The 72,089-nt window shown below is 46.0% G+C and overlaps 1 protein-coding gene across 2 annotated transcripts; it reads left to right on the top strand.

Annotated features, from left to right (window-relative positions):
* The first annotated feature begins 19,679 nt into the window (after positions 1-19,679).
* Positions 19,680-48,020, top strand: LOC139262924 (uncharacterized). 2 transcript variants are annotated; one of them, XM_070878238.1, is made up of 5 exons: positions 19,680-19,821; positions 30,854-30,987; positions 31,117-31,294; positions 41,788-41,876; positions 43,784-48,020. In XM_070878238.1, exons 1-5 carry the CDS (start codon positions 19,785-19,787, stop codon positions 43,862-43,864), a joined length of 519 nt encoding a protein of 172 aa, XP_070734339.1. In that variant the 5' UTR covers positions 19,680-19,784; the 3' UTR covers positions 43,865-48,020. The 2 variants fall into 2 exon arrangements, with proteins under 2 accessions (XP_070734339.1, XP_070734338.1); XM_070878237.1 differs by having other exon boundaries at positions 19,681-19,821; positions 30,854-31,294.
* Positions 48,021-72,089: the final 24,069 nt, after the last annotated feature.

Raw genomic sequence — 72,089 nt, 5'->3', positions numbered from 1 at the left:
ATCAAAGTTACCTTTCCTTAAGTTCAGGACCCTAGTTTCTGAATTAACTTTGTCACTCTCCATCTTAATAAAGAATTCTACCATATTATGGTCACTCTTTCCCAAGGGGTCTCGCACAACACAATTGCTAATTAGTCCCTTCTCATTACACATCACCCAGTCTAGGATGGCCAGCTCTCTGGTTGGTTACTCAACATATTGGTCTAGAAAATCATTCCTTATACACTCCAGGAAATCCTCCTCCACCGCATTGCTACCAGTTAGGTTCGCCCAATCAATATGTGGATTAAAGTCGCCCATGATTACTGCTGTACCTCTATTGCACACATCCCGTATTTCTTGTTTGATGCTGTCCCCAACATCACTACTACTATTTGGTGGCCTGTACACAACTCCCACTATGTTTTCTGCCCTTTGGTATCCACCCATACCGATTCCACATCATCCAAGCCAATGTCCTTCCTTACTATTGCATTAATTTCCTCTTTAACCAGCAAGACCACCCCGCCTCCTTTTCCTTTCTGTCTATCCTTCCTAAATGTTGAATACCTTTGGATGTTGAGTTCCCAGCCTTGGTCACCCTGGAGCCATGTCTCCGTGATGCCAATCACATCGTATCCGTTAACTGCTATCTGCGCAGTTAATTCATCCACCTTATCCGAATTGAGGGACAGAGCCTTCAGGCTTGTCTCTTTTACAAACTTTGACCCTTTAGTACTTTGCTGTAAAGTGGCCCTTTTTGTTTTTTGCCTTGGATTTCTCTGCCCTCCACTTTTACTTTTCTCATTTCTATCTTTTGCTTCTGTCTCCATTTTGTTTCTCTCTCTTTCCCTGCATAGGTTCCCATCCCCCTGCCATATTACTTTAACTCCTCCCAAACAGCACGAGCAAATACTCCCCCTTGGACATTGGTTCCGGTCCTGCCCAGGTGCAGACCGTCTGGTTTGTACTGGTCCCACCTCCCCCAGAACCGGTTCCAATGCCCCAGAAATTTGAATCCCTCCCTGCTGCACCACTGCTCAAGCCACATATTCATCTGAGCTATCCTGCGATTCCTACTCTGACTAGCATGCAATTTTGTTTTGCAGGAGTATTTCGATCTGTATTCCAATAAGAAGATAAATGCCAAATGTATTTAATACTGTCAAATACAAAGTATTGATTGAGTAGAGGAAAATTTTGAAAGAGACCTGGGAGTGCAAGTCGATTCATCACTCTCAATGTCAAGGTATTGCTGGGCAGCAGTTAAAAAAAATGAAGTATTGATCTTCCATTGCTATGTAAACTCCAAACTATTCACAGTGAACTCCTGACCCATGTTGGGTCTTGTAAAGTCCTTGCACAATACCACAAATCCACACAAGACCCATTCTATGGAGACGGTCACTCCATGACCTGAAACTTTATTCACAGGACCAAGAAGTGATGACCCTGCGTGGGACCTCCCTTTATATACCTGGATGACCAGGTGAGGAGTGTCTCTGACAAGTTCACCCCCTGTGATCAAGGTGTGCATTTCTTACGTGTATACAGTATTGCAGTGTTGTTACATAAAGGTTACATACATGACATCACCTCCCCGTCAACATCTTATTGGGATCATAGGTTAAGTCTCTCGGGTGGTCTACGCTCTCTCGTGGAGCGCCGCAGTTGGGGCTCTGGTTGTTGAGCCTTGGTATGCGAGTCTGTGACCTGTGGTGATTCCGGCCTGTCCGGGCTGACTGCAGGGACTGTGCATGTTCTTGTTGCTCGTTCACTGGCGGCGGTGTGAATACCATCTCATGATCTTCCTCAGGTTCCTCAGTGTCCATGCTGAACCTTTTTTTTACTTGGTCCAGATGCTTGCGGCATATCTGCCCATTGTTAAGTTTAACCACTATGACCCTATTTCCCTCTTTGTCTATTACAGTACCCTCAAGACATTTGGGCCCCAAAGCGTGATTGAGAACAAATACGGGATCATCAATTTCTATACATCTCCCCCTTGAATTTCGGTCATGGTACTCGTTTTGGGACTGGCACTTGCCCTCAACAATGTCCGACAGGACTAAATGAATGAGGGACAGCCGAGTCTTGAGTGTTCGTTTCATGAGTAGCTCCGCGGGCGGGACCCCCGTGAGCGAGTGCGGTCGGGACCTATAGGCCAGCAGGAGGCGCGATAGGCGGCATTGAAGGGACGGTCCTTGAATCTGGAGCATGCCTTGTTTTATGATTTGGATGCACGTTCCGCCTGGCCATTGGAGGCTGGCTTGAACGGTGCTGTTCTGACATGGTTAATGCCATTACCTGACATGAACTCCCGGAATTCGTAGCTTGTGAAACATGGGCCATTATCGCTAACAAGGATGTCCGGCAAGCCGTGGGTCGCAAAGACCGCACGCAGACTCTCCACAGTGGTGGATGTCATGCACGAATTCAAAATGATGCACTCGATCCATTTCGAGTACGCATCAATCACAATGAGAAACATTTTTCCCATGGACGGACACGCGTAGTCTACATGAATACGTGACCATGGCCTGGTGGGCCAGGGCCACGGGCTGAGCAGGGCCTCCATGGGGGCATTACCTAGCTGGGCACACGTCGTGCACCTGCAAACACAGTGTTCCAGGTCTGAATCAATTCCCGGCCACCACACATGTGACCGGGCAATGGCCTTCATCAGCATGATGCCTGGGTACTCGCTGTGGAGTTCCCTGATGAATGCTTCCCTGCTCCTCTGGGGTATGACTACCCGGCTGCCCCATAATAGGATGGAGAGCTCATCCATCCATCTGTGAAACGGTCTGACCTCCTCAGGGCATGCTCCATTTGCGGGCACCCAATCCCCAGTCAGGACACATTTCTTAATCAAGGATACAAGGGGATCTCTGTTGGTCCAGATTTTGATCTGGTGGGCTGTGATGGGGGAGCCTGCGCTGTCAAAGGCATCGACAGTCATGACCATCTCAGCGCTTTGCTCCTCTGCCCCCTCAGTGGTGGTCAGTGGAAGCCTGCTGAGCGCGTCAGCGCAATTTTCGGTGCCGGGCCGGTGCCGGATGGTGTAGTCATACGCAGCGAGTGTGAGAGCCCATCGCTGTATGCGAGCTGACGCATTGGCATTGACAGCCTTGCTGTCTGACAGCAGGGATGTTAACAGCTTGTGGTCCGTTTCTAATTCGAACCTCCTGCCAAAAAGGTACTGATGCATCTTTTTCACCCCATAGACACATGCGAGTGCTTCCTTCTCAACCATCCCATATTCCCGTTCAGCTTGAGAGGGCGACCTAGAGGCATAAGCCACAGGTTGTAGTTGGCCCTCAGCGTTACCCTGCTGCAACACGCACCCAACCCCATAGGACGATGCATCACACATCAGAACCAATTTCTTACGGGGGTCGTACAGGGTCAACAATTTATTTGAACAAAGTAGGTTCCGCGCCCGATTGAAAGCCCGTTCCTGACAGTCCCCCCAAAACCAATCGCAACCCATACACAGGAGCACGTGTAGTGGCTCCAACAATGTGCTTAAGTTCGGCAGAAAGTTCCCAAAATAGTTCAAGAGTCCCAGAAATGAACGCAACTCTGATGTGTTGCTGGGTCTGGGCGCATGACGAATCGCCTCTGTTTTGGATTTGGTGGGCCGAATCCCATCTGCAGCAACCCTCCTGCCCAGGAACTCAACTTCAGTAGCCAAAATCACACACTTAGACTTCTTGAGTCGCAGGCCTACCTTGTCCAGTCGGCGTAGCACCTCCTCCAGGTTGTGGAAGTGTTCCTCGGTGCCACGACCGGTGATGAGGATGTCGTCCTGAAATACGATTGTTCCAGGAATGGATTTGAGCAGGCTTTCTATGTTTCTTTGAAAAATCGCGGCCGCTGATCGAATGCTAAACGGACACCTGTTGTAAACAAACAGTCCCTTGTGCGTGGTGATGGTGGTCAGTAGTTTAGATTCATCGGCCAGTTGTTGGGTCATGTAGGCTGAAGTGAGGTCCAACTTGGTGAACAGCTTGTCGCCTGCCAGCGTGGCAAAAAGGTCCTCCGTTCTCGGGAGCGGGTATTGCTCTTGTAGGAACACCCGGTTGATTGTGGCCTTGTCGTCGTCAGAGATCCTGACCGAGCCATCCGCTTTTAGGACGGGAACGATGGGGCTCGCCCAGTCGCTGAATCAGCAACCGGTCCAACTCGCTTTTAATTTTCTTCCGCATCACATACGGCACAGCTCTGGCTTTGTGGTGCACTGATCTGGCTCCGGGGTGATGCCTATCACTACTTTGGTACCTTTGAACGCCAGGTTGAAATAGTGATTCAAATTGCTGTAGGACCTGTGAGTATGAACTTCGCTCCACAGATGACATGCACATCCCCCCATTTCCAGTTCATCTCAGCTAACCAGCTCCTCCCCAACAGTGCGGGACCATTGCCCGGGACAATCCAGAGTGGCAGCTGGTTCACCGATCCATTGTGTGTGACCGATAACATTGCACTGCCTAGCACTGGAATGATTTCTTTGGTGTATGTCCGTAATTGCGTCTCAATGCGTTCTAGTTTGGGTCTGCTGGCTTTGAGTGGCCACAGCTTTTCGAATTGTTGAACACTCATGAGTGACTGGCTGGCCCCCGTGTCCAGCTCCATGCATACAGGGATGCCATTTAACAGACTTTCATCACCATGGGTGGCATTTTGGTATATGAGCTGTGAATGTTTGCCACATGAACTCGCTGAACTTCAGCGTCCATTGATTTGCCCCAAGTTTCATCCTGCCTCGCAGACCCCTCATCTGGTTCATCCGCCTTATATATTAGCCTGGTTACAGGCTTCCTGCACATTCTGGCTAAATGGCCACTGAGGTTACAATTTCTGTTGACGAACTGTTGAAACCTGTAAGTCCTGGCAGCATGTCTGCCCCCACACCTCCAGCATGAACTGAGATTCCCATTGTTGTGAACAAAAGAGCTGTTACAAGGCATTCCTCACTGATTGTCCCTTTGACTGTTGTTGAGCACCCTGTTAGTGGCTGTCAATGGCCCCATCCCGGGCCGCATTGTCCACTGTGGGGGCGTAAATGTCCGTTCAGCCTGCCATTGTCTCTGTTGGAGACTTACTCTTGGGTCTATTGCTGCCTGGGGTGTGTTGAACTGCCCTTGCCTGCCGGGGGGGCTCTGTGTCGCGTTTATGATATTGACTCCCTGATCCATCGCCACGTTGGAGGCAGAATTGCGTGCGTATATTATCTTGGTTTCCTCCTCCCCCGCCATAAAAGTCTGAGCCATCAACGCCGCCGCTTCCAAGGTCAAGTCCTTGGTCTCAATTAGCTTTCTGAAAATCTCAGCATGACCGATGCCCTCAACAAAAAAATCTCCCCTGCAGGCATCTGTGAACTTACAGAGGCTGGCCAAGCGCCGGAGGTGCGCAACGAAATCCGGTATGCTCTGTCCTTCCTGACGTCGGTGGGTATAGAATCTGTGTCGGGCCATGTGTACGCTGCTCACCGGTTTGAGGTGCTCACCGATTAGTTTGCTGAGCTCTTCAAAGGTTTTGTCCACCGGCTTCTCGGGTGCCAGCAGGTCTTTCATGAGCGCGTAAGTCTTAGGTCCACAGCTGGTCAGCAGATGAGCCCTTTGCTTGTCGGCCGCTGCGTCTCCCAGCCAGTCCTTCATGACAAAACTCTGCTGGAGCCTCTCAATGAAATCGCCCCAGTCCTCACCAACACAGTACCGTTCATCTGTGCTACCGGTGGCCATTCTCATGGGTCATTGATTCCCGTTTCTCGTCGCCAATGTAAAGTCCTTACACAATACCACAAATCCACATGAGGCACATTCTATGGACAAGGTCACTCCATGACCTGAACCTTTATTAACAGGACCAAGAAGTGATGACTCTGCGTGGGACCTCCCTTTATATATCTGGATGACCAGGTGAGGAGTGTCTCCGACAAGTTCACCCCCTGTGGTCAAGGTGTGCATTTCTTACATATATACAGTATTGCAGTGTTGTTACATAAAGGTTACATACATGACAGGTCTGGTGCTGGGAACCCACCAGAAGTGCGGAATGGACAATTAGCTGCCTACATGAGCAAAACATTTTTAAACTTTACAAACGGTGTAAATGTTGGAAATATATATTCCAACAAAATCAGTTTTAGACAATAAAATAATAGGTAAATTCCTAATGGCTGGCAACATAAATGAAGAATCAGAAGAGTGAATCTACCACAAACTAACCCTGTGGCAAAATGGTGGTGCTGCTGGAAGAAGTGACTGTGAAGAGGGTTACCATGTTTGACACTCCATAGCACTCATCCAGATCCTAACAGTACATGTCAATAAAAGACAGGTGGGAGGAGATGACCTTGACTGTCACTGGTGGTGCTGTCCCTATGATGCAGGTAGCTGCATTGTTCCTTGCAGTAGATAGGACTGATCTGCAACTGGTTCTGTGCTGACCCAGAGCCTATGTAGTTATCTCTGATCATTGTCAAATTATGGTTGACTGGGCCTGCAGATATGGTTGTTGGCATAATGGCAGGTGTAGCCAATCTGACTCTGCGAGGAAACACCAGTAGCAGGTCGGGGCCATAAAAGGAGCTGAGAGTGGCCCTGGAGCGGTGTGGTGGCCCGCTACCTGTGAGGAAACACCAGTGGCAGGTCGGGGCCATAAAAGGCGAGCGGCCCCTGGACAGCGTGGCAGCATATCATTTCAGCGTACAGTGCGAGCTGGTGCAGGAGGGCGACGGCAGTGAAAAGGGTGACTGGTTTGGACGTCACCATAACCCAGGCAGTGATTGGAGCGTGGGCAGGTACAGCAAGAGCAGTGAGGTCAGGACGCAGGAGCGGCGAGAGTTGCAGTGCGATGTGATCGGCGCCCAGGAGAGGCGTGAGTTCGGGACCCAGAAGAGGCGTGGGCCCACAGGCAGCACTGTGATATGTGTGTGCACTAGGTCCGTGCAGCAGAGCTGGTCTCCAGTCATCTTGGTTAATCCTTGCCACTGGACCAAGACCAAACTCTATCAAGCCCGTGTGCAACGCCCACCACACATATCAAAATCCACACACAGACATTTTCCACCCTTCAATATGCAGTTCGGGACCTGGAATATTAGGCCCTTCATTGAAACACCTGTGAACTCATTGAACACATCCCTTTTTGGTGTGGAAGCAAGTCATCCTCGATTCGAGGGACTGCTTAAGAAGAAGGTGCCTGCTGATCTTCCAGGTAGCCCTTCTTTCATCTTGTACCATTCAACCATGAAATACTGTGATTGAAGCACTTCAAACCAACCCCAGCACAAATTTAAATGTGACTTGCCAATCACCAGGAACATTTCACTTTTATGCCCTTTTTTTTGTAAGCGTTCACCTTTCACGTCCTAACAATAGCAATTTAGAAACTTGATTGGTATTATCTCATGGCTACCTTGCTAGAAAGAAAGAATAAAGAAAGACTTGCATTTATATAGCACCTTTCAGGACTTTCCGACATCCCAAAGCGCTTTATAGCCAATTAAGTACTTTTGAAGTAAAGTCTCTGTTGTAAAGTAGGTAATGTGTTGTCTCAGAACCACATAAATATCATGGCAACAAGAGCAGGTCGGAGGCTGGGTATTCTGCGGCGAGTGTCTCACCTCCTGTTTCCACAAAGCCTTTCCACCATCTACGAGGCACAAATCAGGAGTGTGATAGAATAGTCTCCACTTGCCTGGATGAGTGCAACTCCAACTACACTAAAGAAGCTCAACACCATCCTGGATAAAGCAGCCCGCTTGATAGGCACTCCATCCACCACCTTAAACATTCACTCTCTCCAACATCGGTGCTGTGTGTACCATCTACAAAATGCACTGCAGTATCTCGCCAAGTCTTCTTCAGCAGCATGTCCCAAACCCGCGACCTCTACCACCTAGAAGGACAAGGGCAGCAGGGGCATGGGAGCACCATCACCTGCAAGTTCCCCTCCAAGTTACATACCATCCTGACTTGGAAATATTTTGCCTGTTCCATGATCATTGCTGGGTCAAAATCCTGGAATTTCCTCCCCAACAGAACTGTGGGAGTTCATTCACCACAAGGAGTGCAGCGGTTCAAGAAGGCGGCTCATCACTATTTTATCTAGGGCAATTAGCGATGGGCAATAAATGTTGGCCTTGCCAGCGACGTCCACATCCCGGAACTAATGTTAAGCCAAACAGAATGAACTCCTCAGCTTTCCTGAAAAGTGCATCAATCACCTGATGAATACATGCTCCCATGTCATCTTGATTGATATTACAGAGATTCCCCCAAGGCTGTCTGAAATTGCCTGGTGCCATGCACATTGCGTGTAGTGGTGACCTTCATACCCACAGACAAAGCTGTGTGGGCAGATGACCTTGGCTACAGGTCCTCATGCAGTGGCTGGTCCAGCTCTATTATTTCCTCTACAGTGAAGTGCACTCTTCTCATGCAAATTGCCTCATACAGGACCTCTGTTTGAGGGAGGAGTAATATCCGCTGGGGTCCATTCTCCATAAATGCAGCCACATTTCTTCCTTTTTCCATTGTCTCTTGCACCTCCTGCTTCATGGTAATGGCGTACATGATTATGTTCATAGGGAATCCCATACCTGCACCTGAAAAGCCCGCACTGTGGGTGGAGGGGAGGAGGCAAAATCTGCCAGAGAACTCATAATCCCATCGACAGTCAAAAGTAAGTTGTATATGTTAATACTCAATGCAAAAAGAAATTGCTCCATAAAATTATTCCCAGCTGTAGTGATTACTATTCATATTTTAGCAACCTGCCGGCTCAAAAGCTTCTCACCTCCACCAGTCACATCTGACCCTGGCAACAGCTGCTCCATATATTTCTCATTCTAACATCCCAGTGCATTGTGAGCATAAATCCAGGAAATTCAGGGCTGCTGTACCACTTGTCCTCATTTTAATATATCAAAGTAGGTGGCTGCAGACATTGTGGCTGATCTCAGAAAAAAAATTGTGTTTGGAAATGCAGGCGTTTCATTTTTTGGGCAATACGCTTCCTACATTACAACAGTGACTACACTCCAAAAGTACTTAATTTGCTTTAAAGCGCCTTGAAACATCCAGTAGTCCTGAAAAGTGCTATATAAATCCACTTTTTTTTCTTCCTTTTTTCAATAAACTAGCGTAAAACAACAACAATCATAACAAAATCTTCCAGCCCAATTTGCTGGCCACTATATTCCTTTTAGGCAAGAGTATTAAGTGTTACAGAATCGGGGCAAGTAGATGGAATTGAGATACAGATTAGCCACAATCGAATTGAATGGCAGAACAGGCTCAAGGGGCTAAACAGCCTGCTCCTGTTTCAAAATTCCTTCCTATGTTCCTAATTCACAAGCATTGCCCCAACTTTAGGTCCCAGAAACATCAAAAATGGTGTGGAATTTCAGGATCTATATGGCCGGAATTTTCCTCTAAAAAAAACGGGTGTGTTTAGAACGTGGGGGCAATTAAATTTCTAAAAATTCCTGACCTGATCCCACCTCCAATTTGCCCACTTCCATTTTTAACAGGGGCGGGATGGGGCGGGTCAGGGGGCAGATGACCAACCCGCTCCCAGGAGCAGTATGACAATTTATATATTGTAATGAGGCTGTAAGTATTATGTCTGCAATTACCATCGAATAACTCTACGCGGCCTTGTACTGTGAGTAAGAGCTGTGTGACGTCAGTCCAGTTAATACGACTGCAAAGTGAGAGGCAGCAAGGCTGGCTGTCTTTTATATCCACTGCACACCAGGGCAGGACACCCCTGGGCTTCCAACAGCAGCGCCCTCAGGTGGTACATCGTACATAGTTAAATAGTGAATACAAAGAATACACTGCAGGTAACCCAGTATAAAAAGGAACTCACAGCTTGTTGTCCTCTCTCTGGAGCTGCAAATAAAGGACTGCAGGTCAACACAGTTTAAGTATCATACCCTGCCTCGTGGAGTCATTACTAAAGGTGCCTACATACACTACAACTGGCGACGGGAATACGAGGTCACGAACCACACGCTCAGCATGTCGAATCTCAGCATCTTTCAGCAATTTACCGATGGGGAAGATTAGGACGCTTTTGTAGAAAGATTGGAACACTTAACGAGACTGGCTACACCGTGCGACTTTGGCAACTACTTAAATGAAGCACTAAGGGGCTCTAAACCGACAGGAGCAGTGCACCGCATTGATACTTCTAAGGGCAGAAACGCTGCCCCGAGTCCCGCAACCCTCAGTCCGCCACATGGGGCAAACCAGCTAGCCCCATGCTGGCGCTGTGGAGGAAACCACAGGGCCCTCCAGTGCAGCTACAAAGACTATGCATGCAAAGAGAAAAGGCATCTTCAAAGAGTGTGCAGAAAAAGCTTTACTCACCGCGTCTCTGTTGGCTGATCACCGGGGCTTCGACACAGATGAAGGTGAAGTTGCTCAACCCCTGGCAGAAGAGTATGGAACTCATACCTGATCCACCGAAAGTTCTCCGTGGATGATAAAAGTAAATGTTGACGGTGCCCCAGTTTCTATGGTGAGCGACACAGGGGCGAGCCAGTCTGCGATGAGCCAAATGACCTTTGAAAAAATTTGGATGAATCCTGCCTCTTGACCAAAACTGTCTCCTGTCCAGGCGAAGCTGCTCACCTATATCAAAGGTAAAATCCAAATCGTTGGCAACGTAGACGTCCAGGTCTCCCAGGGCGGCGTGATGAACAAACTCCCCCTGTGGATTGTAGCCGGCGACGGTCCCACGCTGCTGGGCAGGAATTGGATGAACCGGGTCCACATCAGGCGAAGTGGCCCTGTGGAAGAAAAGACCACCACAGCCCACCTGCAGGAAATGGCTGCAGCACCACGAGGAGAAAAACTTGTAATCAAAATGGCCACCGCCATGCCACGAGTAAGCATGGAGGAGCATCACGTGACACTGAGCGGCCAATCGGATTTGAAGGCTCCCTTAAAGGAGACCGGTAACCAAAGAAATTTAAAGGGGAAGTTTCAACTATTTGAGTACATGGACTTTAAAGCTAAAGATGCGATTAAAGGGTGCAAGTATGAAAATGCATGAAATGTAACAATGAATTGTGATGCTGGTTTAACTAATCTGACTAATGAGATGAATGCAGGTGTCAGTTAGGTTAAGAACAAGTTTATTATGCTTAACAATAATGATAGAGAATGTGAAATACCTAATGTAACCATGTCTGTTGAAACCAGGACACCCAAAAATGATGCAAATGCTAGAATGTATAATGCAGGCTCGACTATGTATGATCAGAGCCAAGATGTCATGTATATCAGTAGGACACTGCCAAAGGACATTGGATCCTACAGGGACCATGTTGATGCCAATGGAATCCCTCTGTGGGAGACCCCCAGGTCCAGCAGGCTACCTGACCATGTAGCCTGGACCTTTGGAACGAATGTGATGCCCCTTGCAGGATGCACACACAGCCAGTGGGAGCAGACCCACGACAGGGACAGTGGTCAATGGGCAGCCCAGCCACCACCAATGGCAACCTGCACCAGACAGCCCTGCAATCCCTGGTCACCAGGGCCAACACCAGAAGCATGAGGCCAATACCCTTCAGCTTCCCTGGCAAAGCCTGGGATGACCTGACCCTTATTCCAATTGGTGGACAAGGAGCCCACCCAGTCTTGTGGCCCTGCCCACCACCCCACAACAGTGACACCTACTTGGTCCGTGTGTGAGGGAGGGGAAATGTACGAGGCCAGCCTCAAGCACAGGGGTCACACCTGGCAACCACACAACCCTCACCACAACCTCCCATAGCCCACCCCTGATCACCTCCCCTGGTCATGACAATAAGGATATGAAAAATGCTTAGAGGGGAGTGTTGTTGTGTATGCATGCCTGTTTACTGTGTGATGTCTGAAACACTGTTATGCACACTGTAGGTAACCCAGTATAAAAAGGAACTCACAGCTTGTTGTCCTCTCTCTGGAGCTGCAAATAAAGGACTACAGGTCGACACAGTTTAAGTATCATACCCTGCCTCGTGGAGTCATTACTAAAGGTGCCTACATACACTACACAAAGAGTTTGCAATGATGATAGGAAGCCTTTTTTCTCATCTCCATTTTGTTTTTAACTGCATGTGGATGGGTTTCCCACAAATCTTGAAGCCCGTCAGTTAAACCGAGACAGGGACTGCTGCGTCGAGGAGGTAAGTAGCTTTATACCTACCTCCTGGATCCAGGGTCCCTGCCGAACCTACCCCTGCAATTGGAGACCCCAATACAAAGCCTCCAATCACCTTTCCTGGCCTCTGATCCTCACCATGAGGCCTCCCAACACATCCCACCAATGATGCTGAGGCCAGCTACAATCTTCCACCCCTGCCAATCCCCGAGCTCCAACCCACCCCCAATCCCCGGACAACTCCTGTTATATATGTGGACTTGCATTTACTCCATACAGCCACCAGAGAGCTCATCCCCTGGAGACCCAAGGGATCCCATAATCCCTTGGGAGCACAAGGATTTAAGGAGGCCTCACAGGTTGGAGAGGCACTCTGGAGACCTGCAATAAAAGACTACGGTCACACTTTACTTTGAGCTCACAGTGTTCAGTCTGACTCTTTCTCCATACATAACAACTGGCAATGAGATACAGATAGTGAACCCGAAGATGCAGAGAACAGTGGGCATCCTGGAGAAATTTTCAGAGGGAGATGATTGGAAAACTTTTGTGGAGCGACTCGACCAATACTTCGGGGTCAACGAGCTAGATGGGGAAGAAAGCGCTGCCAAACGTAGAGTGATCCTCCTCACTGTCTGTGGGGCACCAAAGTATGGCCTCATGAAGAATCTGCTCACTCCAGCCAAACCCACGGAGAAATTGTACGACAATTTGAGCACACTGGTCCGAGAGCATTTGAACCCGAAGGAAAGCATTCTGATGGCGAGGTACCAGTTTTATACCTACAAAACGTCTGAAGGCCAAGAAGTGGCGAGTTATGTCGCCGAGCTAAGACGCCTTGCAGGACATTGCGAATTTGAAGGGCATTTGGAGCATATACTCAGAGACTTTTTCGTACTTGGCATTGGCCACGAAACCATACTTCGCAAACATTTGACTGTAGAGACCCCAACCTTGAGTAAGGCCATAGTGATAGCCCAGGCATTCATTGCCACCAGGGACAATACAAAGCAAATCTGTCAGCATACAAGTGCTGCTACAAGTACTGTGAACAAAGTGATGTTGTTTTTGAATCGTAACGTACAGGGCAGGCCACACATACCTGCAGCTGCATGTCCGCAGATGTCTCAGAGTCCACCATCAAGGGTGATGAATGCAAGGCCATTAACACCTTGTTGGCGCTGCGGGGGTGATCATCGTTTCCATTCATGCCGATTCAAAGGATATGTTTGTAAGGGCTGTGGAACAATGGGATGCCTCCAACGAGTGTGCAGGCAAGCTGCAAATCCTGTTAAACCTGCAAACCAACATGTTGCAGAGGAGGACAGATCCACAGAGGATCATGACGAAACAGAGCCTCAGACCGAGGAGGTAGAGATACATGGGGTGCACACATTCAGCATGAATTATTCCCGATAATGCTGAATGTTGAACTAAATGGACTCCCGGTGTCAATGGAGCTGGACACGGGCGCGAGCCAGTCCATCATGGGCAAAAAGACTTTCGAAAGATTGTGGTGCAACAAGGCCTCAAAGCCAGTCTTAATTCCAGTTCGCACGAGACTAAGAACTTACACTAAAGAACTGATTCCTGTAATCAGCAGTGCTACCGTAAAGGTCTCCTACGATGGAGCGGTGCACAAGCTACCACTCTGGTACCGGGCGATGGTCCCACGGTGCTCGGCAGGAGCTGGCTGGGAAACATACGCTGGAACTGGGATGATGTCCGAGTGTTATCGCCTGCTGACGACACTTCGTGTGCCCATGTCTTAATCAAATTTCCTTCGTTGTTCGAACCAGGCATCAGGAAATTCCATGGAGCAGATCCACCTGATTCCGGGGGCGCGACACATCCATCATAAGGCAAGAGCAGTACCGTACATGATTAGAGAAAGGGTAGAGATCGAGCTAGACCGGCTGCAAAGAGAGGGCATCATTTCACCGATCGAGTTCAACGAGTGGGCCAGTCTGATTGTTCCTGTCCTCAAGGGAGACGGCACCATCAGAATCTTTGGCAATTACAAAGTAACTATCAATCGTTTCTCCCTGCAGGACCAATACCCACTACCAAAGGCCGATGACCTCTTTGCAATGCTGGCGTGAGCAAAGACATTCACGAAATTGGATCTGACTTCAGCCTACATGACGCAGGAGCTGGAGGATTCATCGAAGAGCCGCACCTGCATCAACACACACAAAGGTCTTTTTGTTTATAACAGATGCCCGTTTGGAATTCAATCAGCGGCAGCGATATTCCAGAGAAACATGGAAAGCTTACTGAAGTCAGTCCCGCACACCGTGGTCTTCCAGGACTACATGTTGGTCACAGGTCGGAACACAGCCGAGCATCTGCAGAACCTAGAGGAGATTCTTAGTTGAATCAGCCGTGTGGGGCTCAGGTTAAAACGTTCGAAGTGCCCGAGGCTACAGAATGTGATGGAGCTGCGGTCATTTCTGGGATTCCTGAACTACTCTGGTAACTTCTTACCGGGTCTCAGCACACTTTAGAATCACTGCATGTCTTACTATGAAAAGGGGATGAATGGGTTTGGGGCAAAAGCCAAGAAAATGCCTTTGTAAAAGCGAGAAAATTGTTATGCTCAAACAAATTGCTTGTGTTGTATGATCCTTGTAAGCGTTTGATGCTAGCAAATGATGCATCGTCATATGGCGTCGGGTGTGTATTGCGACAAGCTAATGATTTCGGGAAACTGCAACCGGTTGCTTATGCATCCAGGAGTCCGTCTCAGGCTGAGAGAGCCGACAGCATGATTGAGAAAGAAGCGTTAGCGTGTGTCTATGGGGTAAAGAAAGTGCATCAATACCTGTTGTGGGCTAAAATTCGAATTGGAAACTGACCATAAGCCACTCATATCCTTGTTTTCCAAGAGTAAAGGCCTAAATACCAACGCATCGGCCTGCATCCAGAGATGGGCGCTCACGTTGTCTGCATACAACTACACCATCCGTCACGGGCCAGGCACAGAAAACTGCGCCGATGTTCTCAGTAGGCTGCCATTGCCCACCACGGGGGTGGAAATGGCGCAGCACGCAGATCTAGCCATGATTATGGAAGCATTTGAGAGAGCAATCACCCGTCACTGCCCGGCAGATTAAAACCTGGACAAGCCACGACACCTTGTTATCTCTAATCAAAAGCTGTGTGCTTCACGGGAGCTGGTCCAGTGTCCCAGTGGAAATGCAGGAAGAGATAAAGCCGTTCCAGCGGCGCAAAGATGAAATGTCTATACAGGCAGACTGCCTTCTGTGGGACAATCGAGTAGTGGTCCCCAACAAGGGCAGAGACACCTTCATCAATGACCTGCACAGTACCCACCCAGCCATCGTGAGGATGAAAGCGATAGCCAGATCCCACGTGTGGTGGCACGGTATCGATGCAGACTTAGAGTCCTGCATTCACAGATGTAATACATGCTCGCAGTTAAGCAATGTACCCAGGGAGGCGCCGCTAAGTTTATGGTCTTGGCCCCCCAAACTGTGGTCTGGGGCACACGTCGACTATGCAGGCCCGCCCTTGGGTAAAATGTGGTTGTAGGTGCGTATTCCAAGTGGATTAAATGTGAGCTATTGTCGGCCAGCACGTCCGCTGCCACTACTGAAAACCTGCAGGCCATGTTTGCCACTCACGGCCTTCCTGATGTCCTGATGTGCGACAATGGGCCATGTTTTACCAGTGCTGAGTTCAAAGAATTCATGACCCGTAACGGGATCAAACATGTCACATCTGCCCCGTTTAAACCAGCGTCCAATGGTCAGGCAAAGAGAGCAGTGCAAACCATCAAGCAACTGAAGGCTCACTGCAGACTTGCCTATCCCGAGTCCTGCATAGCTACCGCACGAGACCCCACTCACTCACTGCGTTCCCACCTGCTGAACTGCTCATGAAAAGAGCACTTAAGACAAGGCTCTCGTTAGTTCACTCTGATGTACATGAACAGGTAGAGAGCAGGCGGCTTCAACAATGTGCATACCATGAGAGCGCAAATCTGTCACGCGAGATTGAAATCAATGATCCTGTATTTGTATTGAATAATGGACAAGGGCCCAAGTGGCTTCCCGGCACTGTCGTGGCCAAAGAGGGGAGCAGGGTGTTTCGGGTCAAACTTTCAAATGGACTCATTCACCGGAAACACTTGGACCAAATCAAACTTAGATTCACGGACTATCCTGAGCAACCCACCTTGGACCTACCTTTTTTGATCCCCCAACACACACACCAGTGGCAACTGGCACTACGGTTGACCACGAAGCAGAACCCATCATCCACAGCAGCCCTGCAATGCCCAACACACCAGGCAGCCCAGCAAGGCCAGCTGCACAGCAGCCCAGCGAGGGCACAACAAATGATTCAACAATACCTGCTTTCACACCGAGAAGGGCCCCGGAGCGATTCACATTGTAAATAGTTACACTATTGATTTTGGCGGGGGAATGTTGTTATATATGTGGACTTGTATTTACTCTGTACAGCCACCAGAGGGTCATCCCCTGGAGTCCCAAGGGATCCCATAATCCCTTGGGAGTACAAGTATTTAAGGAGGTCTCACAGGTTGGACAGGCACTCTGGAGACCTGCAATAAAAGACGAAGGTCGCACTTTACTTTGAGCTCACAGTGTTCAGTCTGACTCTTTCTCCATACACAACAACTCCCACCCCTGCCGATCCTCCAACACAGCTCTCTCTCTCCTCCCCACCCTCCCACCCTCCCACCCCCTCCCCGACGATGTCCGGCCGATATCCCCGTCAATGCTCCAACACACTGCCCTCGCCGATCCGCAGCACACCCCTGCCGATGCTTCGGCCGACCACACCCACCTTGACACTCCTACCATGGTCCCATATCCTCTGCTGTTGACACCCCGACCCTCACTCCCCGATCCCTAACTGCCGACCCCCTGAACCCCTCTCACCGATCCGTGACTGCTGACACTCCCTCCCCCACGATTCCATCCCCGAACCAACCTCTCGCATCTGCAGACTGCCCCAAAATCAAATCAGGAATTCAGAAGAAACTGCTTTTCCCAGAGTGGTGAGAATGTGGAACTCATTACCACAGGAAGTGGTTGATGCGAATATTTTGATACATTTAAGAACATATGAACATATGAAATAGGAACAGGAGTAGGCCATACGGCCCCTCAAGCCTGCTCCGCCGTTTAATAAGATCATGGCTGATCCAATCATGGACTCAGCTCCACTTCCCTGCCTGCTCTCCATAACCCCCTATCCCCTTATTTCTCATGAAACTGTCTATTTCTGTCTTAAATTTATTCAATGTCCCAGCTCACACCGCTCACTGAGGCAGCAAATTACACAGATTTACAACCGTCTGAGAGAAGAAATTCTTCCTCATCTCGGTTTTAAATGCGTGGCCTCTTATTCTAAGATCATGCACTCTAGTTCTAGTCTCCCCCATCAGTGGAAACATCCTCTCTGCATCCACCTTGTCAAGCCCCCTCATAATATTATACGTTTCGATAAGATCACCTCTCAATCTTCTGAATTCCAATAAGTAGAGGCCCAACCTACTCAACCTTTCCTCATAAGTCAACCCCCTCAACCCCGGAATCAACCCGGTGAACCTGCTCTGAACTGCCTCCAAAGCAAGTATATCCTTTCGTAAATATGGAAGCCAAAACTGCAAGCAGCATTCCAGGTGTGGCCTCACCAATACCTTGTATAGCTGTAGCAAGACTTCCCTGCTTTTATATTCCATCCCCTTTGCAATAAAGGCCAAGATTCCATTGGTCTTCCTGATCACTTGTTGTACCTGCATACTATCCTTTTGTGTTTCATGCACTCGTCCCCCCAGGTCCTGCTGTACTGCAACACTTTGCAATCTTTCTCCATTTCAATAATAACTTGCTCTGTGATTTCTTTCTGCCAAAGTGCATGACCTCACATTTTCCAACATTATACTCCATCTGCCAAATTCTTGCCCACTCACTTAGCCTGTCTATGTTCTTTTGCAGATCTTTTGTGTCCTCCTCACACATTGCTTTTCCTCCCATCTTTGTATCGTCAGCAAACTTGGCTACGATACACTCAGTCCCTTCTTCCAAGTCGTTAATATAGATTGTAAATAGATTGTAATATAAACTGATCCCTACGGCACCCCACTAGTTACTGGTTGCCAACCAGAGAATGAACCATTTATCCCGACTCTTTGTTTTCTGTTAGTTGGCCAATCCTCTATCCATGCTGATATATTACCCCCAACCCTGTGAACTTTTATCTTGTGCAGTAACCTTTTATGTGGCACCTTGTTAAATGCCTTCTGGAAGTCCAAATACACCACATCCACTGGTTCCCCTTTATCCACCCTCAATGTTCATTACATCCTCAAAGAACTCCAACAGACATCCCCTTCATAAAACCATACTGACTCTGCTTGACCGAATTTTGCTTTTCCAAATATCCTGCTACTGCTTCTTTAATAATGGACTCCAACATTTTCACAACCATAGATGTTAGGCTAGCTGATCTATAGTTTCCTGCTTTTTGTCTGCCTCCTTTTTTAAATAGGGGCGTTACATTTGCAGTTTTCCAATCTGCTGGGACCTCCCCAGAATCTAGGGAATTTTGGTAAATTACAACCAATGCATTCACGATCCCTGCTACTACTTCTCTTAAGACCCTAGGATGCAAGCCATCAGGTCCAGGGTTTTTTTCTGCCTTTAGTCCCATTATCTTACTGAGTACCACCTCCTTAGTGATTGTGATTGTGTTAAATTCCTCCCCCCTATAGCCCCTTGACTATCCACTGTCGGAATATTGTTAGTGTCCTCTACCGTAAAGACTGATACAAAATATTTGTTCAGAGTTTCTGCCATCTCCATGTTCCCCATTACTAGTTCCCCCGTCTCATCCTCTAAGGGACCAACATTTACTTTAGCCACTCTTTTACTTTTTATATACCTATAGAAACTCTTGCTATTTGTTTTTATATTTTGTGCTAGTTTATTTTCATAGTTGATCTTCCCTTTCTTAATCATTTTTTTAGTCGTTTTTTGCTGGCTTTTAAAAGCTTCCCAGTCTTCTGTCCTCCCAGTAGTTTTGGCCACTTTGAATGCCCTTGTTTTGAATTGGATACCATCCTTTATTCCTTTATTTAAGGGTTGGTTAGATAGGTATATGAGGGAGAAGGGAATAGAGGGTTATGCTGATAGAGTTAGATGAGGAAAGATGGGAGCAGGATTGAGTGGAGCATAAGTGGTGGCATGGACTGGTTGGGCCAAATGGCCTGTATCTGTGCTGTATATTCTATGTACCCACCCGCAGCCAGCCAACCTCTCAATTTGGCTGACTGTGAGGGGACTCCGAGGCCTCACATACAAATCAGACCCTGCCGTTAAAGTCAGAGGCCCCCCACCCCAATCCGACTCCCTGGAGAAAATTCCGGAAAATGGTTATACTTTCAATTTTGCATTGTTATTTCATAATCTGCATTGAGTTTCAATATCAGGAAATGCAATAAAGAGAAATAAGAAAGGCAGTGAAACAGCAACATGAAGCAATGTTGTGTTGTATTATCGTGGTTTTTTCACAGTTCTGCTTCAGTTGTTGGTGGTGAGAGATAGAACAGTGCTAGTGGTGGACATCTACTTCCAAGAATGATGAACGACATTGCAGTTATCATTTATTTTGTCGGTAAGAGCTCTTTCTAATACAGTTTTTTTGGCTGAGTTGATGTTTACTTTAGATTAGTTCTTCAAAACTAAACCAGGCAAACACCTCATTAGTTCATTTTTTTAAATTCAAGTATCAGAAGCATATGTCTCATACAGCTAACCTGTCATTGCCATGTCACAATCATAACACTATCTTTAAATAAGTCTTCACTTCAGCTTCAAGATCATCATTGATGTATTTTGGTCATTCTATCTGAGTGGTTTCATTGACTTTTTATTTTACCAAACACAGACAACAAAAGTAAAAGCCGATCTTTCCTTCCACTGTGGGGAATAGTGAAATCTTTATCTAGAGTTGTGAAGATAGAAGGCTTTCCAACCTTCCAGTGCCCTTTAGAAACACGTACGGCAACTGTTCAGGTCGCTCCTTTCTTTCCCGTTCCCCTACACTGCGAGCGGTGACAGAGGCGACTTTTGGCCTCCTGCTGAGGTTTGCGCTGCAAAGAACGCGTTGCACTGGAAAACTCACTGCCACACTGAAGATAATGAGCAGGCAGTACCACATGCAGGTACTGTCTGTGCTCCCTCAGCTCAGCCGCCAATGTTACCAGCAAGTTTCTAACGTTCCCCAATTTCTAGGCCTAATATACTGGCGGTTCATTTAGTTTCCTAAGGGTCAGAGAATAATCTCATAGTGTTTTCTCTTTTTGAAATTCTTTGCTTTTAGGAGATTGAGCAAGTTGCGAAGAGTCCTTAACAGTGCAAGTTGTACAGTGTCTGTTTGATTGAATGAATTTGTTGAGTTAATGAGTAATATTTAACCTTTTCTGTATGCAAACATCATCACATGCCTAGTGACTTGCTGCAAATAACACATGCTTCACGACCCCCTGGGGGTAATTTTGACTTTGAGAGATAGTATAAAACAGGTGATAGCAAATCAGCAGCCCGTTTTACATCTCTCACGATTTTTTATTTCCATTAGTTTCATTGGAAATAAAAATTGGGAGCATTGAAAAACGGGCTGCCAATTGGTTACCAACTATTTTACCACTATCGCATAAAGCAAAATTACTTCCATTACCTATGTTAACTTCTGAAATATAGGGCTCAAGTTTCGGCCTGAGTTGCTCCTATGTGGATAAATGTGAGGTTATCCATGTGGATAAATGTGAGGTTATCCACTTTGGGGGCAAAAACGCGGAGACAGAATATTATCTGAATGGTGGCAGATTAGGAAAAGGGGAGGTGCAACAAGACCTGCATGTCATGGTTCATCAGTCATTGAAAGTTGGCATACAGGTACAGCAGACAGTGAAGAAGGCAAATGGTATGTTGGCCTTCATAGCTAGGGGATTTGAGTACAGGAGCAGGGAGGTCTTACTGCAATTGTACAAGACCTTGGTGAGGCCTCACCTGGAATATTGTATTCAGTTTTGGTCTCCTAATCTGAGGAAGGACGTTCTTGCTATTGAGGGAGTGCAGCGAAGGTTTACCAGACTGATTCCCGGGATGGCAGGACTGACATATGAGGAGAGATTGGATCAACTGGGCCTTTATACATTGGAGTTTAGAAAGATGAGAGGGGATCTCATAGAAACATATAAGATTCTGACGGGATGAGACAGGTTAGATGTGGGTAGAATGTTCCCAATGTTGGGGAAGTCCAGAACCAGGTCGACACAGTCTTAGGATAAGGGGAAGGACATTTAGGTCTGAGATGAGGAGAAATTTCTTCACTCAGAGAGTTGTTGACCTGTGGAATTCCCTGCCGCTGAGAGTTATTGATGCCAGTTCATTGGATATATTCAAGAGGGAGTTAGATGTGGCCCTTACGGCTAAAGGGATCAAGGGGAATGGAGAGAAAGCAGGAAAGGGATACTGAGGGAATGATCAGTCATGATCTTATTGAATGGTGGTGCAGGCTCGAAGGGCCGAATGGCCTACTCCTGCACCTATTTTCTATGTTTCTATTTTTTTGGAGCAACTAGTTTAGAATGGAGCATCTTAGAAATTGCAATTCTCGGCATTTAGTTTGCTCCAGTTCTAGTCAGTTAGAATAGTTCCATTTTAGAACAGATTTTTTTTCCAAAAAGGGGCGTGTCCGGCCACTTACGCCTGCTTTGCAAGTTTAGGCTGCGAAAACTTACTCCAAACTAACTTTGAATGAAGTAAGTGTAGATTTTTGTATGCTCAGAAAAACCTTGCCTACACTTATAAATCTGGAGTAGGGAACGAAAGATGGCGGGCGGTGGGGAGGGGGGTTTACAAACATTAAACACTTCACTTTTACAAATAAAGAGCCATCATAAATAATAAATGATAAATAAATCAATAAATAAAGCAATAAATCAATCAAAAAAAATTTTTTTTTTTAAATCACTCAATAAATAAAAACTTATTTCTAATCACCTACTGCAGCACTGGGGAGAAGAGAGGGAGGGGGGGAAGAAGAGAGGGGGGGAAGAAGAGAGGCGGGGGGGAGAAGAAGACGACGAAGATGGGCCTCGCCGACGACTTCGGGCGGGTCCCGCACGCAGACAATGCCTGGCCACCGACGCAGACGATTCTTCAGGCGGGGCCCGCCCCCAGCGAGATTTCGGGCAGGCCGGCCCTGTCGCCGCTGCCGAAGCCGGGCCCCACCGAGGACTTCGAACAGGGCCCGCACGCAGCTGATGCTGGACCGCCACCGCCACTGACTCATCTGGCGGGGCCCGCCCCCAGTGAGAGGCCGGGCGGGTGGGCCCCGCCGACAAATGTGCCGACGCGGGGCTTCCAAGAGGGCTTCGGGCGGGGTCGCCCCCAGTGAGAGGCCGAGTGGGTGGGCCCAGCCGCCGAGGTCAGATGCGCCAGGACACTTGGCCGGGATAGGGGCGACGTCCCTTTGGCCTGGGATAGGGTCGTCGCCCCGGAGACAGGACACGCTGGGAGGGCTGGGAGCTACTCTGCACGTGAGCAGCCTCCACTGCGCACGTGCTCAGCTGCCGGCACTGTTTTTGGCGCAGGGATGTAACTCCGCCCCCAGCAGCTCCTGCTGCGCCGAGGTGGAAATGGGCCTACAGCTATCGGAGAATCGTGAGATAAGTATTCGGCGCCATTTTTATTCTATAAATAAGATGGGCCTCTCCGATGTGCGCAGTTCTAGCGGGAGCCCGAAACTTGAGCCCATAGTATCAGCTGCCAAAACAATGCTGTGGCTGTCGATTATATTTTGTATACAACAACAAAACTAAAATGCTCGTCGACCAACAAATACAGAGTACAACATTTTCAAATATTGTGTGGCACACAGTATGCCTAGCCTTAGATGGATCTTGCAGATCACTAGATTTGCCTTGCAGACCCTCCATGGGGTCCACAGCTATCGCAGATGAGCTGAGACAGGGGCTGGCTGTCTTAGTGACAGAGAGGATGTGGGGTTGTAAGCTCAGCTCAAGGACAAATAGGACAGCGAGGTTGCGTGAGATGGTGGCCATGGAGGGAATGCAATTGTTGGTGAGGGCCAAAGACAATGGCTTTGGTCCTTCTATGTTTAATTAAAGGACATTTTGGCTCATCCAGGAATGCATAGCGGACAAGTAGTGCAAGTGTTTCTTTTCTTTATAAATGATGCAATCTATTTCAAGACACTGAAGTCTCTAGTTAAATTTTGTAAGTTGGACTTTGAATACGTTTAGTTGGTGGATCGGTCTCACTGCTCCTCCTGACATTCAGTGTAATTCTTTATATTATGGATTAGATTTTCGGCCATTGATTATGAATGGCTGATTATTTAGCCTACATGTGTTCCAGATTAGATTAATCTTGACTCTGTTTTCAGTTTATGGTGTATTTTGCCGTGGTTTTATTTCCTATATTCTATTTCCTCTGCACCCTTTTTCTATACCATAGAATCATACCATTTTGCAGCACAAAAGGACACTATTCAGCTGATGACAACTGCAGGCAGTGTCAAAGTGTTTCAGAAAAGGAATGAATCATCTTCCTTCTTCCATCTGCTGCAAAATATGTTTCACAGTTATCCTTCTCTTCCATTAAAACAAAACGCTTTTGACAATAGTATTTGACAATAGATATTAGTAAAAAAAAAACAATTAAAAAGGAGAAACCTGACATCGGGATAAGCTCTTATGTGGCTAGAGAAAAAAAAATAAAGCAACCATAAGGCAAATACAAAACTTGCTTATTTCTAGGGGAAATCTCCTGGGAATTTCCAAGGTTGGCCCAAAATATATGCTCAAGATGAGCTCTCCATCCATATTAGACAAGCACTAGGAACTTGCCAAAGGAATGGAGTGAGAAATTCTGTACACCAGCAGGCCTTAAAGAGTTGTGGCTACTTAAAGTGGCTATATGAGGGCAACTTTTAAAATTAGACTTTAAAAAATGCTATAAATGTTGGAAACGTAAATTTTAGCTTTTACAAAGACGATTTAGAGCACAAGAAATGACTGTCAAACCCCAATGGCTGGCAAAATAAGCATGAAGGCAGGAAACTGTTTATTTGCAAATGATGGAGAACCTGAATACCATGCTTAATGGCTGGCAACATTGAGGTGCTGTTTCTTGCGGGTGTGAGGAGGATTATCTTGCATGACACTCCAGGCTATCTTCCCCAAGAGATGGTAAAACAGCTGAGGGAGCAGATGGCCTTGACTGTCACTGGCAGTGCTATCGCTGTAGTATAGGTTGGCCATACATGTCCTTGCATACAGTCTTTGCCTTCAACCAGCTGCATACATGCACGGGCTGCTTCCTTATCTTTCACTCTCCACACTTTGTACTTTCATAAATATGCACAAGGACAGTTTGGGCATGACATACTTTCATTTCAAGTGTGAGGAATAGTGGAATCTTTATCTAGAACTGTGAAGATAGATTTTCAGGCCAAGATGAAGTTCATTCCAGTAAAGCCAGGAACTAGAGCAAAATGAAGCATGGCCATTTGTGTCATTATTCATAGCTACATGTGCAACTTTGTGTAGGAAGGCATGCCTGGCGGGACAGGAGGGATGGGGTTGGGGAGAAGTATTAGATAATTGTGTGCCAGGTGAGACTTTAAAGTAAATGGTCACATAAGTAAAAAAAAATTCTTACAGCCTTTGGAAAGATTCAAAAGGCGTTTCAACCCACTAATAGCCTTTTCAAGGCTGAAGGGGGAGGGGAGAGAAATGACAGGCAAAAATGAAGGGGGTGATGAAATGTTTTGTGACATGCATACTTTGCCAGTTACTTTGTATAAGGAGCCGGTAGTCAGCTTTACATTGGCCAATTAGTGGATTTAATACCAGTATCTCTCCATGGTGCAGACGTAATTTCCAAGTTGCACCATGTCCTGTCAGGTATAACTGATCACTGTCTTGAGTGGAAGGTGACGTGGAGTGCTAAACTTCTTGAAGAAGCATGACTATTAGTGCATCTTTCAATCTAAGGATTCTGCCGTAACAGTCTTCTGTTCTTATTGCAGATATCTGCATATTGTTTTCCTGCAAACAAAGTCTGCTATTTAAATAGCTGCTGTAGTCCTTCCAGGTAAATACTGCAGTGTGCTATCCTGCTCCCGATGCAGTGAGCTGCCTTTGATTGAAAATTCTCCACTGGAAGCTAGCAGTGAATATCTAATTGGTCGGAAATTAGAAGTTAGTATAGAAATGGCTGTGAGCAAATCAGACAGGCACAAAGCCCACTGCATACTCATCCTACCACCAGAGGATAGCCAAATCCATCCCACTAAGTGGATTGTTCTGGGTATTCAAACTACAAAACTGGCAGAGATGTAAGGAAGGTGACTGAAAGAGGAGCGATAAGGATGATTCCAGAATTTGGGTGTTTAAGTTATGCGCAGAGGCACACAAGGCTGAACATATTTTAAGTGGAAAAATGAAATTCCCTGGAATATCAGGAGGTCATAAAAGCCAAGATGCATTAATGGCATAGATGTAAGCAAGTTATTTGACTTGGACTGTGAGCAGCTGGTGGCAGCTGCCACGATGGTCGCCATTTTTGGCAGGTGGGCAGCGCTGTCGTTACCTGCTACTGGCGAAAGTATTTTAATGAGTGGAGCATGACATTGATTGGCGTGCACCATTTTGGAGTTCCCTGCTTGCATTGCCGCCCATGCTAAATCACACTAGTATTTGCTGTTGATAAACAGTCTTTCATCAGCATTAACGGCAATATTGAATCCCTTCATAATCTCTTAACAAGTCTCCCTTACCCATCTCTTTTCAGGGGTATTTTGTTCCTAACACAGATGAGGCTGCACACAGGGAGGTTTAAGTAACAGTGACCTCAGTCATTAATAAGACACTCCAGAGTGAGGAAAAGGCCTTAGGGGCCGGTTTATATATAGTGCTCCCAAGCGATGCTGGGATCCCTTGGGACTTCAGGGGATGAGCTCCCTGGTGGTGGAACATGGGAGTGCATGCTTTACAGATACACAACATCACTCCCCCGCCAAAGTCAAAGTGAAAACTATTTACAAGGTGAGGCGGTCAGGAGCCTTTCTTTCCCTGGTGGACCACCTCGGTACAAATGTCTGTTCTGGTGTGTTGGCTGTGCCCTCGCTGGGCTGGCGTGTTGTTGGCCCTGCAGGGCTGCTACGTGAGCCTGGCCTTGCTGGGCTCTTGGGTGTGGTGTGTTTGATTTCCTGGTCCGGCGTGGTGTCGTTGATCCTTTGGGTGTGTGTTGTGGGCTTGAAAAAGGTGGTGTCTGCTGTGGGTTTTTCAGGGCAGTCTGTGAACCGCAGCCTCATTTGGTCTAGGTGCTTTCTGCAAATTTGTCCATTGTCCAGTTTGACTACAAACACCCAATTCCCTTCTTTAGCTATCAATGTGCCTGAAATCCACTTGGGACCATGTCCATAGTTTAGCACATACACAGGGTCATTCAGATCAATTTCCCGTGACACAGTGGCGCGACCATCATTTACATTTTGTTGCTGCCGCCTGCTCTCTACCTGATCATGCAGGTTGGGGTGAACCAGCGAGAGTCTAGTTTTAAGTATCCTTTTCATGAGTAGCTCAGCCGGGGGCACCACTGTGAGCGAGTGGGGTCTCATGCGGTAGCTGAGCAGTACTCGGGACAGGTGGGTTTGGAGTGAGCCTTCTGTGACTCGTTTAAGGCTCTCTTTGATGGTTTGTACTGATGGCTCTGCCTGCCCATTGGAGGCTGGATTAAACGGGGCCGAGGTGACATGTTTGATCCCATTGCGGGTCATGAATTCTTTAAATTCGGCACTGGTAAAACATGGCCTGTTGTCACTGACCAGTATGTCAGGCAGGCCGTGGGTGGCAAACATGGCCCTCAGGCTTTCAATGGTGGCGGTGGTGGTGCTTCCTGACATTATTTCACATTCAATCCATTTTGAAAAAGCATCCACCACCACCAGGAACATTTTACCGAGAAAAGGGCCCGCATAGTCGACATGGATCCTCGACCATGGTCTGGAGGGCCAGGACCACAAACTTAGTGGTGCCTCTCTGGGCGCGTTGCTCAACTGAGCACACACGCTGCTTTACCGTACACAGGACTCGAAGCCAGAGTCGATACCGGGCCACCACACGTGGGATCTGGCTATCACTTTCATCATTACTATACCTGGGTGTGTGCTGTGGAGATCCGAGATGAACGTCTCCCTGCCCTTTCTTGGTAGCACTACGCGGTTACCCCACAACAGGCAGTCTGAATGGATAGCTCGTCCTTTCGCCACTGGAATGGCTTGATTGGCTTTTGTATTTCAATGGGGATGCTGGCCCAGCTCCCAGGCAGCACACAGTTTTTTACTAGGGACAGCCGAGGATCTTGGATGGTCCACGTCCTAATCTGGTGGGCCGTGACAGGTGAATTATCATTTTCAAATGCTTCCATGACCATCAACAAGTCTGCGGGCTGCGCCACCATCCACAAGTTTTCAGGCTGCGCCATTTCCACCCCCGTGGTGGGCAATGGTAGCCGACTGAGAGCATCCGCACAGTTCTCGGTACCTGGCCTGTGGCGGATGGTATAGTTATTTGCTGATAGCGCGAGTGCCCACCTTTGTATGCGGACTGAGGCATTAGTATTTATCCCCTTGCTTTCAGCGAACAGGGATGTGAGGGACTTGTGATCGGTTTCCAGCTCAAATTTGAGGCCAAACAGGTACTGATGCATTTTCTTTACCCCGAACACACACGCTAATGCCTCTTTCTCAATCATGCTGTAGGCCCTCTCGGCCTTAGACAAGCTCCTGGAAGCATAGACGACAGGTTGCAACTTCCCCGCAACGTTAGCTTGTTGTAGTACACACCTGACTCCGTATGATGCATCGCATGCCAGCACAAGTCTTTTACACGGGTTATACAATACAAGCAGCTTGTTGGAGCATAAAATGTTTCTGGCTTTCTCAAAAGCAATTACTTGTTTTTTTCCCCCATATCCAGTTCTCACCTTTGCGCAATAACATATGTAGGGGCTCTAAAAGAGTGCTTAACCCCGGTAGGAAGTTACCAAAATAGTTGAGAAGTCCCAGGAACGTCCGCAGCTCTGTGACATTCTGTGTCCTGGCGCATTCTTGATAGCCTCTGTCTTGGTGTCTGTGGGCCGAATGCTCCATGTAGATGCATTTCGACCTCTTCAGCCACAGCCCTACACGATCCAGTCGCTGGAGGAACTCCTCCAGGTTTTGTAGGTGCTTGGTGGTGTCCCGACCGTGACCAATATGTTGTCCTGAAAGACCACCGTGTGTGGTACCGACTTGAGTAGGCTCTCCATGTTTCTCTGGAAGATCGCTGCAGCCGACCGAATTCCAAACGGGCATCTGTTGTAGATGAACAGTCCCTTGTGCGTGTTGATGCAGGTGAGGCCCTTCGAAGACTCCTCCAGCTCCTTTGTCATGTAGGCCAAAGTCAGATCGAGCTTGGTGAATGTCTTGCCTCCTGCCAGCGTCGCAAATAGGTCGTCCGCCTTAGGTAGCGGGTATTGGTCCTGTAGCGAAACACGATTAATAGTTACTTTATAATCGCCGTAAATCCTGACCGTGCCATAACCTTTGAGTACTGGAACAATTGGGCTGGCCCACAACCTGAATTGCACTGGGCAAATGATGCCCTCGCGTTGCAGCTTGTCCAGCTCGATTTCCACTCTCTCCCTCATCATGTGAGGTACTGCTCGCGCCTTGTGATGAATGGGTCGTGCCTCTGGGACCAAGTGGATCCATACCTTCGCCCCGGAAAAGTTTCCAATGCCTGGCTCAAAAAGGGAAGGAAATTTGTTAAGAACCTGGGTACATGAGGCCTCATCGACATGTGATAGCGCTCGGATGTCATCCCAGTTCCAGCAGATTTTGCCCAGCCAGCTCCTTCCAAGCAGTGTAGGACCATCACCCGGGACAATCCAGAGAGGCAGTTCATGCACCGTGCCCTTGTAGGTGACCTTGACCATGGCGCTGCTCTTTGGTGTACGTTCTCAGTTTCCTGTGGATGGGGCTCAGGACTGGTCTGAATGCCTTGTTGACCACAGTCTCTCAAACATCTTTTTACTCATGATGGATTGGCTAGCGCCAGTGTCCAGTTCCATGGCTACGGGTAAGCCATTCAATTTTATGTTTAGCATTATAGGTGGACATTTCGTCGAAAATGTGTGCACCCCATGTACTTCAGCATCTGCCTCCTCTCTCTGAGGCTCAAAATTGCTTTGATCCACCATCGACCGAACTTCCTCTGCCATGTGGTGGTTAGCAGGTCTTGCAGAGTTTGCAGCTCATTTGCAAGCTCGTTAGAGGTGCCCCATTGTTCCACAGCTCTTGCAAACATACCCTTTGAAGTGGCATGAATAGGCTGAATGGAAGCCTCCACAACACCAACAAGGTGTGAATTGCCTTGCATTCATCCTTTGTTGGGGACTCTGAGTCATCTGGGTCACCTGAGGCCTGCTGGCAGTTGCAGACTCGTGGGTTCTGCCCTGTACATTTCTGCTCGCAAACACAGTTCCAGTTAATTTATGAACATTGCTAGCACTTGTGTGCTGAAAGATTTGTTTGGTGTTATCACTGGTGGACATAAACGCCTGTGCTATCGCAATGGCCTTACTGAGGGTCAGTATCTCTACAGTCAAAAGTTTCCGTAGGATGGTCTCGTGGCCAATGCCCAGTACAAAAAAGTCTCTGAGCATTTGCTCCAGATAGCCATTAAACTCACATTGTCCTGCAAGTCGCCTTAGCTCGGTGACATAGCTCGCCACTTCCTGACCTTCTGATCGCTGGCATGTGTAGAACCGATACCTTGCCATCAACACACTCTCCCTCGGGTTAAGATGCTCCCGAACCAGTGTACACAGTTCCTCACATGACTTATCGGTGGGTTTCACCGGAGCCAGAAGATTCATCATGAGGCTGTCGGTCGGTGGTCCGCAGACTGTGAGGAGGACCGCTCTCCATTTTGCAGCGCTTCCTTCTCCATCCAGCTCGTTGGCTACAAAGTACTGGTCTAGCCGTTTGACATAGGCTTCCCAGTCCTCACCCTCCGAGAACTTCTCCAGGATGCCCACAGTTTGCTGCATCTTTGCATTGGATTCGTATTCTTGTCGCCAGTTATTGTGTTCCTAACACAGATGAGGTGCACAAAGGGAGGTTAAAGTAACAGTGACCTCAGTATTTAATAAGACACTCCAGAGTGAGGAACAGGCCTTAGGGGCCGGCTTATATGCAGTGCTCCCAAGGGATGCTGAGATTCCTGGTCAGGGAACATGGGAGTACATGCTTTACCCTAGATACACAACAAGGGGAACAAATTCCCAGGGTGAACAATTGTTGTATGTAACTCATTACGCCAAGTCCTGCTATTAATCTTGCTGAATACTTTGTAATAAAATCTAGTTGACTGAATACATTTTCCACATCATCACTTTACATTCACCTGTATTGAGCTGCATGTACAATCCTACTGCTCACAAATCTTTCTAAACATTCAGATACATTCTCAACAGCAGAATTTTAAGGCAAATTCTAAAAAGTTTATTTTTCAATGCAGTTACTTTATGGAATAAATGCATTTAATATTTTTTCTTTTGTAAAGGTACCAGTTTCTTCATCATTCCTGCTCAATGTGCCGATGCATCAACGCTTTCCCAAATTGTTTCATCCAATTTTGAGACTGCAAATTTTAACAGATCAACACCACCTACTCAACCTAGTGAACCTTCAAAGATCGTAAGTCAAAGACAAGGTGGAAATAATGTCAGCACTCCAACCAATTCTTCTTTAAGCACTACAGATGTTTTTGCTTTATACTCTAATTCTGATCAGAAAGTATTTACGTCAATTTCTCCCACTGAAAAGTTGCAGAATAATGCTACTGATAACTATACACAGACTAGCATGCCTGCGAAATCCAATACTCCAACCATGTTACCCATATCACCAAGCAGACCTGCTGTTACTCCACTTTTGGGAGCAACTGCTGAATCCACAAAAGAAACCAACTCAGTTGCAGGACAAGGAAAGGCTCTAAAGTCTGGTAAGATGTAATACATTTCTTTTTTTTTTCACTTCACCAGCTACGTATGGTCGTTAGTGTCTCAGTAATTTAATATCGGATCACTTGTTCTTCAATTTTGAGCGTGCCAAAGTTTTATTAGCTTACGGTTTAAAATGACATGCATTTTTAATATAACTCATATTTGATCTATAAACTGATGTTTTAAATATGCATTTGTATAACAAATACTGAAGATTTGGATAAATCAGCAATTCAAAACATTGAAGCTATATTTCTTTGGCTCTAGGTCTGATTTTTGACTGTTTGGTGTATTGCTTCATGATTATTCTCCTGAGTTTAAAGCTCCGATATTTACTGGATTTCCAAGTGGGAGGCGGAGGGGGGCTTAGCTCTGGTCCCCGAACACTATGGAGTTTTAACTCCACAGCCTTTATGGATTTTTTCAAAGGGATCCCTGCCCAGAATGCAGCCTGATTGACAGGCTTGGCACCCTGTCAGACGCAGAATGCTGTGGGAAAAGGCTGCAGCCAAGGAACAGGTAGGTATCCTGCTGTAGGGCTAGTGATCGTGAAGGGGGAGGGGTGGATACAGCAGGATTTGTACGGTCAGGGACTGATTATGGAGGGATGTACACAGATCGAAGGTAGGGGGTTGACTGGGTTGGGAATTGTGGGGTGAGGGGCCGGGGTTCAGATCGTGGGGTGGTCGGTGATCATGGGGGGTGGGTTGGTCAGTGATTGTAGGAGGGGGTCGGTGATAACAGGGGGTTCGATGATCGCGGGGGGCTCCGATCGTGAGGGTGGCCGATAGCAGGGAATGAAACAGGTTAGCTTGTGGGGCTGGGGGGAAGCACCCCTGCTCCTCCTGGCCCACAAGCAGTGCTGCAAAGGCACTTACCTCTCCCATGCAGCAGTCCTTACCTTCCTTTAGCTGCCGGGTTTCCCGAGGCCCATGGTCTTATTTTCTTAATCTCCAGCAATAACTAAAATCTGAAGGAATGAGGTTAAACCTGGAACAGTGATAAAATCTGAGGCATGCAGCCTGATTAAAATATTTAAATGAGCAACCCACCTCCTGGAAGCGCGTTGTTCATTGACTCCCGCCCACCTCCATTAAAACTGGAAGTGAGCGGACTTGAGGAAGGTTGAGTTCGGGTTTGAGAATTTAACATTTTTTACATTCCACCAGACCCACAACCATCTATTTTTGGGGTAAAATTCCCTTCTAAGCATCTGTTCATGTTTTGAGCAGCTGGAGTCAATTCATAGAGAAAGAGGCTTTTGTCTTGATAAAATAAGAGTGAGATTGAGTAGAAATGTTTTTGCAGTTATGTGTTGCTATGGCTAGAAGTTGCTGAATTGCATAATACATTGTCTTGAGACTATGACACCATGTCCAATGAATCCATCCGAAACAATTACTGCTACAAATCTTCCAGCAGCATATTCACTCACTCCAATCAATTTGTTTTTCACAAATGTCTGGGCATAAGTTATAAAGCTGTAAAATATACTGAAGGGTATATTTACCAATCCTGTAATGGCAGTAAAGAGACATAGTCAGATGGAGTATAGGTTGAGATACAGCTACAACACTCGATCATTTATTCTCCAAACCATGCCCTCTTAGATGTGGCTCTCTGCTGGGAGTCTGGGGTCTTTGAACGTATCCAATTTATTCCATTCCTTATAGTTTACACAGAATCTCTAGACTCTAAAATATATACAGGTCTTGCTATATATTATTTAATCTAAGAAATTATATTCTCCATCAAGCTGCAGGGAAATAAAAGCACAATCACCTCAGTTGAAGTTATATTGCAGATTTCTGGGAGCCTTCCTACTTCAGTGTCACATGAGGCAACTGTTAAGAACATAACAAAGCATTGAGTCTACCTGACTTGTTGAACCTTCAAAGGAAATGCTTTGCAAAAATAATCCCCAATCCCCCAAAATAACCAACAAAAATCCAGAATAAAAAGCGAGACTATTATCAGACTTCAGGACGACATGGATGGTGAAATGAGCATGCAGAAAAGAAGTGATTCATCTTGGCAGTTAAAATGAAGAGAACTAAGCTAAATGGTACAATTTTAAAGTGGGTGCAGGAACAGAGAGACCTGAGGGTTCACATATACAAATCTTTGAAGGTGACAGGACAAGTTGATAAAGCTGTTAAAAATGCAAAGGGGATCCATGGCTTTATAAACACAGGCATGGAGTACAAAAGCAAGGAAGTTATGCTAAGCTTTTCTAAATGATTGGTTCTCCTCTGGAGTACTGTACCATTTGCATGTAGTGGGTAGGGAAGGTGAAACCAGCAAAAATGACTATAAAGTTCAAAGAATGTTCTGGAGTTGAATTCAATTTACCATTGAGACCATGTGCAGAATGTTTTCTCAAGAGTTAGGGTGGGTTGCAAGGAGTCATGAAAAATTGTGAAGTACCAAATTATTTTTTTCTCATTTCATGCTTTCGAATAGGAGAATCATAGAAATTTATAACACGGAAGGAGGTCATTTAGGCCCATCGTGTCCGTGCCGGCCAACAAGAGGTGATCCAGCCTAATCCCACTTTCCAGCTCCAGGTCCGTAACCCTGTAGGTTATGGCACTTCGAGTGCACATCCAAGTAATTTTTAAATGTGGTGAGGGTTTCTGCCTCTACCACCCTTTCAGGCAGTGAGTTCCAGATAGCCACAACCCTCTGCATGAAGAAATTTCCCCTCAAATCCCCTCTAAACCTTCTACCAATTACTTTAAATTTATGCCCCCTGGTTGTTGACCCCTCTGCTAAGGGAAATAGGCACTTTCTAGGCCCCTCATAATTTTATACACCTCTATGAGGTCTCCCCTCAGCCTCCTCTGTTTCAAGGAAAACAAACACAGCCTATCCAATCTGTCCTCATGGCTAAGATTCTCCACTCCCGGCAACATCCTCGTAAATCTCCTTTGTACCCTCTCCAGTGCAATCACATCCTTCCTGTAATGCGGTGACCAGAACTGCACGTAGTACTCCAGCTGTGGCCTAACCAGTGTTTTATACAGTTGAAGCATAACCACCGCCACCCCCCCTGCTCTTATATTCTATGCCTCCGCTAATAAAGGCAAACATTCTGTATGCCTTCTTCACCACCTTATCTACCTGGCCTTCTACCTTCAGGGATCTGTGGACATGCACGCCAAGGTCCCATTGTTCCTCTACACATCTCAGTGTCCTACCATTTAATGTGTATTCCCTTTTCTTGTTAGCCCTCCCCAAATGCATTAACTCACACTTCTCCAGATTAAATTCCATTTGCCACTATTCTGCCCACCTGACCAGTTGATTGATATCTTCCTGCAGTCCGCAGCTTTCTTCTTCATCATCAACCACACAACCAATTTTAGTATCATCTGCAAACTTCTTAATCACGCCCCCTATATTCAAGTCTAGATCATTGATGTATACCACAAAAAGCAAGGGACCTCGTACAAACCCATGTGGAACCCCACTGGAAACATCCTTCCAGTCACAGAAACATCCATCAACCATTACCTTTTTCTTCCTGCCTCTGAGCCAATCTTGGATCCAACTGGCCACTTTGCCCTGAATCCCATGGGCAACTATCATGACCAGTCTGCCATGTGGGATCTTATCAAAAGCTTTGCTAAAACCCATATATACAACATCATATGCACTGCCCACATCAACCCTCCTGGTACCTCCTCGAAAAATTCAATCAAGTTAGTCATACATGACCTTCCCTTAACAAATCTGGGCTGATTGAGCCTGATTAATCCATGTCTTTCTAAATGTAGATTTATTATCCTGTCCTTCATGGTTTTTGTTATATATGTGGACTTGTATTTATTCTGTACAGCCACCAGAGGGCTCATTCCCCAGAGTCCCAAGGGATCCCCTAATCCCTTGGGAGCACAGGTATTTAAGAAGGCTTCACAGGTTGGAGAGGCATTCTGGAGACCTGCAATAAAAGACTACAGTCACACTTTACTTTGAGCTCACAGTGTTCAGTCTGACTCTTTCTCCATAGACAACAACTGGTGATGAGATACAGATAGCGAACCCAAAGATGCAGAGAACAGTGGGCAACCTGGAGAAATTTTCAGAGGGAGATGATTGGGAAACTTTTGTGGAGCGACTCGACCAATACTTCGTGGCCAATGAGCTAGATGGGGAAGAGAGCGCTGCCAAACGTACAGTGATCCTCCTTACCGTCTGTGGGGCACCAACGTATGGCCTCATGAAGAATCTGCTCACTCCAGCGAAATCCACGGAGAAATTGTATGACGATTTGTGCACACTAGTCCAAGAGCATTTGAACCCGAAGGAAAGCGTTCTGATGGCAAGGTACCGATTCTACACCGACAAACGGTCTGAAGGCCAGTAAGTGGCGAGTTATATCGAAGAGTTGAAAATTTGAAGGATATTTGGAGCACATGTTCAGAGACTTTTTCGTACTTGGCATTGGCCACGAAACCATACTTCGCAAGCTTTTGACTGTAGAGACCCCAACCTTGAGTAAGGTCATAGCGATAACCCAAGCATTCATTGCCACCAGTGACAATACAAAGCAAATCTCTCAGCACACAAGTGCTGCTACAAGTACAGTGAACAAAGTGATGTTGTTTTTGAATCGTAAAGTACAGGGCAGGTCACACATACCTGCAGCTACTCTTCCGCAGATCAAGGGTGATGAATGCACGGCCATTAACATCTTGTTGGCGCTGTGGGGGTGATCATCGTTTCCATTCATGCCGATTCAAAGGATACATTTGCAAGGGCTGTGGAACAATGGGACACTTCCAACGAGTGTGTAGGCGAGCTGCTAAGTCTGTTAAACCTGCAAACCGCCACATTGCAGAGGAGGACAGATCCACGGAGGATCACTATGAACCAGAGCAGCAGATAGAGGAGGCAGAGGTACATGGGGTGCACACATTCACCACGAATTGTCCCCCGATAATGCTAAATGTTGAACTGAATGGACTCCCGGTGTCAATGGAGCTGGACACAGGCGCGAGCCAGTCCAGCATGGGCAAAAAGACTTTCAAAAGGTGGTGGTGCAAGAAGGCCTCAAGGCCAGTCTTAACTCCAGTTCACACGAGACTAAGAACTTACACTAAAGAACTGATTCCTGTAATCAGCAGTGCTACCGTAAAGGCCTCCTACGATGGAGCGGTGCACAAGCTACCACTCTGGCTGGTACCGGGCGATGGTCCCACACTGCTCGGCAGGAGCTGGCTGGGAAACATACACTGGAACTGGGACGACATACGAGCGCTATCGCCCGCTGACGACACTTCGTGTGCCCAGGTCTTAAACAATTTCCTTCGCTGTTCGAACCAGGCATCGGGAAATTCTAAGGAGCAAAAGTGCAGATCCCCCTAATTCCAGGGGTGCGACCCATCCATCACAAGACGAGAGCAGTGCCGTACATGATGAGAGAAAGGGTAGAGATCGAGATAGACCGGCTGCAATGAGAGGGCATCATTTCACCGATCGAGTTCAGCGAGTGGGCCAGTCCTATTTTCCCAGTCCTCAAGGGAATCTGTGGTGATTACAAAGTAACTATCGATCGTTTCTCCCTGTAGTACCAATACCCACTACCAAAAGCCGATGACCTCTTTGCAATTCTGGCAGGAGGAAAGGCGTTCACGAAGCTGGATCTGATTTCAGCCTACATGACGCAGCAACTGGAGGAATCATCGAAGGTCCTTTGGAATCCGATCAGCGGCGGCAATATTCCAGAGAAACATGGAAAGTTTACTGAAGTCGGTCCCGCACACCGTGGTCTTCCATGACGACATCTTGGTCACAGGTCGGAACACAGTCGAGCACCTGCAGAACCTGGAGGAGGTCCTTAGTCGACTTAACCATGTGGGGCTCAGGTTAAAACGCTCGAAGTGCATTTTCCTGGTGCCTGAAGTGGAGTTCCTGGGAAGGAGGATTGCGCCGGACGGCATCAGGCCCACCAACGCGAAGACGGAGACAATCGAGAACGCACCGAGACCACAGAACGTGAGAGAGCTGCGATCGTTTCTGGGACTCTTGAGCTACTTTGATAACTTCTTATTGGGTCTCAGCACACTGCCAGAACCACTACATATCTTACTACGAAAAGGGGGCGAATGGGATTGGGGCAAAAGCCAAGAAAATGCCTTTGTAAAAGCGAGAAATTTGTTATGCTCAAACAAATTGCTTGTGCTGTATGATCCATGTAAGCGTTTGGTACTAGCATGTGATGCGTCGTCATATGGCGTCGGGTGTGGTATATTGCAACATGCTAATGATTTTGGGAAACTGCAACCGGTTGCTTATGCATCCAGGAATCTGTCTAAGGCCGAGAGAGCCTACAGCATGATTGAAAAAGAAGCATTAGCGTGTGTCTATGGGGGAAAGAAAATGCATCAATATCTGTTTGGTCTAAAATTCTAATTGGAAAGTGACCAAAAGCCACTTATATCCCTGTTTGCCGAGAGTAAAGGGATAAATACCAACGCATCGGCCCACATCCAGAGATGGGCGCTCACATTGTCCGCATACAACTACGCCATCCGCCACAGGCCAGGCACAGAAAACTGCGCCGATGCTCTCAGTAGGCTGCCATTGCCCACCACGGGGGTGGAAATGGCGCAGCCTACAGATCTAGCCATGTTTATAGAAGTATTTGAAAGTGAGCTATCACCCGTCACTGCCTGGCAGATCAAAACCTGGACAAGCCAGGACCCCTTATTATCTCTAGCCAAAAGCTGTGTGCTTCACGGGAGCTGGTCCAGTGTCCCAGTGGAAATACAGGAAGCCGTTCCAGCGGCGCAAAGATGAAATGTCTACACAGGCAGACTGCCTTCTGTGGGGCAATCGAGTAGTGGTCCCCAAGAAGGGCAGAGACACCTTCATCAATGACCTCCACAGTACCCAACCAGGCATCGGAATGATGAAACCGATAGCCAGATCCCACCTGTGGTGGCCCGGTATCAAGGACTTAGAGTCCTGAGTTCACAGATGTAATACATGCTCGCAGTTAAGCAATGTACCCAGGGAGGTGCGCTAAGTTTATGGTCTTGGCCCTCCAAACCATGGTCGAGGGTACACGTCGACTATGCAGGCCCGTTCTTGGGTAAAATGTTCCTTGTGGTTGTAGGTGCGTACTCCAAGTGGATTGAATGTGAGATAATGTCAGCTAGCACGTACACTGCCACTACTGAAAGCCTGCGGGCCATGTTTTCCACACACGGCTTACCCGATATCCTGGTGAGCGACATGGGCCATGTTTTACCAGTGCTGAGTTCAAAGAATTCATGACCCATAACGGGATCAAACATGTCACATCTGCCCCGTTTAAACCAGCGTCCAATGGTCAGGCAAAGAGAGCAGTGCAAACCATGAAGCAAGGCTTGAAGTGGGTAACATAAGAACATAAGAACATAAGAATTAGGAACAGGAGTAGGCCATCTAGCCCCTCGAGCCTGCTCCGCCACTCAACAAGATCATGGCTGATCTGACCGTGGACTCAGCTCCACTTACCCGCCTGCTCCCCATAACCATTAATTCCCTTATTGGTTAAAAATCTATCTATCTGTGATTTGAATACATTCAATAAGCTAGCCTCAATTGCTTCCTTGGGCAGAGAATTCCACAGATTCACAACCCTCTGGGAGAAGAAATCCCTTTTCAACTCGGTTTTAAATTGGCTCCCTTGTATTTTGAGGCTGTGCCCCCTGTTCTTGTCTCCCCGACCAGTGGAAACAACCTCTCTGCCTCTATCTTGTCTATCCCTTTCATTATTTTAAATGTTTCTATAAGATCACCCCTCATCCTTCTGAACTCCAACGGGTAAAGACCCAGTCTGCTCAATCTATCATCATAAGGTAACCCCCTCATCTCCGGAATCAGCCTAGTGAATCGTCTCTGTACCTCCTCCAAAGCTAGTATTTCCTTCCTTAAGTAAGGTGACCAAAACTGCATGCATTATTCCAGGTGCAGCCTCACCAATACCCTGTACAGTTGCAGCAGGACTTTTGTACTTCATCCCTCTCGCAATGAAGGCCAACATTCCATTCACCTCCCTGATAACCTGCTGCACCTGCAAACTAACTTTTTGGGATTCATGCACAAGGACCCCCAGGTCCCTCTGCACCGCAGCATGTTGTAATTTCTCCCCATTCAAAATAATATTCCCTTTTACTGTTTTTGTTTCCAAGGTGGATGACCTCACATTTCCGACATTGTATTCCATCTGCCAAACCTTAGCCCATTCGCTTAACCTATCCAAATCGCTTTGCAGCCTCTCTGTGTCCTCTACACAACCCGCTTTCCCACTAATCTTTGTGTCATCTGCAAATTTTGTTACACTACACTCTGTCCCCTCTTCCAGGTCATCTATGTATATTGTAAACAGTTGTGGTCCCAGCACCGATCCCTGTGGCACACTACTAACCACCGATTTCCAACCCGAAAAGGCTCACTGCAGACTCGCCTATCCCGAGTCCTGCTTAGCTACCACACAAGACCACACTCACTTAATGGGATCCCACCTGCTGAACTGCTCATGAAAAGAGCACTTCAGACAAGGCTCTCCTTAGTTCACCCTGATCTACATGAACAGGTAGAGAGCAGGCAGCTTCAACAAAGTGCATACCATGATAGTGCAAATGTGTCACGCGAGATTGAAGTCAATGATCCTGTATTTGTATTAAATTATGGACAAGATCCCAAGTGGCTTCCCAGCACTGTCGTTGCCAAAGAGGGGAGCAGGGTGTTTCGGGTCAAACTTTCATATGGACTCATTCACCGGAAACACTTGGACCAAATCAAACTTAGATTCACGGACTATCCTGAGCAACCCACCTTGGACCCTACCTTTTTTAATCCCCCAACACACACACACAACCAACAGCATGGTTGACCACGAAGCAGAACCCATCATCCACAGCAGCACAGCAGCCCAGCGAGGGCCCAACAAATAATTCAACAACACCAGCTTTCACACCGAGATGATCAACCAGGGCAAGAAGGGCCCCAGATCGACTCACATTGTAAATAGTTATAGTATTGACTTTGGAGGGGGGGTGGTGGGGAAATGTTGTTATATATGTGGATTTGTATTTACTCTGTACAGCCACCAGAGGGCTCATTCCCCGGAGTCCCAAGGGATCCCATAATCCCTTGGGAGCTCAGGTATTTAAGGAGGCTTCACAGGTTAGAGGGGCACTCTGGAGACCTGCAATAAAAGACTACGGTCACACTTTACTTTGAGCTCAGTCTGATTCTTTCTCCATACACAACAGTTTTTCCCAATAATTTTCCCACCACTAAGGTTAGGCTGACTGGCCTGTAATTACTCCGTCTATCCCTTTCTCCCTTCTTAAACAAAGGTACCACATTAGCAGTCCTCTGGCACCACACCTGAAGTCAGAGAGGATTGGAAAATGATGGTCAATGCCTCTGCTATTTCCTCTTTTACTTCGCTTAACAGCCTGGGATACATTTCATCTGGGCCTGGGGACTTATCCACTGTCAAAGCTGCTAAACCCCTTAATACCTCCTCTCTCACTATGTTTATTTCATTTAATATTTCACACTCCTCCTTCTCGATAGCAATGTCTGCATCACTGCTTTTGTGAAAATAGACGCAAAGTATTCATTAAGAGCCATACCAACATCTTCCGCCTCCAAACACAGATTACCCTCATGGTCTCTAATAGGTCCTGCCTTTTTATTTAGTTATCCTCTTATTCTTAATATATTGATAAAACATCTTTGGGTTTTCCTTGATTTTACTTGCCAAAAATTTTTCATGCTCTCTCTTTGTTTTCCTAATAAGACCAATGTTTGTCTGTTTGTACCCAACTCCTAGGCACATGTCATGATGTCTGATTTAACCTGAATGCATCCATATTTGCAGGCTTAGGACATTTTTAAGCTGTATCTCCAGAAATGGATGTACAAATGCAAACAGTGCTGTAGGTCTGAGAGTTACACAACAACAATAATGGCCACTGCTTTCAAGGCCTTGTGGCTGCTGTGCAGAAACAGCTTCCAGAAATCCTTCACCTCCAATTGTCCTTGAAACAAAAGGGACTTATCTTTTTCTTGCTGATCAGGACATTGTTGCTTGCCCCTCTCTGATCCTTTTAATGGTCCTGGGCACAAAGCCGAAGGCCAATTTCTTGTGGTCACCCCTCATTTATCCAGCAATGGTGGGAGGAATATTAAGCAGGAGGTCTAGTTACGACTCACCCTATTGCTTCATTATCATATCAGCCATTTGTTTGCACCTGAGTATCTTCTATCCTTCTTACATAATGAACCCAGTCCTGTATAATGATGATATACACTGTAAAAGTTACTTGTTATTAAGAAAATCTTGACATGGTTATGCTCAGCACTAAACACTGGCATATCACATCCCCTTCTGAATTTTAAAATTGTGACACTATCAAAGAAATTTTATTTGCCTTATTTATGGATTGTTTGAGACGGAATCATAACATGATATTTCATTTTCTAGGAGCTGTTGTCGCTATCATCATAGTCGTCGTTGTAATGATTATAATCATTATAATTGTGGTACTAGCCATCTTCAATAAAAAAGGAAAAGTAAGTTTTTTTCTAATTATTTAGTTTGAATAACCTTTTTCTCTATGTAGGTTGTCCCAGAATATACATCAATTCCCATCTGAGAAAGTGGGCAGATGTTCTATTCCCAGGTCTCCACTTATGCAACTATTGATACAGCCAGTACATAGTCAACTTCTACAAGTCAACTGGCCCCCTCATTTCCATTCCCTTTTTTCCCCATCTAATCTCGGCAGACATTTCAGTTCAATACTGATGGAATGCTGCATTGTCTGAGGTGCCATCTTTCAGATGAGCCATTAAATTGAGACTTTGTTTGCCTGTTCAAGTGGATATTAAAGAACCTATGGCACTATGACATGCAAGCTCTCCCCATGTTCTGGCCAACATTTATCCCTCAAGCAACAGCATCAAAACAGATTAATTGGGCATTTCTGTCATTTGTTGTTTATTGGAAATTGGCTGCTGGATTTGCCTACACAGTGGCTACACTCCAAAAGTAATTCATAGACTGTAAAGCACTTTGGCAATGGCATCAGGATGTAAAAGTTGCTATTTAAAATGCAAACTTTTTCTTCTTTTGTTCCACCAAACCCTCTGCCTATGCTCCACTTGGTGCACTCTGTTATTTGGATGTGCTCAGAACTTTTCTACCCATCAGCACTACCTCAGGTGGCCTGCTTAAAATTGAGAAGTCACAGTGTAGGCAAACGCTACTCTGTAACACCACTTCACTTCTCCCATTGGCTTTACTGATCAACAGTGTTTGATGCAAATGTTATCAGAGTTGGACGCTGACCAGTGATAAAACAACTATATAACAAAATCATTTGTAGAAAAGACTTAATAGAAAAAGCTACAAGCTGGGCATTTTTGCAACTAATTATTCTAGGCTGTCAACTTAGCTCAGTTTGTAGCACTTTCACATTTGAGTGAGGAGGTTGGGTGTTCAAGCTCCACTGTGGATGTGAGTGCCTAATCTAGGTTGATACTCCCATGTAGTATTGAGAGAAATTTGCAATGTTATTGGTACCATCTTTCAGCACTGACAAAAGCGACAAGAAGACGAGAAGCAGCTATGTGTTGAGGCTGGAAGGTCGGGACCTACTAGCTGCCAATGGAGATCGGCAGCTATACCATCCCAAATGAACTTTTACAATTGTGGGAGTAATTTCAAAAACTGAATCAGTGATAATCTTTAAATCTTCAGCCTGCCCTGGGGAGCTTCATAGACGCTCCAATCAGTGGGAAACCAGGGGTAAGCTGCACTGTCATGTTCTTCAGAACCGCTGCCATGTGGTGCATTCCAATTGGACAAGCAAAAAAATGAGATGGGATACTGGCAAAGCCTTCTCCCACCTTATTTACATGTCTCTGTCTGACCTGGGCATGCTGCTGTGCTTCTCACCCTGGCAGAAAATCCCCGGAAATCTGAAGGAATGCAAGAGTCGAAGTCCTGGAAATCTAGGTCACTGGTTCTTTTTCCTTACTTTACAACCAGGGAACTGGGCAATCCCTGGGGGTAAAGGTCAAGATAATTCACCCCAGCAACTGTAACCAATGATAAGTCCCAGGAGTGATCTATTGCTGGGAAATTATTCAAGTTTTTAATGTTGGTTAAGAGCCAACTGTATCACTAAAATTCAACTGGATTTTGGATGCCAAATATCACTGTCCAGATAGTGATGTAAAGTATAAATCAGCTCTAGCAACCCATACATCCTAAGCAAATATCACACCCTATGTTATAACAAAGTCCTTTATCTCTGTTCCAGTCTCAGTCCCAAGCCTTGTTTTTGTTACTGATTCCTTAAGCAGTGGAGTTTTATTAAAGGATCTGGCTTTATTTTGAGTTTTTCAGGGAAAGATAATTGGTTTTACAGATGCAAGTTATTTGAATGACTAAACATGTGGATATTCCTCTGCAGATGGCAACATATTACACCGACTCAAACCATGAATCTGCCGTACCAATGAATCAAGTAGGCACAGAAACGCCGAAGGAATAAATAAAAAGTGCATCTAACATTAGTGGGAGGCATTCACAGAACTGAATAGTTTTAAATGTGAACAATGAAAGGAAATTGCAAGGAAGGTATTTTAACAATCTAAAGTTCTGAAATTGATTATGATGCAGAACATTTTATGTTGGTAATACTGTTTAATTTCAAAATGATTTTTCAATTAAAATAACTTTAAAAAAATGTTTCTAATTTTATAATTATGTGATTTACGATGATCTTATAAATAGCATTGGACATTGTATGTAATAAACTAGGCAATTTGGTAAGTATCAATATTTACAGATTGACTGATATGATTTGAAAACAATAGCAGATTGTGAGCAAAAGTGAGGTCCTTCTGCAATCTGTCTAAAATGCCCAGACTCCACCTCAATCAATAATAGTTTTGTAATCCATCACATTAGTTGCCTTTTTATCTCTTTGATTTGTTGGGCTACACAACAGTGATCCTCTCAGTGTAAATAATGGTAGTGATAACAGTAAACGTCACCCTGGATGAAGCAAAGTGTATATTTTGCTCCCTCACACACTCCCACTGTTAGTCAATGGACATGTATATATACCATAAAGGGATGAAATGAAAATATTAGTCTAATTAGGTCTGTGTAAACAAGAGTTACAAGCAAACTGAAGATTAAAACTTTACTAAAGAATAGTTTATGAACTCTATATCATTGCCTTCAGTCAGCTATAGAGTGCTTTTTAAGATCATGTCTCCTTAATCACAAAAACAAATTGTGTTGGTTATTTTATGCTATCTGTGTTATCTTTTGGCACTGGTGCGATGTAATGTTTATCAGTACCTCACCACAATTTTGAAAATATGACTGGTAGTGAGACCACCTGCTCTCAAGCAATTTGCTCTCAAGATCTCTGCTTGAGCTGCTGTTCAGTCAATGGAAATAATAATTAGGAGTGATGTAAAACAGTCTGCTGACTCGCTATCACCCATTTTACACTTTCTCTCAAAGTCCAGATCTACCCCTATGTGTCCAAGATCAAAGAAATGTGAGAGTAAAGCCAACTCAGATATTGTTGGTAATGTGTAAGGTGAGTTCAGCCAAAATAGAAGATCCAAATGGAACAGATAACCATGCTGTTGAAAGGGAGTTCATCGTCTCTATGCTCTTGAAGCTAACATTTGCATCCCAGGGAAGGAAGGAGATTGACACAACCACGTCGCTCCCTAAGGTGATATCATTTAAGGTTTTAAACATTGCTAACCACAAGTATCTAGCTGATAATCTGCCCAATAGACTAGCTATCCAAAACTTAGAACATAAGAAATAGGAGCAGGAGTTGGCCATTGAGCCTGCTCCGCCATTCAATAAGATCATGGCTGATCTTCTACCTCAACTCCATTTCCCTGCACTATCCCCATATTCCTTGATTCCTTAATATCCAATAATTTGTTGATCTCTGTCTTGAATATATTTAACGACTGAGCTTCCACGGCGAGAATTCCAAAGATTCATTACCCTCTGAGTGAAGAAATGTCACAACTCAGTCCTAAAGGCTGACTCCTTATTCTGAGACTGTGACCCCTGGTTCTAGATTCCCCAGCCAGGGGAAACATTCTCCATGTATCTACACTGTCAAGTCCTGTAAGAATTTTGTATGTTTCAATGTGATCTAAACTCTAGAGAATGTAGGTCTAGTCTACTCAATCTCTCATCATTGGACAATCCCCCCCCCCATAACAGGGATCAGTCTGGTGAACCTTCGTTGCATGCCCTCTATGGAAAGTATATCCTTCCTTCGGTAAAGAGATCAAAACTGTACACAATACTCCACGTGTGGTTCTACTAGGGCCCTATATTAATTGCAGTAGTACTCTTGTACCTGCATGTCAACTTTCAGTGATTCGTGTCAAGGACACCCAGGTCCCTCTGAACACCAACATTTCCCAATCTCTCACTATGTAAAAAATACTCTGATTTTCTATTTTTCCTATCAAAGTGGACAACTTCACATTTCTTCACATTATATTCCATTTGCCATGTTCTTGCCCACTCACTTAGCCTGTCTATATCCTCTTGAAGCTTCTTTGCATCCTCCTCACAACTTACATTGTCACTTAGCTTTGTATCATCAACAAACTTAGATATATTACATTTGATCCCCTCATCAAAATCATTGACATAGATTGTGAATAGCTGAGGCCCAAGCACTGATCCTTGCAGTACCCCACTTGTTACAGTCTGCCAACCCAAAAATGAACCGTTCATTCCTATTCTCTGTTTTCTGTCCGTTAACCAATCCTCAATCCATGCTAGTATATTACCCCCAATCCCACGAGCCCTAATTTTGTTCCATAATCTCTTGTGTGGCACCTTATCAAATGCCTTCTGAAAATCCAAATACACATCCACTGGTTCCCCCTTATCTAGTCTGCTAGTTACAACCTCAAAAACTCTAACAGTTTTGTCAAACATGATTTCCCTTTCATAAATCCGTGCTGACTCTGCCTAATCCTATTATTATTTTCTAAATGCCCTGTTACCACGTCCTTAATAATAGATTCTAGCATTTTCCCTCCTACTGATGTCAGAATAACTGGTCAGTAGTTCCCCATTTTCTCTCTCCCTCCTTCCTTAAATAGTGCGGTTACATTTGCTACCTTCCAATCTGCAGGAACTATTCTCGAATCTATGAAATGTTAACAACCAATGCAGCCACTATCTCTATAGTCTCTTCTTTCAAAACCCTAGGATGTAGGCCACCAGGTCCAGGGGATTTATCGTCTTTCATTCCTATTAATTTCCCCAGTACAATTTTTTTTGCGAACACTATTATCTTTCAGTTTCTCATTCTCACTAGACCCTTGGTTCTCCACTATTTCTGGGAGATTTATTGCATCTTCTTCTGTGAGGACAGACACAAAGCATTTGTTTAATTTCTTTGCCATTTCCTATTCCCCATTATAATTTCTTCTGTCTCAGCCTGTAAGGGACCCACATTTACTTTCACTAATCTTTTCCATTTTACATACCTATGGAAGCTTTTACAGTCTGTTTTTATATATCACGCTAGTATACACTCATCTTCTATTTTCCCTTTCTTTATCAATTTCTTGGACCTCTTTTGCTGAATTCTAAAATCCTCCCAATCCTCAGGCTTACTGCTCTTTTTGGCAATATTCTCTTTCTTTGATCTAATACTATCTTTAATTTCTCTTGTTAGCCACGATTGGACCACTTTTACTGTGGGGTTTTTGTGCCTGAAAGAAATCTATATTTGCTGTAAATTATGTATTAATTCTTTAAATGCTAGTGATTGCCTGTCTACTGTCATACATTTTAATGTAGTTTCCCAGTCTACTTTAGTTAACTCTCTCCTCATACCTACGTAGTTTGCTTTGTTTAGATTTAAGACCCTAGTTTCGGATTTAATTAAATCACTTTCAAACTCAAAATAAAATTATATAATTTGGTCACTGTTCCCAAGGGCCCCTTTATTATAAGGTTAATTAACCCTCTCATTGCACAATACTAGATATAAAATAGCCTGTTCCTAGTTGGTTCCTCAACATACTGATCTAGAACACTATCTTGTATACAATCCATTAATTCATCCTCCACACTCTTCCTGCAAATTTGGATTGCAACGTCTATTTGTAGATTAAAGTCCCCCTTGTCAGCTATCTAGGGCTTTAACCTAAAATAACTTCACCAGTTGTAATAATCTCAGCCTCTGATCACTGCTATAATTAATACTCTGTGTCCATTAATAATGATTTATAGCATTACAAAGTTACAAATTATGTACAAACATTCAGCCCAATGGGTTTTTGCTGCTGCTTATGCTCCACACAAACCTCCTTCCACCCCTTTTCATTTAAGCCCATCAACATTCAGTTCTACTTAAATCTTCTGTTTTGGCTGAATCCACCTCGCACTTGAGCAACAGTATCTGAACTGACTTTACTTTCACCTTTCCCTGATCTTGGACATGTTTGGGTAGACCAACATTCAGTAATAAACTGAATTGCCTATATAACTTCAGCTTCTAATTTTGTTAAGTGACTGTCCATTAATGCTTTGCTATTCAATGACTGGATAACACTGTCTATTTATAGCTACTGTGTTTCTGTACCTAACTTTAAGCAAAAGTTGTGATTCTGTAATCAATAAAATCTTATGATCAGTTGTCTGGTGTCTTCCTTGATGATTTGGTAAGAAAGAGTTAATTCATTCACTCAGGTATTCGAATCAAGAGTTGAAAACATAAAATTAACTTTAATCCAAACTGGTTAGTCGAAGGACCATTCGACAACCCAACTTAGGCATTACTCACTCCCAGACTTGAAATGGGGCAGTAAAACCCCAGATGGTTCTTTAATAATGAGAATGGCAATGGTGTTAAGAATTTGTCTGGTTCCTTGGCATATATTTTGTTAGGAATGCTAGCAATAAAGGTTGTATTAAATAATCTATTTTACGTTCAAGATTCCATTTTGTGGTAAATGACAATCTCTTCAGAAATTTGCTGAAACAGGGAATATCTGTAGAATGTCAGAAAAACAGCCCAAATTTCCAAGGCCCCTTATGAGGTTGGTAAACATATAGTTATCAAGCAGATTGATTCAGTCAGAAGGTTAGAACTTTGTAAAATAACAAAACTATCTTTATGACATGTTGTCAGTACCCATAGCCTTCATACGCCACTTCTCAATATCACATGGTGCTGGGAACTGTATTGGCTTGACATTGGCATTTTGGAGGAGGCCAAAGTAGGATCATCCACTTGGCAATTTTGGTTGAAGTTGTTCTCAAACACTTCAATATTGCTTCTCCCATTTAAATACTGGTCTCCACCATGGTTGAGGATAAGAATGTCCCATTAGTTGCCTGATTTTTCCACTAGATTTTTCAATTGTGGTGGAGCTACAAAGGTTTTCATTGATTCATTGGTTATAGTTTCTGTACCCATTTGAGTTGAATCCACAAGATTTTGTGGGATTCAGTTAACGTTAAGGATTCCTAGGCTCACTTGCATTCGATTGTGTACTACAGTGAGACAGGACATGCCCAGGTAATGGAGGAATCTGGAATGTTAACTGATTAATATGAATCTGTGAGTATAACTATGTAGGGCTGTAAGCTTGACTAGTTTGTCAGTTGACAGCTCTTAACTTCTGTAATCAGTCCCTAAATGTGAGTAAGGAAAATTCTGCAGGTTCTTGGTCCTGGTTGTTGCCAATATATCCATCCAATTTTCTTTTTAAACTTTACAGCAATTGTTTTGCAACTGCGTGACTTGCTAGACCACTTCAAATATTTAATAAGGTCTGAGCCATCTGTATAGAGTGCTCGGAACTGTGACATGCGATAGAGTTCTTCAACTAATCCAGCAAGGCTTTGTTGCAAGTACTGCTTTTTAAGTGTATGCTTTACGTACTCTTACTTAAATATTGAAATATCATGTATTACAGATCAATTGAGAACCCTTTTGATTTGAGGAGTACATTATAAATAGGAATACCCCTCCTCTCTAACATCCCCTCTCAAAATCCTTCATAATTTGAAAATAACTTCCTCTTGTCCCATCCCTCTCTGTTGCAGTGAGAAATGCCCAATAGTTTGATTAGGTGATTGTTTTTTCTATCACTTCCGTTCTATCTGCAAGTGTTGCAATGGGCTCTCTGTCAATTGACAATTCAATTCCCTATTGCTCTCCCACTCTGACCTCTCTATTGTTGACCTTCTATACTGGTCCAATGAAGCTCAACATAAACTAGAGGAACAGCACCTTATCTATGCAGCCCTCTGATCTTAATACCTACAGCCCTCTGGTCTTAGTACCTGAAACATTGGGCTCAATTTTCCCCAAAGCTTTTTTTTGGCATACTTGAAGAGTTACGCCCATTTTTGGGGGGCCCAAGTATGGCAAAAAAAAAATGTTCCAAGTTTCCCCATTTGCTTTTTTTATTTTGGCGCAGCCTAGCCTGTCCTTTAGTTTTGGAGTTGGAGCCTTGATCTGCGCCAAAAAATATCCGGTTGCCACGATAACCAGGGACACAATGCGTGCTGTGTGAAACATACAGCGAGCTCGCAACCTGCACAAGCACATTAAGCATTGCAGCAAATACACAAGCACCTTAAAATACATTGCAGCAACTTCACAAGCACAAATACATTGCAGCAACTTAACTCCATTCAATTATTAAAATCCCTACCCGCCCCCAACCCCCCCGCCCCCCGCCATGCCAGTGCCCGCTCCTATCCCAGGCTGAAGGGCCTCCCAGTCCATTCCCCCACACCAAGCCCTGGCCGAGAGGCCTCCCAGTCCCGCACCTAGCCCTGGCCAAGTGGCCTCCCGGTCCGCTCCCCCGCACCTAGCCCTGGCCAAGTGGCCTCCCGGTCCGCTCCCGCGCACCAAGCCCTGGCCGAGTGGCCTCCCAGTCCCGCACCTAGCCCTGGCCAAGTGGCCTCCCGGTCCGCTCCCCCGCACCTAGCCCTGGCCAAGTGGCCTCCCGGTCTGCTCCCCCGCACCTAGCCCTGGCCAAGTGGCCTCCTCATTCCTGATCCCCGCACCTAGCCCTGGCCGAGTAGCCTCCCGGGCCGCTCCCCCGCACCTAGCCCTGGCCAAGTGGCCTCCTCATTCCCGATCCCCGCACCTAGCCCTGGCCAAGTGGCTTCCCGGTCCGCTCCCCCGCATGTAGCCCTGGCCAAGTGGCCTCCTCCCTCTCGATCCCCACACCTAGCCCTGGCCGAGTAGCCTTCCGGTCCGCTCCCCCGCACCTAACCCTGGCCAAGTGGTCTCCTCATTCCCGATCCCCGCACCTAGCCCTGGCCGAGTGGCCTCCCAGTCTGCTCCCCTGCACCTATCCCAGGCCGAATGGCCTCCTGGTCCCCGCACCTAACTATATCCGAAAGGCTCCCCCCTCGCACCCCCCCTTACCTCTTCTGCTGCTGCTATCCAGGCATCTGTTGCCCTTACCCATGCCAATTTCTTTAACTCACTAGAAGGTTTTTCTACTGAGGCCACAAATGCTGGCCTCAGAAGAACTGGAGTAACTCTCAGCTGGCCAACCTTGCCTCATTGGCCAGAATAGGCGCAGGTGGCTGAAAAAAAAACGTACCTAAAGAAATCGTAACTGAGTTATGCTGTGCAAATTGATTGGGGAAAATTGCTTTTTTAAAACTTAGGTCTAAAAAAGCGGCCTGCGCCAAAAGAACGGCGCAAATCGCTGGGGAACATTGATGTCTGTCCTCTCCACAAAGGATGACTCATCTGCTGAGTTTTCCAGCATTTTATGTTGTCAATATTTTGACCTTTTCTTCACAACAGTAATTTCTAATTCCTGGTATAATTCTAGCAACTCTTCCCTTTCCACGGGCCTAATATACTTATGAGTACCCAGAACTGCACCCAATACTCAAAGTATAGCCTAACCAATATATTATATTAATTCAACATCACTTTCTTCTATATTCAATGCCCCACTGTATAAAACCCAGCATCCTATTTCAATAGCAAAATACTGTTGATGCTGGAATCTGACGAAGGATCAGATTAGAAATGTTAACTCTGTTTCTCTCTCTACAGATGCTGCCTGACCTGCTGAGTATTTCCAGCATTTTGTGTTTTTATTCCAGAATCCTATTTACTTTTTTTTTATGTCTTTTTTTAAAACGAGCAGTCCCACCTTTAAAGATCTATGTATCAGCACCCCAGCTCTCTCTGTTCTTCCATTCCATTAAGAGGCCTGCCATTTAGGGTGTACTTCCTTTCACTATACTTTGCCGAAAATGTAAGATGTCACATTCATTCCATGGAATTCAATCAGGCCATTCTACAATTTGCCTTATAACCTCCTACAATCAGTTTGCCATGCCTCATAATTTTGTAGCGTGAGCAAATTTTCTTATCCTTGCTCTCGTCTATGTTTAAATGATTTACATAAATTGAAAACATAAAATAGGTGCTGCCTCAGAACACTTGAGGTTCATTTTAAGCATCCTGCCAATCCAAAAAATCCATTTACACATGTTATTTTCTGCCCCCTAGCCAAGTAGTTACATTTTTTTTTATCAATTGCCTTAATAAATGTAACAAATCGCAACAAGGTTGTGGCTTGGTAATAAATCTCATACAGCTACTGCAACCAGAAAAATTGCAGGAAAGCTTCCTTACCCTGAACAGGCTATATGAACGTGTTATTGACTGGGTCTGAACAATTTATTATAGATCACTTCCAGATAGTGCGTGCTCCCAAGTTTCATAAAACATTTTATTTACACCAGAGGCAGGCTCTGTAGTCCACAGCTAAAGATACCTATCCTTGGATTATAGTTCACTCTCATGCTAAAGGCAGAGAAGGTTGACCATTTATATGACCAGTAGGAATGCCAACAATCGTCCTTGATGTTTCCTTGATGTTAGCAGTACGGGTGGTGGAACAAGAATCCTGAAATGGGGTTCAAGAAGGAAATATACAGGTTCTTGTCAACAAATGGGATTCAGGATTATTAAAAATACACCAAGGGAATACTGTGGATAGGTGGACCAAAGATCTTATCCTGCCTGAAATTGGTACTATGTATGTATATCAGTATAGTTTATCCACCTGTTGTAACTGAGCTAAAGATTGTGGAACAGTGACCAAATAGTTGGTCAACATCATGATGTTTGGTGCATCAGGACCCTATAGGGCGAGACTTTCCACTTCATATTGCTGGGTTAGTGCCCATATAGTGCCCAAAAAGGCAGGTTATCATCCATTTTGCTTAAAAAGTCAAAAGTTGGGCCGGATGTCATCGCCCACACATCACCCAGCACAACTTTCGGCACACATCATGGGCTGATCACTCACTGAAAAGATCGCTGGACATAGCTGGAGGAAAACTGTTTTTACCTGGCCTTCCTCACAGAACTCGGCAATACGGATGTAATTTTGAACGTCGGAGGAAGTGAGGGAGCTGCTTAAACAAGGGGCTTATAATTTGGGAGTTATTTAAAGGTCTTTTCCGAATAGATCCGCTCACATTTCTACTTATATTTATCATTTATATGTATATTTATAATTTATATTTTTTTCAGTACAAAGGGCATTTATGGCAGCAGTGATAGTGAAAGTGATGGGGCCTGCAGCTTCTCTGCCATTACTTGTAAATGCTCACAAGCTGGCATCTGAAGTTGGGTTAAGTGAAGGGGCCAATCAAAGAGGTGGCAGACTAATGCGGAGGTGGAGGAGGAAAACGTACAACCAATGAACTTACAGGGAAAAGCAATCTTATCTCAACTTGTCTGATAACACATGCCTTAGGAGGCTGCGCATACAGAAGGAGATCATCGATAAATATGCCAGCTCATCAAGGGGGATCTGCAGCCTACCAGCACCATCAGGACCACACTGCCGATTGAGGTAAAGGTTACTGTGGCAACTATCCTTCTATGCATCAGCCTCCTTTCAGGCCTCAGCTGGCGACAATTGCGGTATCTCTCAGCATGCCACACATTGCTCCATTCGACAGATGACTGAAGCCCTTAAGTCTCGCAGGATGGACTTTAGAAACTTCCCTATAACCAGGGCACCTTGGGGTTCAGTGATGTGTCCCACCAACAACGCATGATGCAAGGCATTGATGAAGGCAGTCTGCACACACATTTCTAAGAGCGTCTGCTGGGAAACTTACACTTGCAAAGCACACACCCAGGACACGTCACTCGTGAATACCACGAATGCCTGGAGATGCTCGCATCTGATCACGACACGCTCCTTGCACAGTCTGGTCAAGCCTTCTATCTGATTGGCCAGAGGAGGCGAGTGCTGACCTCGCTGACCCAACCTCCGTGAGGTCGGCGTATGCACGTCGCTTGGTCCCGCTACCTCTTCAGTCGAAACCGACAAAGTGATCGCAGGTCCCACATCAGCCATGGTTATGGTAGGGGCATCCTCCTCTGATTCCATGATGGTATCCTCCTCCTCATGGTCACTGCTCTCTTCCTCCTCCTCTCCCGTGGTGAGGGCCACCTGCAACTGGAGGTGGAGGGGTTCCAGTCGCACCTCACTGTGCATGGGTGTTGGTGGCTTGAGCTTATTGAGCTTATCAGAATGGAAGGGTACACATTCGTGCGCTGCTTTGCGCTGGTATACGAAGGAGGAGCAGCAGTACTACAATAAATGAGACCAGAGACATTACATAACAATGCATCACACGGTAGTACATATGGCGGTAAATCTGAGCTGAAATTCAGTGACCCAGAGAACTCTGGAGGCTGGATCAATCGGAGAAAGTCAGAATGATAAGGGAGTGAATGTTTATGAGGAGCAGACAGAGAAGGGGACAGATGGCCAGATCGCCTGCTCCTGCTCTTATAAGAACATAAGAACATAAGAATTAGTAACAGGAGTAAGCCATCTAGCCCCTCGAGCCTGCTCCGCCATTCAACAAGATCATGGCTGATCTGGCCGTGGACTCAGCTCCAATTACCCGCCTGCTCCCCATAACCCTTAATTCCCTTATTGGTTAAAAATCTATCTCGCTGTGATTTGAATACATTCAATGAGCTAGCCTCAACTGCTTCCTTGGCAAGAGAATTCCACAGATTCACAACCTTCTGGGAGAAGAAATTCCTTCTCAACTCGGTTTTAAATTGGCTCCCCCGTATTTTGAGGCTGTGTCCCCGTGTTCTAGTCTCCCCGACCACTGGAAACAACCTCGCTGCCTCTATCTTGTCTATCCTTTTCATTATTTTAAATATTTCAATAAGATCACCCCTCATCCTTCTGAACTCCAACGAGTAAAGACCCAGTCTACTCAATCTATCATCAAAAGGTAACCCCCTCATCTCTGGAATCAGCCTAGTGAATCGTCTCTGTACTCCTTCCAAAGCTAGTATATCCTTCCAGAAGTAAGGTGACCAAAACTGCATGCAGTACTCCAGGTGTGGCCTCACCAATACCCTGTACAGTTGCAGCAGGACCTCCCTGCTTTTGAGCTCCATCCCTCTCGCAATGAAGGCCAACATTCTATTCGCCTTCCTGATTACCTGCTGCACCTGCAAACTAACTTTTTGGGATTCATGCACAAGGACCCCCAGGTCCCTCTGCACCGCAGCATGTTGTAATTTCTCCCATTTCAAATAATATTCCCTTTTACTCTTTTTTTTTCCCAAGGTGGATGACCTCACATTTTCCGACATTGAATTCCATCTGCCAAACCTTAGCCCATTCGCTTAACCCATCTAAATCTCTTTGCAGCCTCTCTGTGTCCTCTACACAACCCACTTTCCCACTAATCTTTGTGTCATCTGCAAATTTTGTTACAATACATGCTGTCCCCTCTTCCAGGTCATCTATGTATATTGTAAACAGTTGTGATCCCAGCACCGATCCCTGTGGCACACCACTAATCACTGATTGCCAACCCAAAAAGGACCCATTTATCCCAACACTTTGCTTTCTGTTAGCCAGCCAATTCTCAATCCATGCTAATACATTTCCTTTAACTCCGCATACGTTTTCTTCTGCAGTAACCTTTTGTGTGGCACCTTATCGAATGCATTTTGGAAATCTAAATACACCTCATCCATCGGTACACCTCTATCCACCATGCTCGTTATATCCTCAAAGAATTCCAGTCAATTAGTTAAACATGATTTCCCCTTCATGAATCCATGTTGCGTCTGTTTGATTGCACTATTCCTATCTAGATGTCCCGCTATTTCTTCCTTAATGATAGCTTCAAGCATTTTTCCCACTACAGATGTTAAATTAACCAGCCTATAGTTACCTGCCTTTTGTCTGCCGCCTTTTTTAAACAGAGGCGTTACATTAGCTGCTTTCCAATCCGCTGGTACCTCCCCAGAGTCCAGAGAATTTTGGTAGATTATAACAAATGTATCTGCTATAACTTCCGCCATCTCTTTTAATACCCTGGGATGCATTTCATCAGGACCAGGGGACTTGTCTACCTTGAGTCCCATTAGCCTGTCCAGCACTACCCACCGAGTGAAAGTGATTATCTCAAGGTCCTCCCTTCCCACATTCCTGTGACTAGCAATTTTTGGCGTGGTTTTTGTGTCTTCCACTGTGAAGACCGAAGCAAAATAATTGTTTAAGATCTCAGCCATTTCCACATTTCCCATTATTAAATCCCCCTTCTCATCTTCTTAGGGACCAACATTTACTTTAGTCACTCTTTTCCGTTTTCGGTAAAAGCTTTTATTATCTGTTTTTATGTTTTGAGCAAGTTTACTTTCGTAATCTATCTTTCCTTTCTTTATTGCTTTCTTAGTCATTCTTTGCTGTCATTTAAAATTTTCCCAATCTTCTTGTTTCCCACTAAACTTGGCCTCCATTATTCCCTTGATTATTGTCCGCCCCACCGTGAAGTTATTATTTGGGGGCCTATAAACTACGCCCACCAGTGACTTTTTCCCCTTACTATCTCTAATCTCCACCCACAATGATTCAACATTTTGTTCTTTAGAGCCAATATCGTCTCTCACAACTGCCCTGATATCATCCTTTATTAACAGAGCTACCCAACCTCCTTTCCCTTCTTGTCTATCTTTCCGAATTGTCAGATACCCCTGTATGTTTAATTCCCAGTCTTGGCCACTCTGCAATCACGTTTCTGTAATGGCCACCAAATCATACCCATTTGTAATGATTTGTGCCGTCAACTCATTTACTTTATTTTGAATGCTGCATGCGTTTAGGTAGAGTGTATTAATACTAGTTTTTAAACCATGATTTTTAGTTTTGACCCTTCCTGCAGCCCCTTTATATTCATACATATTGTCCCTTCCTATCACCTTGTGGTTTACACTTACCCCAGTGCTACTCTACTCTGTTGCCTCCTGCCTTTCTTGGGGTCCTGTTCATCTGAGCCCTCACCCACTCTAACTGGCTCAGAGCCCTCTCCTGGGTTCTGAATACTCCTCGCATTGAGGCACCGAGCTTTCATGCTTGCCTTTTTATTAGACTTTGACCCTTTAGAATCTTGCTGCACAGTGGCCCTTTTTGTTTTTTTGCCTTGTGTTTCTCTGCCCTCCACTTTTACTCATCTCCTTTCTGTCTTTTGCCTCTGTCTCCATTTTGTTTCCCTCTATCTCCCTGCATTGGTTCCCATCCTCCTGCCATATTAGTTTAATGCCTCCCCAACAGCACTAGCAAACATTCCCTCCTAGACATTGGTTCCGGTCCTGCCTCGTTGCAGACCGTCCGGTTTGTTTTGGTCCCACCTCCCCCAGAACCGGTTCCAATGCCCCAGGAATTTGAATCCCTCCCTGCTGCACCACTGCTCAAGCCACGTATTCATCTGAGCTATCCTGCGATTCCTACTCTGACTAGCACGTGGCACTGGTAGCAATCCCGAGATTACTACTTTTGAGGTCCTACATTTTAATTTAGCTCCTTGCTCCTTACATTCGTCTTGTAGGACCTCATCCCTTTTTTTAACCTATATCATTGGTACCAATGTGCACCACGACAACTGGCTGTTCACCCTCCCTTTTCAGAATGTCCTGCATCCGCTCTGAGACATCCTTGACCCTTGCACCAGGGAGGCAACATACCATCCTGGAGTCTCGGTTGCGGCCGCAGAAACGCCAATCTATTCCCCTTACAATTGAATCCCCTGTCACTATCGCTCTCCCACTCTTTTTCCTGCCCTCCTGTGCAGCAGAGCCAGCCACGGTGCCATGAACTTGGCTGCTGCTGCCCTCCCCTGATGAGTCATCCCCATCAACAGTACTCAAAGCGGTGTATCTGTTTTGCAGGGGGATGACCGCAGGGGACCCTTGCACTACCTTCCTTGCACTGCTCTTCCTGCTGATCTTCCATTCCCTATCTGACTGTGGACCTTTCACCTGCGGTAAGAGCAACTCGCTACACGTGCTACTCACGTCATTCTCAGCATCGTGACGCTCCAGAGTGAATCCACCCTCAGCTCCGGATCGTCAGGAACTGGAGGCGGATACACTTCCCGCACATGTAGTCATCAGGGACACCGGAAGTGTCCCTGAGTTCCCACATGGTACAGGAGGAGCATATCACGTGACCGAGCTCTCCTGCCATGAATTAACCCTTAGATACACTTAAATTGGCAACAACAATGCTAAAGTTTACTCACTGTTATCAAAGAGAAAAAAGAAAAACTACTCACCAATCACCAGCCAATCACTTACCCGCTTGGCTGTGACGTCACCTTTCTATTTCTTTCTACTTCTTTTTTGCCTTCTCCCTGCAGCTGCACAAGCCACGCCTCCTCCTCGACGCTGCCCGAACTCCTGAAATCGCGGCCTTTTGTAGGCCTGCATGCACCCCGGACTGTCGCCTCTCACCGATGCTGTCTGACTCCTGATCTCGCGGCCTTTTGTAGGCCTCACGCACCTCGGACTGTCGCCTCTCGCCGATGCTCTTGTCAACCTGAGAGTAGCACTGAGGCTGCATGGGAATCAGGATTGCTGCATGCATAACATGACATGACATCATTCTTATATTATAATGAAATGATGTTACATTACTTTTGTTTTGTATCTATAAAGCATGCACTCCCATGTTCTACCACCAGGGAGCTCATCCCCTGAAGTCCCAAGGGATCCCAGCATCCCTTGGGAGCACTGTATATAAGCCGGCCCTGAAGGCCTGTTCCTCACTCTGGAGTGTCTTATTAAAGATTGAGGTCACTGTTACTTTAACCTCCCTGTGTGCAGCCTCATCTGTGTTAGGAACACAGTATCTGGCGACGAGAATACGAATCCAACGCAAAGATGCAGCAAACTGTGGGCATCCTGGAGAAGTTCTCGGAGGGTGAGGACTGGGAAGCCTATGTCAAATGGCTAGACCAGTACTTTGTAGCCAACAAACTGGATGGAGAAGGAAGCGCTGCAAAAAGGAGAGTGGCCCTCCTCACAGTCTGCGGGGCACTGATATACAGCTTCATGAAGAATCTTCTGGCTCTGGTGAAACCCACAGATAAGTCGTATGAGGAGCTGTGTACACTGGCTCGGGAGCATCTTAACCCGAGGGAGAGCGTGCTGATGGCGAGGTATCGGTTCTACACGTGCCAGCGATCTGAAGGTCAGGAAGTGGCGAGCTATGTCGGCGAGCTAAGGCGACTTGCAGGACAATGTCATAAAAAGATAGAAACATAGAAAATAGGTGCAGGAGTAGGCCATTCGGCCCTTCGAGCCTGCACCACCATTCAACAAGATCATGGCTGATCATTCCTTCAGTTCCCCTTTCCTGCTCTCTCTCCATACACCTTGATCCTCCAGCTGTAAGGGCCACATCCAACTCATTCTTGAATATATCCAATGCACTAGCATCAACAACTCTCTGCGGCAGGGAATTCCACAGGTTAACAACTCTCTGAATGAAGAAGTTTCTCCTCATCTCAGTCCAAAACGGCCTGCCCCTTATCCTAAGACTGTGTCCCCTGGTTATGGACTTCCCCAACATCGGGAACCTTCTTCCCGCATCTAGCCTGTCCAGTCCAGTCAGAATCTTATATGTTTCTATGAGATCCCCTCTCATCCTTCTAAACTCCAATGTATGAAGGCCCAGTTGATCCAGTCTCTCCTCATATGTCAGTCCAGCCATCCCTGGAATCAGTCTGGTGAACCTTCGCTGCACTCACTCAATAGCAAGAACGCCCTTCCTCAGTGCAGGAGACCAAAACTGAAAACAATATTCCAGGTGAGGCCTCACCAAGGCCCTGTACAACTGCAGCAAGACTTCCCTGCTCCTATACTCAAATCCCTTTGCTATGAAGGGAACATATAATTTGCCTTCTTCACCGCCTGCTGTACCTGCATGCCAACTTTCAATGACTGATGAACCATGACACCCAGGTCTCGCTGCACCTCCCCTTTTCCTAATCTGCCGCCATTCAGATAATATTCTGCCTTCGTGTTTTTGCCACCAAAGTGGATAACCTCATATTTATCCACATTATACTGCATCTGCCATGTATTTGCCCACTCGCCTAACCTGTCCAAGTCACCCTGCAGCCTCTTAGCATCCTCCTCACAACTCACTCTACCACCCAGTTTAGTGTCATCTACAAACTTGGAGATATTACACTCAATTCCTTAATCTAAATCATTAATATATATTGTAAAGAGCTGGAGTCCCAGCACTGAGCCCTGCGGCACTCCACTAGTCACTGCCTGCCATTCTGAAAAGGATAAGTTAATCCTGACTCTCTGCTTCCTGTCTGCCAACCGGTTCTCTATCCACATCAGTACATTACCCCCAATACCATGTGCTTTGATTTTGCATGCCAATCTCTTGTGTGGGACCTTGTCAAAATCCTTTTGAAAGTCCAAATACACCACATCCACTGGTTCTCCCTTGTCCACTCTACTGGTTACATTCTCAAAACATTCTAGAAGATTTGTCAAGCATGATTTCCCTTTCATAAATCCATGCTGACTTGGACCAATCCTATCACTGTTCTCCAAATGCGCTGCTATTTCATCCTTAATGATTGATTCCAACATTTTCCCCACCACCGATGTCAGGCTAACTACCCGTTTTCTCTCTCCCTTCTTTTTTAAAAAATGGTGTTACATTAGCAACCCTCCAGTCCATAGGAACTGATCCAGAGCCAATAGACTGTTGGAAAATGATCACCACTATTTCTAGGGCCACTTCCTTAAGTACTCTGGGATGTAGACTATCAGGCCCTGGGGATTTATCGGCCTTCAATCCCGTTAATTTCCCTAACACAATTTTCCGCCTAATAAGTATATCCTTCAGTTCCTCATTCTCACTAGACCCTTGGTCCCCTCGTACATCCGGAAGGTTATTTGTGTCTTCCTTTGTGAAGACAGAACCAAAGTACATGTTCAATTGGTCTGCCATTTCTTTGTTCCCCATTATAAATTCATCCGAATCCGACTGCAAGGGACCTATGTTTGTCTTCACTAATCTTTTTCTTTTCACATATCTATAGAAGCTTTTGCAGTCATTTTTTATGTTTCCGGCAAGCTTCCTCTCATACTCTATTTTCCCCCCTTAATTAAACCCTTTGTCCTCCTCTGCTGAATTCTAAAATTCTCCCAGTCCTCCGGTTTGCTGCTTTTTCCAGCTAATTTGTATGCCTCCTCCTTGGAATTAATACTATCCTTAATTTCCTTTGTTAGCCACGGTTAAGCCAGCTTACCCGTTTTATTTTTACTCCAGACAGGGATGTACAATTGCTGAAGTTCGTCCATATGATCTTTAAAGGTTTGCCATTGCCTATCCACCGTCAACCCTTTAAGTATCATTTGTCAGTCTAATCTAGCCAATTTGCGCCTCATACCATCAAAGTTCCTTTCCATAAGTTCAGGACCCTAGTTTCTGAATTAACTTTATCACTCTCCATCTAAAAAAGGAATTCAACCATATTATGGTCACTCTTCCCCAAGGGGCCTCGCTCCAGGTAGCCATGTCAGTTTAATGGCTACCTGGAGCAAATGCTCAGAGACGTTTTTGTACTGGGCACTGTCCACGAGACCATCCTACAAAATATTTTGACTGTAGAAACACCGACCCTCAGTAAGGCCATTGCGATAGCAGAGGCGTTTATGTCCACCAGTGATAACACCAAACAAATCTTTCAGCACACAAGTGCTAGCAATGTTCATAAATTAACTGGAACTGTGTTTGCGAGCAGAAATTTACAGGGCAGAACCCACGAGTCTGCAACTGCCAGCAGGCCTCAGGTTACCCAGATGACTCAGAGTCACCAACAAAGGATGCATGCAAGGCAATTCACACCTTGTTGGCGTGTGGAGGCTTCCATTCAGCCTATTCATGCCACTTCAAAGGGTATGTTTGCAAGAGCTGTGGAACAATGGGGCACCTCCAACGAGCTTGCAAACGAGCTGCAAGCACTGCAAAATCTGCTAACCACCACGTGGCAGAGGAAGTTTGGTCCATGGTGGATCAAAGCAATTTCAAGCCTCAGAGAGAGGAGGCAGATGCTGAAGTACAGGGGATGCACACATTTTCGACGAAATGTCCACCTATAATGCTAAACGTAAAATTGAATGGCTTACCCGTAGCCATGGAACTGGACACTGGTGCTAGCCAATCCATCATAAGTACAAAGATGTTTGAGAGACTGTGGTGCAACAAGGCATTCAGGCCAGCCCTGAGCCCCATCCACAGGAAACTGAGAACGTACACCAAAGAGTTTATCACTGTCCTGGGCAGCGCCATAGTCAAGGTCATCTACGAGGCACGGTGCATGAACTGCCACTCTGGATTGTCCTGGGAGATGGCCCCACACTGCTTGGAAGGAGCTGGCTGGGCAAAATCCGCTGGAACTGGGATGACATCCGAGCGTTATCACATGTTGATGAGGCCTCATGTACCCAGGTTCTTAACAAATTTCCTTCCCTTTTTGAGCCAGACATTGGAAACTTTTCCGGGGCAAAGGTATGGATCCACTTGGTCTCAGAGGCACGACCAATTCATCACAAGGCGCGAGCGGTACCTCACATGATGGGAGAGTGGAAATCGAGCTGGACAGGCTGCAATGCGAGGGCATCATCTCCCCAGCGGAATTCAGGTTGTGGGCCAGCCCGATTGTTCCAGTCCTCAAAAGTGATGGCACGGTCAGGATTTGCGGCGATTATAAAGTAACTATTAATCGTTTCTCGCTACAGGACCAATACCCGCTACCTAAGGCAGATGACAGGAGGCAAGACAGTCACCAAACTCGACCTGACTTCGGCCTACATGTCACAGGAGCTGGAGGAGTCTTTGAAGGGCCTCACCTGTATCAACATGCAGAAGGGACTGTTCATCTACAACAGATGCCCATTTGGAATTCGGTCGGCTGCAGCGATCTTCCAGAGAAGCATGGAGAGCCTACTCAAATCGGTACCACACACAGTGGTCTTTCAGGACAAAATATTGGTCACGGGTCGGGACACCGCCGAGCACCTACAAAACCTGGTTAGAGGTTCTCCAGCGACTGGATCGCTTGGGGCTGCGGCTGAAGAGGTCGAAATGCGTCTTCATGGCAACAGAAGTGGAGTTTTTGGGGAGAAAGATCGCGGCGGACGCCAAGAGAGAGGCTATCAGGAATGCGCCGAAGCCACAGCACGTCACGGAGCTGCGGTCATTCCTGGGACTCCTCAACTATTTTGGTAACTTCCTACCAGGGTTAAGCACCCTTTTAGAGCCCCTACTTGTGTTATTGTGCAAAGGTGAGAACTGGGTATGGGGAAAAAACCAAGTAATTGCTTTTGAGAAAGCCAGAAATATTTTAGGCACCAACAAGCTGCTTGTGTTGTATAACCCGTGTAAAAGACTTGTGCTAGCATGTGACACATCGTCGTACCGAGTCAGGTGTGTATTACAACAAGCTAATGTTGCGGGGAAGTTGCAACTTATCGCCTATGCTTCCAGGAGCTTGTCTAAGGCCGAGAGGGCTTACAGCATGATTGAGAAAGAGGCATCAGCGTGTGTGTTCGGGGAAAAAAAATGCATCAGTACCTGTTTGGCCTAAAATTTGAGCTGGAAACCGATCACAAGCCCCTCACATCCCTGTTCGCTGAAAACAAGGGGATAAATACTAATGCCTCAGCCTGCATACAAAGCTGGGCACTCGCACTATCAGCGTATAACTATACCATCCGCCACAGGCCAGGCACCGAGAACTGTGCGGATGCTCTCAGTCGGCTAGCATTGCCCACCAAGGGGTTGAAATGGGGCAGCCTGCAAACTTGTTGATGGTGGCGCAGCCCGCAGACCTGTTGATGGTCATGGAAGCATTTGAAAATGATAAATCACCTGTCACGGCCTGCCAGATTAGGACTTGGACCAGCCAAGATCCTCTGCTGTCCCAAGTAAAAAACTGTGTACTGCATGGGAGCTGGGCCAGCATCTCCGTTGAAATGCAAGAGCTAATCAAGCCATTCCAGCGGCGAAAGGACGAGCTGTCCATTCAGGCAGACTGCCTGTTGTGGGGTAACCGCGTAGTGCTACCAAAAAAGGGCAGGGAGACGTTCATCTCGGATCTCCACAGTACACACCCGGGTATAGTAATGATGAAAGCGATAGCCAGATCCCACGTGTGGTGGCCTGGTAACGACTCTGACTTAGAGTCCTGTGTACGGCAATGCAGCATATGTGCTCAGTTGAGCAACGCACCCAGAGAGGCACCACTAAGTTTGTGGTCCTGGCCCTCCAGACCATGGTCGAGGATCCATGTTGACTATGCGGGCCTGTTTCTCGGTAAAATGTTCCTGGTGGTGGTGGATGTTTTTTCAAAATGGATTGAATGTGAAATAATGTCGGGAAGCACTGCCACCGCCACCATTGAAAGCCTGAGGGTCATGTTTACCACCCACGGCCTGCCTGACATACTGGTCAGTGACAACGGGCCATGTTTCACCAGTGCCGAATTTAAAGAAATCATGACCCGCAATGGGATCAAACATGTCACCTCGGCCCCGTTTAAACCAGCCTGCAATGGGCAGGCAGAGCGGGCAGTACAAACTATCAAACAGAGCCTTAAACGAGTCACAGAAGGCTCACTCCAAACCCGCCTGTCCTGAGTACTGCTCAGCTACCGCACGAGACCCCACTCGCTCACAGGGGTGCCCCCGGCTGAGCTACTCATGAAAAGGACACTTAAAACCAGACTCTCGCTGGTTCACCCCAATCTGCATGATCAGGGAGAGAGCAGGCGGCAGCAACAAAATATAAATGATGGTCGCGCCACTGTGTCACGGGAAATTGATCTGAATGACCCTGTATATGTGCTCAACTATGGACATGGTCCCAAGTGGATCGCGGGCACGGTGATAGCTAAAGAAGGGAGTAGGGTGTTTGTAGTCAAACTAGACAATGGACAAATTTGCAGAAAGCACCTGGACCAAAGGAGGCTGCAGTTCACAGACTGCCCTGAACAACGCACAGCAGACACCACCTTTTTCGAGCCCACAACACACACACAAAGGATCAACGACACCACGCTGGACCAGGAAATCGAACCCATCACATCCAACATCCCAGCAAGGCCAGGCTCAAGTAGCAGCCCTGCAGGGCCAACAACACGCCAGCCCAGCGAGAGCACAGCCAACACACCAGAACAGACATTTGTACTGAGGGGGTCCACCAGGGAAAGAAAGGCTCCCGACCGCCGCACCTTGAAAATTGCTTTCACTTTGAATATATCTAACAAACTGGCATCAACAACTCTCTGCGGAAGAGAATTCCACAGGTTAACAACTCTCTGAGTGAAGAAGTTTCTCCTCATCTCAGTCCGAAATGGCTTACCTCTTATCCTTAGACTGTGACCCCTGGTTCTGGACTTCTCCAACATTGGGAACATTCTTCCTGCATCTAACCTGTCCAGTCCCATCAGAATTTTATAGGTTTCGATGAGATCTCCTCTCATTCTTCTAAACTTCAGTGAATACAGGCCCAGTCGATCCAGTCTCTCCTCATATGTCAGTCCTGCCATCCCAGGAATCAGTCTAGTTAACCTTTGCTGCACTCCCTCAATAACAAGAACGACCTTCCTCAGATTAGGAGACCAAAACTGAACACAATATTCTTGGTGAGGCCTCACCAAGGCCCTGTACAACTGCAGTAAGACCTCCCTGCTCCTATACTCAAATCCCCTCGCTATGAAGGCCAACATGCATTTGCCTTCTTCACCGCCTGCTGTACCTGCATGCCAACTTTCAATGACTGATGTACCATGACACCCAGGTCTCATTGCATCTCCCCTTTTCCTAATCTGCCGCTATTCAGATAATATTCTGCCTTCCTGTTTTTGCCACCAAAGTGGATAACCTCACACTTATCCGCATTATACTGCATCTGCCATGCATTTGCCCATTCACCTAACCTGTCCAAGTCACCCTGCAGCCTCTGCGGCACCCCACGAGTCACTGCCTGCCATTCTGAAAAGGACCCATTTATCCCGACTCTCTGCTTCCTGTCTGCCAACCAGTTCTCTATCCACGTCAATGCATTACCCCCAATACCATGTGCTTTAATTTTGCACACCAATCTCTTGTGTGGGACTTTGTCAAAAGCCTTTTGAAAGTCCAAATACACCACATACACTGATTCTCCCTTGTCTACTCTACTAGTTACATCCTCAAAAAATTCTGGAAGATTTGTCAAGCATGATTTTCCTTTCATAAATCCATGCTGACTTGGACCGATCCTGTCATTGCTTTCCAAATGCGCTGCTATTTCATCTTTAATAATTGATTCCAACATTTTCCCCACGACTGATGTCAGGCTAACCGGTCTATAATTCCCCTTTTCTCTCTCCCTCCTTTTTAAAAAAGTGGTGTTACATTAGCTACCCTCCAGTCCATAGGAACTGATCCAGAGTTGATAGACTGTTGGAAAATGATCAACAATGCATCTACTATTTCTCGGGCCACTTCCTTAAGTACTCTGGGATGCAGACTATCAGGCCTTGGGGATTTATCGGCCTTCAATCCCATCAATTTCCCTAACACAATTTCCTGATAAGTATTTCCTTCAGTTCCTCCTTCTCGCTAGACCTTCGGTCCCCTAGTATTTCCAGAAGGTTATTTGTGTCTTCCTTCACTCCATAGTTTGTGGTAGGCCTGAGGGTGGAGGTTTCCCATGCCCACCCTAGGTTAATTGGTCCCATCGAGAGTGCACCTCATTGAGGAGGGCCTCATTGGCTTCATCAGAAAAGGGATTGGCCATCCTCCTAACCTCCACCTCCTGCCCACTCTCAGCAGAATCGTGCTGGGACATAGTAATGCTATGAATTCTTTTCACTTTTTTCACTCTGTCTCTATCTCTTCTCAACTGCCTTTTTCTTTCTCTCTCTCCCCTCTCTGTCTTCCCTTACCTTCTGCGCATGTGTGGATGATCCCTGATCTCCAGAATCGCGGGAAAATCTGTTTACCAAAAAAAAATGCATGCGCAGAAGGCTGTTGCTAGGGAAGCTTTGCCTTCCGCATCTCTGGGCTATCACTGGGCCCATTTCACATCTCTGGGCTGTCACTGAGCCAAAAGTCGCGATCCCAAAAATGGGCGAAGTTCCAGCCATCATGAAGGCTGACTCATTGCCAAGGCTGGAACATCGTCCATTTTTTGGGCTCTCACGCTCTGAGTGAAAAGTCTAGCCCATATATGAAACTCTTCAGTAGAACCTCCTTTCAGGAGATTTGGAACAAATCCCAAGAAATAGTATTGCTGGGCAATTTTGTGTTTACACTTACTGATAACAGTGTTGAGCCTGCTACAAACTTATTTACTTCGAACCTTTCAGGCGAGAGAAAAACTTTCATTGTATGTCTGGGCTGCGGGTCTCAGATATGAAAAGAGTGCATTAATCCATCACTGCCACCCAGTTGGACTCATCTCAACAACTTCCAGTGCATTGCTGATAATCAATCACCTGAAATTATTTCAAAAACAGACAAATCATGTGATAACTGAATTCCTAAAATAAACACTCAAACTTCACATGATAGAAAATGGAATGCTATCAACTGTATTATTGAATAAATAAAAATACACCAGAAAATGGAACAAATAGTTTGCTCTAATGATTTAAGTATTTTAATTTTCTAATGCAGGTATTGGTTACCGATACTAGTCATAAAACAATTACACAGGAAAAACATTCACCTATGAATATCTGAACTTTATAGCACAGTAAGAAAAAACATAAAATAGACTTTTAAAAATCTTCATGAGCAAAGTATAAACAGTACATCTTCAGGAAAATGCTTTATTGCAAATTCATACACAAAATGCAGATTTAATAAACTTAAAGCTGTCTCAATATCTCCAACTAAACCACTTGTTAATGAAAACATTTTGTTTTTGGAAAAATGACTACAAGTGTCAGTTAACTTAAATCATTTCACGTCCATACTCTGTAAAAGTGCCTTTTTTCATGGGTTTGTGAATCAAAGTCGAATCTTCTATAGAGCATTAACCAAATACAAGGTTCAGCCACATTACAAAAGAAATGGAAAGCTTGCCCACTTTTAGTGCATAATACAAATAAAATTAATTACCCGGTAATGGTTTTATCATTTTAAAATTGCTGCATCATTCTTCACAATCTGTAGTATTCCTCTCATATCACCAACTTTGCTCATAGGACACACAACTATATAGCATATGCAGGCATTATAACACTGAGCCCCACAGTAATTCCTCATTTCTATTTACACCTACTAAATTATTTCTCTGTTTATAAATGTTTTTAAGTTGCAATCTTATGATGGATCTGAAAATCCAGATATTTACCAGATTTACACACATGCAAGTCGACCTCAAATAATATCAACTTGGAATATAACAATTTTAACTTATTCAACACATGTACATTTGGAAGATGGAGTATAATGTTGGAAAGTGTGAGGTCATGCACTTTGGCAGAAAAACATCAAAGAGCAAGTTATTATTTAAATGGAGAAAGATTGCAAAGTGCCGCAGTGCAGCGGGACCTGGGGGTACCTGTGCATGAAACACAAAAGGATAGTATGCAGGTACAGCAAGTGATCAGGAAGGTCAATGGAACAAAGGGGATGGAGTATAAAAGCAGGGAAGTCTTGCTACAGTTATACAGGGTATTGGTGAGGCCACACCTGGAATACTGCGTGCAGTTATAGTTTCCATATTTACGAAAGGATATACTTACTTTGGAGGCAGTTCAGAGAAGGTTCACTAGGTTGATTCCGGGAATAAGGGGGTTGACTTATGAGGAAAGGTTTAGTAGGTTGGGCCTCTACTCATTGGAATTCAGAAGAATGGGCCCAACTTTGGCCATGACTTGCATCAATTTTTTTGGAGCAAGTTGTTTTTTCTGGTTAAAAAATGCCATTTTCACCCAAAATTTGCTCCAGAGTAAAGTCAATTAGGTACGATTTTTTTTACTTCAGTTTTTTTTTTCAAAAGGGGCCGTTACCAGACACTTACGCCAGTTTTGGTCAATAATGCCACTTTGGCCAACAAAAACTTACTCCAAATCGACTTAGGTTCAGCGTATGTGGCCAGCTATGAAAAACCTTGTGGTCAGTGAAGAAAAAGCAGCGCACATTCGGCAGACATTAGGGCAGGGATAGGGGAGGGAAGGGAAGGGAACTGGAGAGGACCTCAATAACCAAGCACCAAACATTGCAAGGAAAAGCTTAAACAATTAAAATACTAATTAAAATGAAGTAAATCCAACCAGAGAAATGCAAGCCGCTGGCCGCGATGTCGTGGGGTGGGGGTTTGCCATAGAGAGCGAGAGATGCTGGTATACAAAACACTCCTTCTCCCCACCACCCAAAACACTCTTTCTCCCCCCACAAAACACTCTTTCTCTCCCCCCGCCTCCCCAAAACTCTCCTTGTCCCCCCCGCCCCCCCCAATCAAAACTCTCAAGCACAGCCAATAAATAAAAAATAAAACCGAAGTCCTACCTAGCCCGGGAACTCAGCAGGCTGGCCGGCCGGTGTGGGAGGCCACTCGGCCTGGGAAAAGGTGCGGCGAGATCGGGGCGTTCCTTCGACCGGGTCCTGCTCACAGCCCACAGGATGCACTGGGAGGGCAGGAGCATGATTGCAGGTGCCGGCACTGTTTTCGGTGCTGGCCTATTGCTCTGCCCCCCACTTCAGAATGCACGCCACGCCAGAACTCTGGGGACTCCGAAGAGCGGCCAGGATGAGGCCCCTTTTTTCTGGCGACCTTTCCAGCGTGCAAAGTCCGTGCACTTAAGATAAGTGTGCCGAGAAAAAGGGTTGGGCAAAGTTGGGCCCAATGAGAGGTGATCTTATCGAAACGTATAAGATTATGAGGGGGCTTGACAAGGTGGATGGAGGGAGGATGTTTCCACTGATGGGGGAGACGAGAACTAGAGGGCACAATCTTAGAAGAAGGAATTTCTTCTCCTAGAGGGTTGTTAATCTGTGGAATCCGCTGCCTCAGAGAGCTGTGGCAGCTGGGTTATTGAATAAATTTAAGACAGTAATAGACAGTTTCTTAAACGATAAGGGGATAAGGGGTTATGGGGAGTGGGAGGGGAAGTGGAGCTGAGTCCATGATCAGATCAGCCATGATCTTATTAAATGGCGGAGCAGGCTCGAGGAGCCATATGGCCTACTCCTGCTCCTATTTCTTATGTTCTTATGTAGCTTGACTTTGTAGTGTATTTCCAATTTTGGATAAATGCACCAAAATTGAATCGACTAAAATCTGCCTCAAGTCAATCTGTGTAAAAGCTGCAGCTTATTTTGAAATTGCTACCAGGATAAAAATCACCTTAAGGTTTAACTGACATTTTTAGCGCACAACAAAATAAGATGTTTAATCCAGAATTTAAAAAAAACACATCACTGTTTCTAGTTTCAAATGTATAAACCCGGGCAGTTATTCAAGGATTTTCAGGCAGGATGAGATATCTGGTGCACATTTTTTTTTAAAGCACAATAGGGGTTTCAGTGTTTCAGTTCTTCTGATGTTGTCTTTTGGCATCAAGGCCAGTCCATTTTAGTAAGTATACTATTGCTTGTATGTACAATGTTGGAAACACTGCCATGGAGTTAAAAAAAATCACCCCCAAAAGGGCTGATGCAAAACCAATCTGTTTCTATGAGCCCAAATTTCCCCAGGAGTTGCTGTTTTTTTTTGAGCAACTTGATTTTTCTGGAGTATCTTTTTAGTTGCAATTCTGGCCATTTAATTTGCGCCAGTGTAACTGAGTTAGTTAGGTTTTTTTTTAGTTTAGTTTTTTTTTCCAAAAGGGGGCGTTACCAGCCACTTACGCCTGTTTTGGCCATTTATGCAAGTTTAGCCAGATAAAAGTTATTCCAAACTAACTGAGGCCAGCATAAGTGGGCACTCTTGTATGTTCAGAAAAACCTTGCTGTGACTTAAGAAATCAGTGCAGGCAGCCAGAGATAAGGGGGGAGAAGGGGACCTTGCAAAGCACTAAACACCTTCACAACAATATTAAGGAAGCATAAATACATTTAAAGCGCAAAACACTAAACGAAGCAGTACATTTGCACCAAGTACAAAAAGTAATAAGCTATTAATTAACAAAAAAAAAATAGAAGGAACCCTGCACCTAAAGCACCAAGACCAAAGTAATAAGCAATCAATCAATCAGTGAATAACAAATAAAAAATAGAAGTCCTACCTTAGGGAGCGCAGCGGGCCACCAATGAGGGAGCCCATTCAGCCAGGGCTAGGGGCAGTGTGCTTCAGGCCCCTCCCACGCAGCCTGCAGAGCGTCACACTGATTCGGGCTGCCAGGAGCTACTGCACATGCGTGCAGACTCTAGCGTGCATGTGCAGAGGTCCCAGCACTGTTTTCAGCACCCAATCCACTGGGCCACGCTACGCCACCACCGAGAAGAGGCTGGGGAGCAACCAGAATTGGGAGGAAGATTTTTGGCAGGCTTGGAGGCGGACAAAAGCGGCGCACCTCGATGAGGGCGCCAGAAAACGGGGTTGGGAAAATTTGAGCCCAATGTCTCTAGTTCAATGAAAGAATGTACACATTGAGGGGTCAAGAATGGCGCACATCGGAGAGGCCCGCCTAATTTATAGAACAAAAATTGCGCCGAATACGTATCTCGCGATTCTCCGATAGCTGTAGGCCCATTTCCACCCCGGTGCTGCGCAGCAGGAGCTGCTGGGGGTGGAGCTACAGCTCTGCGCCGAAAACAGTGCCGGCAGCTGTGCGCGTGCGCAGTAGGTGCCGACATCCTGTCTGCGGGGTATCCCAGGCCGAAAGGACATCACCCCTATCCCCGGCCGAGTGGCCTGCGCATCTTACCTCGGCGGTGGGGCCCGCCCGCTCGGCCTCTCGCTGGGGGCGAGTCCCACCCGAAGAATCGGTGGCGGCGGCAGCCCGGCATCGGCTGCGTGCGAGCCCCGCCCAAAGTCCTTGGCGGGGCCCGGCTTCTTCGTCATCTTCTCTCTTCTCCTCCCTCCCATCTTCTTCTCTTCTCCTCCCCCCCATCTTCTTCTCTTCTCCTCCCCCCCATCTTCTTCTCTTCTCCTCCCCCCCACCTTCTTCCCCTCCCCCCCATCTTCTTCTCCTCCCCCCCATCTTCTTCTCCTCCCCCCCATCTTCTTCTCCTCCCCCCCATCTTCTTCTCTTCCCCTCCCCCCCACCTTCTTCTCTTCTCCTCCCCCCCATCTTCTTCCCCTCCCCCCCATCTTCTTCTCCTCCCCCCCATCTTCTTCTCTTCTGCCCCCATCTTCTTCCCCCCTCCATCTTCTTCTCCCCATCTTCTT

The sequence above is a fragment of the Pristiophorus japonicus genome, chromosome 4 (genome assembly GCF_044704955.1).
Source record: "Pristiophorus japonicus isolate sPriJap1 chromosome 4, sPriJap1.hap1, whole genome shotgun sequence".
Classification (NCBI taxonomy): domain Eukaryota; kingdom Metazoa; phylum Chordata; class Chondrichthyes; family Pristiophoridae; genus Pristiophorus; species Pristiophorus japonicus.
The sequence above is the reverse complement of the archived record's forward strand: the minus strand, read 5'-3'. Positions and strand labels throughout refer to the sequence as shown.

What these genes read in the sequence shown, in the direction of transcription:
- LOC139262924 (XM_070878237.1), top strand. Translation starts at nt 19,785, where the DNA reads ATGATGAACGACATTGCAGTTATCATTTATTTTGTCG. An exon ending in AGTTATCATTTATTTTGTCG is followed by an intron (nt 19,822 to 30,853) that starts GTAAGAGCTCTT and finishes TCTTTTGTAAAG; the next exon opens with GTACCAGTTTCTTCATCATT. An exon ending in TCTTCAATAAAAAAGGAAAA is followed by an intron (nt 41,877 to 43,783) that starts GTAAGTTTTTTT and finishes ATTCCTCTGCAG; the next exon opens with ATGGCAACATATTACACCGA.